The following is a 72,089-nucleotide window of genomic DNA, read 5'->3' as shown; positions in this document are numbered from 1 at the left end:
GTGCAAAAGAGGGTACTTCTAAAGACACTGGAAAGCTAACGAGTGAAACAAAGACATATAAAACTGATAAACCTTCTGAGTCAAAGAAGGAAGTCATGACTCTTGAACAAGCTACCTCTAAATTCCCGTCTTTCATTTTGCCATCTATAAATAACCAGAATAAGGCACACATTCTGAAAGAAGTCAATAAATACCCCCGAGTTGAAGAAGACCTGTATGCAGCTAATACAAGTGGTTATATCTTAGATCTAGATAATTCTTCAAACCCTGGAGAATCAATCTGGATTTGGATAGGAGCTTTGTATCAAATGGAGGTTAATACAAAATTAGATAATATATCCATCATGGTCCTAGCAGAAAAACGCATGACTGGTATAGTCTATGATTGGTGGATGGGACCATCAGAAGAGGAAAGAATAGTTGTCATGGAAGCCAGACTGTCCACATTGGAGTTATTATTGAAGACACAGTTCGTGCCAGAACCAGTTGATGAGAAGAAGCAATTAATAATAGATCTTAGTCGAATGGAATTGAAAGATCTGAAATATCTTGATCAATTCAGTAAAGATTTCATGGGTAAAGTATTTAAAGCTAATCTCTCAAATGATGTGGCTCAAAAAATTTCATTTTTGTCAAAATTACCAGGCAATCTAGGAGACCTCAACATGAAAGATCTAGATGTGCATAACAAAAGACTAGATCAAGTTTATTGGGTTGACCTTCTTTCCAGAGTTACAGAGAAAGTTAAATACTTATGCTGGCAGAAGAAGGCGCATGACATCACACCCAGTTCAGATGTATGCAAAATAATGCTACCATGGAAACCTTTCAGAAAGAAGAAGAAAACAAAAAGGTATGGTAGATTTAAACCCAATCAAGTCTCAAATCCAAGAAAGCCTTTCCGTAAACATAAATTTTTAAAGAAAAGATCGAGACCCAGAAACAACAACTGTTGTTTCATTTGTAAAAAAGAGGGACATTTTGCACGAAAATTCCCACAGAATTCATCTAGTAAACTCAAAGCATGTATAGATATAGAAGAGTTTCAAGATGACTGGTCAATTGTAGATTCAGAGGATGATATTTCAGATGTGTATATTTTAACTGAAATCTCAGATGTAGAAGAAGAAGAAAATGTTCAAAAAATGAATTTTTGTCCATCATGTTCTGATGATAAATTTCCATAGAAAAACCATTACAGTGAAGAAGAGAGTGACACTGACATTGAGGTCACTAGTGAAACAACAGATGACTCAAATGATGAATTTGCAAGTGCAGTATCATTGTCAGTAAAACAAGGTAAGCACCCTGTGTCACCTTTGCCAGAAATAAATGCTGTTTGCCCATTTGAGAAAAGAACAACAACATCAACCAGTGTTCCACAACCAGAGATTAAGATAACAAAAAAAAATACATTGTTAAAAAAGATATTCAAAACAAATAGCCTTATTTATATCCCGGTTCAAGTACAAGTAAAACATGAGTGGATATCTGTAGATGCATTCATTGATACTAGTGGATCTAATAATTTGGCTAGACCGTGTTTATTTAAATCTCTATGGAAACCACTGCAGAATATATAGGTTTCAGAAACCATTGGAGGATCTGTCAGTTTAACTCATTATGTAGACAATATTTCTTTAAAAGTTGGGGAGAGTATTGTTAAGATCTCCGCAATACAGCATTTTGATCCCTCAGCTAGTTTAATGTTGGGAATGCCATTTTTAAATTTTGTGCTTCCAGTGACAATCAGCCAAGATAAGTTGATTATCAATTTGAAAAAGAAAGCTATTTCTGTCCCTAGGTTGTTTATTGCAAACTTAGAAGCAAGACATGGAAATAGCCAGAAAAGGATAGGAGCTAGAAAGCCAGTAAAATATTCTGTTGATTGGTAGGAAGTCCTGCAGTTCTATGAAGCAAGAGCAGAATCTAAAACAAAACAATTGACATGCATAGATCCCAATTGGTCTACAGAACAAGATGATATCCACAAAAGAGTTCTAAAAAGTTGCTCGGAAAACCCACAACAGTTTTGGGAAATAGAAAGTCCGATGCAAGAAATTGTAACCTTGCATGACAATGGAGTCAAAGGAAAACTGATTCCCTGCACTCCCTCAGATGAGTAGGAAATAAAGAAACATATAAAATAATTGCTACAGATGCAGCGCATTGAGCCAAGTGAGTCCCATTATGCTTGCTCAACATTTCTGGTAAGGAATCATTCTGAGATAGTTAGGGGTAAACTGAGAATGGTGATAAACTATAACCCCTCAACGCCATCACTCAGAGCTTTAACTATCCATTGCCAAGGCATAAGAAAATAATGCAAAAAATCTAGCATAGCAAGGTATTCAGTAAATTTGACATGAATTCTAGGTATTATCAGATTCAGATCAAAGCAGAGGACCGGCATAAAACTGCTTTTATTTGTCCAGCCGGATTTTACCAGTGGAAGGTTGTTCCCTTCGGTTTGAAAAACGCCCCTGCATTCTTCCAGCGAAGAATGGATTTTATTTTTGCTAAATATGATTTCATTGTTACATATATAGATGATATTCTCATTCATAGTCCAGATGTAAAAACCCATCTAGAGCATTTAGAAATTTTTCTAAAAGAAGTTCAGCAGCATGGTATAGTTTTGTCAGAAAGGAAAATGTCTTTATTCCAAGATAGTATTGATTTTCTGGGAATTAATGTTGTCAATGGTGCAATTCAAATGCAACCTCATGTATTAACCAAATTGACACAGTTTCCCGATGAATTGAAGGATACCAAGACGATTCAAAGATTCTTAAGAGTTATGAATTATGTTCACAAGTATATACCAAATCTGACAGAGAAAACAGTACCGATCAGGAAACATCTCAAACAGGGATGGTCACAAGAAGCAACAGAAGCTGTTAAACAATTGAAAGCAGAATGCCAACAACTGCCAAAGCTCCAGCCACCAGGTGATGGTTTGCTTATACTTCAAACTGACGCTTCTTTAGATTTTTGGGCAGTTGTTCTTTTAGAATGAAGAGAAAACGGTGAAGGAAAAAGTGAAGAGAAACTTTGTGCTTATGCTTCGAGTGAATTTACACCCAGTCAAAAGAATTACTTCATAGCCGAAAAAGAAACATTGGCTATATTCAATGGGATACAACGATTTGAGTTATATCTTACTCCCATAAAATTCTTAATCAGAACAGACTCCAAGAATTTCAAATATTTTCTATCTGCCAAAATATCAAGATAGATTGCGAAGGGAAGAATTCTTGCTTGGCAGATTTGGTTCCAACAATTTGATTTTGAAGTTGAATGGATCCCAGGTAATTCAAATTTTCTAATAGATTCATTAACCAGGGATATGAATAAAGCATTTATGACTTGTACAGGTTCGTGCTTTACCATTCCAGGTAAAGGTCCACTGGACGACAGCTTTTCTACATTTGTTGATAGATTGAGAATTTTTGAAGGACATGAAAGCCACCTTGTAGAAGAAATAAAAAAGGTTGTAGGAATGAGACTAAGAAGAAATACTTGGATAAGAAAATGCCAAGCATGGCAGCCAAGAATATAGGTGTTTCTCTGGGCCTAGACGATACACTGGTAAAGGTATATCCTTTGCCAAATATGAAGGTGAAAATATTTTTTAGGAGTTTATCTGATCTATGGTCTAGTGTATACACCGTCAAAATGATCTGGACCCTCAAAGTTTTAAATTTTTATCAGCTCATTGGAGGAATTGATTTTTCTCTTAGCATTTTTACTGGAGCAAAACTACTAGATCTAGAAGAGCTCCTATCAAGCCTGATTTAGAAAGATATATTTTGTCTTCAAAAATCCCCAACATTTTCGAGGACTTAGAAGCCTCTTTCTTGCAGAGGTTTGATGAAAATTATGCAGCAAGCGACACTTTCCCTCAGTATGAGATATTTGAAGGATTTGCTGATTGGGAAATCAAGGAAGGATTATGCAGAAAAAAGCCAACTATCAGGATATCTCAGTGCATTCAACGGACGATGCAGTATCTTAGAACTTTCTCATCCCCTTGGGATTTTCACAGTCTTAGATTAAGAGAAAGTATTGATCCCAATCCATTTGCACAGGTGTTCAGCCATGAAAGGATCGGAGAAATAGAAACCAACAACAATGAATAAATGATTAAGCAGCATGCTAGTTGGTTTCATGAATTTGGAAATTTAAAGCTGGGAGAAAAAATTTAGATTCTGATAGAGGTGACCGCTCAAAAGAGACTACAATAGAGACTAATAATTAAGACGAGCAGACAATATAATAAAGCTTTGGTGCATTTGAACTTACTTCTGATTAAAGTTGAAGTTTCCTAAATAGCAGATCTGAGATAGGTGACTTCTCCTCAACCGAACATGCGCGCGCAACACGACCTCTCTCCACGGGTCTTCAAAATGCCTTCGCCTTACAGCTCAAGGTTCTTTTGGATACAGAAACTGTCCTCAGACAGGCGGCCCAGTAGGCTTCGATATTAACAAAAACAAGCAGAGTACATAAATCTTATTACAACAAGAGATCTTAGAGTTCTCTGTCAAGCGATGCCTTGAAATTCTGTAGACCCTTTCTTATATAGACTTCCTAGCGAATCTAATACTAGCTAAGAGATGACGTAAAAGCAGAAATTATTGAGGGTCCTCTCAGTATTTCTTTCACCAACGGTGTCTACTCAATCTTTTCCATTACAATGATTTTAGCTACAACATGTGACCAAATTATCACATTGCTAGCTAAAGATTCTACCATGGTCCCATCGGACTCCTATCTAAGTCATAATCATTATCATGATCGGAAGAATCATGTGCTAGCTCATACTCATCGGGTATCTTCTTGTAGTGGCGTTCTATCAACCGGTTGTATTCTTCGTCGATATCTGCTTCTGGGTCCTGGGCATCTGTCAGATTGTCTTGTAAAGTGGATGCTGTTACTTTTTCTTTGGCATCTTTTAAAATTATTGCCCTCCAAGATGCTGCTTTTGAAGATTCTCCTTTTTCGGTATTTGTCTTTATTTTATGGAGGCCCGGTTGTTGAGGTGTGTACATAGCTTCCTGTTTTTCCCACTTGTTAAGAAAAGGTAAGGCACTAATCTCGATGTCTAGAAAGGAATATTTAAAGACATTTCTTACTGTGGGAGACCTCTGGATTGCCAACTCAATACCATCTAATAGTTCTCATTTAAAAATTTGAAACATATTTGTGGAACTTTCTATAGCATGTTGAACCCATGATCTGCAATTATCACTCATAAAATCTTTATGCTGCCACCCTAGCTCGAAAATTATTGAAGTGCAGATTCTTTTTGAAATCATCAAACTTATTATATGAATGACATTATTGTTCCAATTGGGTGAGAGAACACTTATGGTGACCAAAGCCTTTTGATTAATTACAAATTTTAACACTTTAGGTTCTCCCTGTAAGTCATTCATTTTATGTAGAATCTGGATTTTTTCTACCAGCTTTAAATTTCCAAATTCATGAAACCAACCAGCATGCTGCTTAATCATTTCTTCATTGTTGCTGGTTTCTATTTCTCCGATCCTTTCATGGCTGAACACCTGTGCAAACGGATTGGGATCAATACTTTCTCTTAATCTAAGACTGTGAAAATCCCAAGGGGATGAGAAAGTTCTAAGATACTGCATCGTCCATTGAATGCACTGAGATATCCTGATAGTTGGCTTTTTTCTGCATAATCCTTCCTTGATCTCCCAATCAGCAAATCCTTGAAATATCTCATATTGAGGGAAATTGTCGCTTGCTGCATAACTTTCATCAAACCTCTGCAAGAAAGAGGCTTCTAATTCCTCGAAAATGTCGAGGATTTTTAAAGACAAAATATATCTTTCTAAATCAAGCTTGATAGGAATCTCTTCCAGATCCAGTAGTTCTACTCCTGTAAAAATTCTAAGAGCAAAATCAATTCCTCCAATGAGCTAATAAATATTTAAAACTTTGAGGGTCCAGATCGTTTTGTCAGTGTATACACTAGACCATAGATCAGATAAACTCCTGAAAAAGAATTTCACCTTCATATTTGGCAAAGGATATACCTTTACCAGTGTATCGTCTAGGCCCAGAGAAACACCTATATTCTTGGACTGCCATGCTTGGCATTTTCTTATCCAAGTATTTCTTCTCAATCTCATTCCTACAACCTTTTTTATTTCTTCTGCAAGGTGGCTTGCATGTCCTTCAAAAATTCTGAATCTATCAACAAATGTACCAAAGTTATCGTCCAGTGGACCTTTACCTGGAATGGTAAAGCACAAACCTGTACAAGTCATAAATGCTTTATTAATATCCCTGGTTAATGAATCTGTTAGAAAATTTGAATTACCTAGGATCCACTCAACTTCAAAATCAAATTCTTGGAACCAAATCTGCCAAGTAAGAATTCTTCCCTTCGCAATCTGTCTTGATATTTTGGTAGATTGAAAATATTTGAAATTCTTGGAGTCTGTACTCATTAAGAATTTTACGGGAGTAAGATATAACTCAAATCATTGTATCCCGTTGAATATAGCCAATGTTTCTTTTTTTGCTATGAAGTAATTCTTTTGACTGGGTGTAAATTCACCCGAAGCATAAGAACAAAGTTTCTCTTCACTTTTTCCTTCACCGTTTTCTCTTCGTTCTAAAAGAACAGCTACCCAAAAATCTAAAGAAGCGTCAGTTTGAAGTATAAGAAAACCATCTCCTGGTGGCTGGAGCTTTGGCAGTTGTTGGCATTCTGCTTTCAATTGTTTAACAGCTGTTGTTGCTTCTTTTGAACATCCCTGCTTGAGATGTTTCCTGATCGACGTTATTTTCTCTGTCAGATTTGGGATATGCTTGTGAAGATAATTCAGAACTCCTAAGAATATTTGAATCGTATTGGTATCCTTCAATTCATCAGGAAACTGTGTCAATTTGGTTAATACATGAGGTTGCATTTGAATTGCACCATTGACAACATTAATTCCCAGAAAATCAATACTATCTTGGAATAAAGACATTTTCCTTTCTGATAAAACTATACCATGCTACTGAACTTCTTTTAGAAAAATTTCTAAATGCTCTAGATGGGTTTTTACATCTGGACTGTGAATGAGAATATCGTCTATATATGTAACAATGAAATCATATTTAGCAAAAATAAAATCCATTCTTCATTGGAAGAATGCAGGGGCGTTCTTCAAACTGAAGGGAACAACCTTCCACTGGTAAAATCTGGCTGGACAAATAAAAGCAGTTTTATGCCGGTCCTCTAGCTGGATCTGAATCTGATAATACCCAGAATTCATGTCAAATTTACTGAATACCTTGCTATGCTGGATTTTTTGCATTATTGTCTCAGGCCTTTGCAATGGATAGTTAAATCTCTGAGTGATGGCATTGAGGGGTTTATAGTTTATCACCATTCTCGGTTTACCCCTAATTATCTCAGAATGATTGCTTACTAGAAATGTTGAGCAAGCATAATGGGACTCGCTTGGCTCAATGAGCTGTATCTGTAGCAATTCTTCTATCTGTTTCTTTATTTCCTGCTTATCTGAGGGAGTGCAGGGAATCAATTTTCCTTTGACTCCATTGTCATGCAAGGTTACAATTTCTTGCATCGGACTTTCTATTTCCCAAAACTGTTGTGGGTTTTCTGAGCAACGTTTTAGAAGTCTTTTGTGGATATCATCTTGTTCTGTAGACCAATTGGGATCTATGAATGCCAATTGTTTTGTTTTAGATTCTGCTCTTGCTTCATAGAACTGCAGAACTTCCTGCCAATCATCAGAATCTTTTACTGGCTTCCTAGCTCCTATTATTTTCTGGTTATTTTCATGTCTTGCTTATGAGTTTACAATAAACAACCTAGGGACAGAAATAAATTTCTTTTTCAAATTGATAATTAGCTTATCTTGGCCGATTGTCACTGGAAGCACAGAATTTAAAAATGGCATTCCCAACATTAAACTAGCTGAGGGATCAAAATGCTATATTGCGGAGATCTTAACAACACTCCCCCCAACTTTTAAAGAAATATTGTCTACATAATGAGTTAAACTGACAGATCCTCCAATGGTCTCTGAAACCAATATATTCTGCAGTGGTTTCCATAGAGATTTAAATAAAGATGGTCTAGCCAAATTATTAGATCCACCGGTATCAATGAATGCATCTACAGATATCCACTCATTTTTTACTTGTACTTGAACCGGGATATAAATAAGGCTATTAGTTTTGACTATCTTTTTTAACAATGTATTTTCTTATGTTCTCTTAATCTCTGGTTGTGGAAGACTGGTTGATGCTGTTGTTCTTTTCTCAAATGGGCAAAAAGCATTTATTTCTGGCAAAGGTAACACAGGGTGCTTACCTTGTTTTACTGACAATGATACTGCACTTGCAGATTCATCATCTGAGTCATCTGTTGTTTCACTGGTGACCTCAATGTCAGTGTCACTCTCTTCTTCACTGTAATGGTTTTCTTCTGGAAATTCATCATCAGAACATGATGGACAAAAATTCATTTTTTGAACATTTTCTTCTTCTTCTGCATCTGAGATTTCAGTTAAAATATATACATCTGAAATATCATCCTCTGAATCTAAAATTGACCAATCATCTTGAAACTCTTCTATATCTATACATGCTTTGAGTTTACTAGATGAATTCTGTGGGCATTTTCGTGCAAAATGTCCTTCTTTTTTACAAATGAAACAACAGTTGTTGTTTCTGGGTCTTGATCTTTTCTTTAAAAATTTATCTTTACGGAAAGGCTTTCTTGGATTTGAGACTCGCTTGGGTTTAAATCTACGATACCTTTTTGTTTTCTTATTCTTTCTGAAAGGTGTCCATGGTTGCATTAATTTACAGACATCTGAACTGGGTGTGATGTCATGCGCCTTCTTCTACCAACATAAGTATTTAACTTTCTCTGTAACTCTGAAAAGAAGTTCAACCCAATAAATCTGATCTAGTCTTTTATTCTGTACATCTAGATCTTTCATGCCGAGGTCTCCTAGATTTCCTGGTAATTTTGACAAAAATGAATTCTTTTGAGCCACATCATTTGAGAGATTAGCTTTAAATACTTTAGACATGAAATCTTTACTGAATTGATCAAGATATTTCAGATCTTTCAATTCCATTCGACTAAGATCTGTTATTAATTGCTTCTTCTCATCAACTGGTTCTGGTACGAACTGTGTCTTCAATAATAACTCCAATGTGGATAGTCCGGCTTCCATGACGGCTCTTCTTTCCTCTTCTGATGGTCCCATCCACCAATCATAGACTATACCAGTCATGCGTTTTCTGCAAGGACCATGATGGATATATTATCCAATTTTGTAGTAACCTCCATTTGATACAAAGCTCCTATCCAAATCCGGATTAATTTTCCAGGGTTTGAAGAATTATCTAGATCTAAGATATAGCTACTTGTATTAGCTGTATACATGTCTTCTTCAACTCGTGGGTATTTATTGACTTCTTTCAGAATGTGTGCCTTATTCTGGTTATTTATAGATGGCAAAATGAAAGACGGGAATTTAGAGGCAGCTTGTTCAAGAGTCGTGACTTCCTTCTTTGACTCAAAAGGTTTATCAGTTTTATATGTCTTTGTTTCACTGGTTAGCTTTCTAGTGTCCTTAGAAGTACCCTCTTCTGCACTAGTTGCAGTTACCTCTTCTTTTGCTTCCTCTTCTTCCTCCTCTAGATCCCAATAATTGGGTGCACTCATATCTATATGAAACTTTGGAATTTCTTTGGCTTTCCTCTTATGTCTCCTTCTTCTCCTTTCTTCTTTCTCTGGCTTCTCTGACTGTTGCTCATCATAAAGCAATTTGAGATTAGCATTTATCAGATCAGCTTGTTTGCCTAGGTCATCTAGAACATCCTCTGCGTAAGCACACCAAGTGGTTAGATAGTTACCTATCTGGTATACTTGGTCCATATCATTTGGATTCTGTGAATTCTGTTCTAGTAACGGGGCACAATCAGCTCTTGTGGGTGGCTGTCTAGTGTTAGATGAAGAAGTGCTAAACTTTGTTTTAGGCGGCCACTTTCCTCCTTTTACAAATCTACGATTTGCATACTGAAATTCCTCTATAGGTGGAGTAGTATTTACATATGTTCTAAACATTTTATTTACGGCAAAGAATGGTTTTTCTTCTGGTATATACAACTAATTTGTAGACAACAGTGTACTGGTGGAAGAACTAGGCTCTTCTGGTGTAGGAATATGGCGATAGAACGATCTTCTTCCACTGACAGGGGTTGGTTCATTTTCTGAGATTGCTAGTAACACATGTTTTTCTGTCATAGCTATTGGTCGTGGTATTCTTGGTCTGTTTGGAATTATTCTAACACAACCATCTGACACAGACATTCTTTTAAGCATGCTATTTGAGTTATCTATAGCTGCCAGAGACTTATATTGAATGTACCAGTCATTAGGCAAAGCTTCTTTGTCATAATGAACACCTTCTACCTGTGCATTGCTAACTCCTACAGCAACACAATCTTTTAACACTAGTTGTCTTAACTTCAGATGTAGAGTGTTTGTTAATTGAAATGAGGTTTGGACAATCACAGACAAATATTCACTGTCTTCTATCATTTCGAGGCCTTGTACTCCAATTAGGGCTTTCCAACAATCTTTAAGGTGGATATCAGACAAGCTAATGGCATAGTCTGGATAGATGGTGCCATGTTGACATCCCGAGGATAAATTTCCAACTATGGTTCCAATTCGGGCATGTTCATATACATTGTGTCTGGTATCAAAAAGCTCGGCTATACAGGGAGTATTAATGCCATGACGGAATAATGGAGCTAGTCCAATTCTAATTCCCCCAAAGTGCAAATAGAAAAATTTCTTTTCAGCAACATATTTTCTAAACTTTCTGATTTCTTCTTCAGAAAACAAATTCAAACCTATAATTTGTACAGATGGACCTTTTATTCTTACTTTCAGTTCAACTTCTTTAAAATAGGCCTTCTTAGTTAATTTGAATAGCATCGGAACTGGATAAATTTCTTTTGAATTTAATGCAGGAGGGTTCCAGCTTTCCAGGTCTTCGACCTTCTCATGTTCTACCAAGTCAGACTCAAGGGATCTACTATCTACTTCAGATACAGATCTTTTATCAATGGTGGAGAAGGATCTTAAGAAGTTGGCCATGTTGAACTCTTACAATCTATTCCAGAGATTGACTGAAGCAGCTTTTATTTACTCAGCACTCGTAAAACAAGATGCTTTTCAAAGGCTACCTGGCTAACTTCAGGCTCTGTCTATAGAATGTATTACGTCCAAGGAATGGGGTATGGCTCTGATACCATGACCGTTCAACAGAGACTACAACAGAGACTAATAATAAAGATGAGCAGACAATATAATAAATCTTTGGTGCATTTGAACTTACTTCTGATTAAATTCGAAGTTTCCTAAACAACAGATCTGAGATAGGTGACTTCTCCTCAACCGAACATGCACGCGCAACACGACCTCTCTCCACGGGTCTTCAAAACGCCTTCACCTTACAGCTCAAGGTTCTTTTGGATACAGAAACTGTCCTCAGACAGGCGGCCCAGTAGGCTTCGATATTAACAAAAACAAGCAGAGTACATAAAGCTTATTACAACAAGAGATCTCAGAGTTCTCTGTCAAGCGATGCCTTGAACTTCTACAGACCCTTTCTTATATAGACTTCCTAATCTAATCCTAGCTAAGAGATGACGTAAAAGTGGAAAATATTGAGGGTCCTCTCGGTATTTCTTTCACCAACGGTGTCTACTCAATCTTTTCCAGTACAATGATTTTAGCTACAACATGTGACCAAATTATCACATTGCTAGCTAAAGATTCTACCATGGTCACATCGGACTCCTATCTGAGTCATAATCATTATCATGATCGGAAGAATCATGTGCTGGCTCATACTCATCGAGTATATTCTGGTAGTGGCGTTCTATCAACCAGTTGTATTCTTCGTCGATATCTGCTTCTGGGTCCTGGGCATCTGTCAGATTGTCTTGTAAAGTGGATGTTGTTACTTTTTCTTTGGCATCTTTTAAAATTATTTCCCTTCGGGATGTTGCTTTTGAAGATTCTCCTTTTTCAGTATTTGTCTTTATTTTATGGAGGCCTGGTTGCTGAGGTGTGTACATAGCTTCCTGTTTTTCCCACTTGTTAAGAAAAGGTAAAGCACTTATCTCGATGTCTAGAAAGGAATCTTTAAAGACATTTCTTACTGTGGGTGACCTCTGAACTGCCAACTCAATGCCATCTAATAGTTCCCATTTAAAAATTTGAAACATGTTTGTGGAACTTTCTATAGCATGTTGAACCCATGATCTGCAATTATCACTCATAAAATCTTTATGCTGCCACCCTAGCTCGAAAATTATTGAAGTGCAGATTCTTTTTGAAATCATCAAACTTATTATATGAATGACATTATTGTTCCAATTGGGTGAGAGAACACTTATGGTGACCAAATCCTTTTGATTAATTACAAATTTTAACACTTTAGGTTCTCCCTGTAAGTCATTCATTTTATGTAGAATCTAGATTTTTTCTACGAGCTTTAAATTTCCAAATTCATGAAACCAACCAACATGCTGCTTAATCATTTCTTCATTTTTGCTGGTTTCTATTTCTCCGATCCTTTCGTGACTGAACAACTGTGCAAACGGATTGGGATCAATACTTTCTCTTAATCTGAGACTGTGAAAATCCCACAGGGATGAGAAAGTTCTAAGATACTGCATCGTCTGTTGAATACACTGAGATATCCTGATAGTTGGCTTTTTTCTACATAAACCTTCCTTGATTTCCCAATCAGCAAATCCTTCAAATATCTCATACTGAGGGAAAGTGTCGCTTGCTGCATAATTTTCATCAAACCTCTGCAAGAAAGAGGCTTCTAATTCCTCGAAAATGTCGGGGATTTTTAAAGACACAATATATTTTTCTAAATCAGGCTTGATAGGAATTTCTTCAAGATCCAGTAGTTTTGCTCCTGTAAAAATGCTAAGAGAAAAATCAATTCCTCCAATGAGCTGATAAAAATTTAAAACTTTGAGGGTCCAGATCATTTTGTCAGTGTATACACTAGACCATAGATCAGATAAACTCCTGAAAAAGAATTTCACCTTCATATTTGGCAAAGGATATACCTTTACCAGTGTATCGTCTAGGCCCAGAGAAACACCTATATTCTTGGACTGCCATGCTTGGCATTTTCTTATCCAAGTATTTCTTCTCAATCTCATTCCTACAACCTTTTTTATTTCTTCTGCAAGGTGGCTTGCATGTCCTTCAAAAATTTTGAATCTATCAACAAATGTACCAAAGCTGTCGTCCAGTGGGCCTTTACCTAGAATGGTAAAGCACAAACCTGTACAAGTCATAAATGCTTTATTCATATCCCTGGTTAATGAATCTGTTAGAAAATTTGAATTACCTGGGATCCACTCAACTTCAAAATCAAATTGTTGGAACCAAATCTGCCAAGAAAGAATTCTTCCTTTCGCAATCTGTCTTGATATTTTGGCAGATAGAAAATATTTGAAATTCTTGGAGACTGTTTTGATTAAGAATTTTACGGGAGTAAGATATAACTCAAATCGTTGTATCCCGTTGAATATAGCCAATGTTTCTTTTTCGGCTATGAAGTAATTCTTTTGACTGGGTGTAAATTCACCCGAAGCATAAGCACAAAGTTTCTCTTCACTTTTTCCTTCACTGTTTTCTCTTCGTTCTAAAAGAACAGCTGCCCAAAAATCTAAAGAAGCGTCAGTTTGAAGTATAAGAAAACCATCACCTGGTGGCTGGAGCTTTGGCAGTTGTTGGCATTCTGCTTTCAATTGTTTAACAACTGTTGTTGCTTCTTGTGACCATCCTTGTTTGAGATGTTTCCTGATCGGCACTGTTTTCTCTGTCAGATTTGGGATATACTTGTGAAGATAATTCAGAACTCCTAAGAATCTTTGAATCGTCTTGGTATCCTTCAATTCATTGGGAAACTATGTCAATTTGGTTAATACATGAGGTTGCATTTGAATTGCACCATTGACAACATTAATTCCCAGAAAATCAATACTATCTTGGAATAAAGACATTTTCCTTTCTGATAAAACTATACCATGCTGTTGAACTTCTTTTAGAAAAATTTCTAAATGCTCTAGATGGGTTTTTACATCAGGACTGTGAATGAGAATATCGTCTATATATGTAACAATGAAATCATATTTTGCAAAAATAAAATTCATTCTTCGCTGGAACAATGCATGGGCGTTCTTCAAACCGAAGGGAACAACCTTCCACTGGTAAAATCTGGCTAGACAAATAAAAGTAGTTTTATGTCAGTCCTCTGGCTGGATCTGAATCTGATAATACCCAGACTTCATGTCAAATTTACTGAATACCTTGCTATGTTGGATTTTTTGCATTATTGTCTCAGGCCTTGGCAATGGATAGTTAAAGCTCTGAGTGATGGCGTTGAGGGGTTTATAGTTTATCACCATTCTCGGTTTACCCCTAACTATCTCAGAATGATTCCTTACCAGAAATGTTGAGCAAGCATAATGGGACTCGCTTGGCTCAATGAGCTGCATCTGTAGCAATTCTTTTATCTGTTTCTTTATTTCCTGCTCATCTGAGGGAGTGCAGGGAATCAGTTTTCCTTTGACTCCATTGTCATGCAAGGTTATAATTTCTTGCATCAGACTTTCTGTTTCCCAAAACTGTTGTGGGTTTTCTGAGCAACTTTTTAGAAGTATTTTGTGGATATCATCTTGTTCTGTAGACCAATTGGGATCTATGCATGCCAATTGTTTTTTTTTAGATTTTGCTCTTGCTTCATAGAACTGCAGGACTTCCTGCCAATCATCAAAATCTTTTACTGGCTTTCTAGCTCCTATTCTTTCTGGCTATTTTCATGTCTTGCTTCTGACTTTGCAATAAACAACCTAGGGACAGAAATAGCTTTCTTTTTCAAATTGATAATTAGCTTATCTTTGCTGATTGTCACTGGAAGCACATAATTTAAAAATGGAATTCCAACATTAAACTAGCTGAGGGATCAAAACGTTGTATTGCGGAGATCTTATCAATACTCCCCCCAACTTTTAAAGAAATATTGTCTACATAATGAGTTAAACTGACAGATCCTCCAATGGTTTCTGAAACCAATATATTCTGCAGTGGTTTCCACAGAGATTTAAATAAAGATGGTCTAGCCAAATTATTAGATTCACTGGTACCAATGAATGCATCTACAGATATCCACTCATTTTGTACTTGTACTTGAACCGGGATATAAATAAGGCTATTTGTTTTGACTATCTTTTTTAACAATGTATTTTCTTTTGTTCTCTTAATCTCTGGTTGTGGAAGACTGGTTGATGTTGTTTTTCTTTTCTCAAATGGGAAAAAAGCATTTATTTCTGGCAAAGGTAACACAGGGTGCTTACCTTGTTTTACTGACAATGATACTGCACTTGCATATTCGTCATCTAAGTCATCTGTTGTTTCACTAGTGACCTCAATGTCAGTGTCACTCTCTTCTTCACTGTAATGGTTTTCCTCTGGAAATTCATCATCAGAACATGATGAACAAAAATTCATTTTTTGAACATTTTCTTATTCTTTTGCATCTGAGATTTCATAAAATATATACATCTGAAATATCATCCTCTGAATCTACAATTGACCAATCATCTTGAAACTCTTCTATATCTCTACATGCTTTGAGTTTACTAGATGAATTCTGTGGGCATTTTCGTGCAAAATGTCCCTCTTTTTTACGAATGAAACAACAGTTGTTGTTTCTGGGTCTCGATCTTTTCTTTAAAAATTTATATTTACGGAAAGGCTTTCTTGGATTTGAGACTCGCTTGGGTTTAAATCTACCATACCTTTTTGTTTTCTTCTTCTTTCTGAAAGGTGTCCATGGTAGCATTATTTTGCAGACATCTGAACTGGGTGTGATGTCATGCGCCTTCTTCTGCCAGCATAAGTATTTAACTTTCTCTGTAACTCTGAAAAGAAGGTCAACCCAATAAATCTGATCTAGTCTTTTGTTCTGTACATCTAGATCTTTCATCACGAGGTCTCCTAGATTGCCTGGTAATTTTGACAAAAATGAAATTTTTTGAGCCACATCATTTGAGAGATTAGCTTTAAATACCTTAGCCATGAAATATTTACTGAATTGATCAAGATATTTCAGATCTTTCAATTCCATTAGACTAAGATCTGTTATTAATTGCTTCTTCTCATCAACTGGTTCTAGCACGAACTGTGTCTTCAATAATAACTCCAATGTGGACAGTCCGGCTTCCATGACGGCTCTTCTTTCCTCTTCTGATGGTCCCATCCACCAATCATAGACTATTCCAGTCATGTGTTTTTTTGCTAGGACCATGATGGATATATTATCCAATTTTGTAGTAACCTGCAATTGATACAAAGCTCCTATCCAAATCCAGATTGATTCTCTAGGGTTTGAAGAATTATCTAGATCTAAGATATAGCCACTTGTATTAGCTTCATACAAGTCTTCTTCAACTCGGGGGTATTTATTGACTTCTTTCAGAATGTGAGCCTTATTCTGGTTATTTATAGATGGAAAAATGAAAGACGGAATTTAGAGGCAGCTTGTTCAAGAGTCATGACTTCCTTCTTTGACTCAAAAGGTTTATCAATTTTATATGTATTTGTTTCACTAGTTAGCTTTCCAGTGTCCTTAGAAGTACCCTCTTCTGCACTGGTTGCAGTTACTTCTTCTTTTGCTTCCTCTTCTTCCTCCTCTAGATCCCAATAATTGGGTGCACTCATATCTATAAGATATACCAGAAAATCCAGATAGGCTTTTGCCCACATGATGTGCAAAATAACTATTTGGGATGTGTCTCTGAGCTGAACTGTTTTAAGTTGCAACTATGTTACTGTTTACTCTGTATTATAATCTGTTGCAACATTTCACTACAATCAGTATGTATTTGCAGTTTTGATCAGTATGGTGGCATGTATGTTGAATCATAGAGTTTGATTTTGCTAGTTGATTCAAAGTGATACTTGATCATTAGCAAGTGTCATGATCTTTGTTTACAGGGTTCTTAGCCTTTCAATGTTGGTCTTGCCTTTCATGTTTATTTCATGTTTGTAGGATAATTTATTTATGTTCCTAATCCTTTTCATATTTGTTAATACTGGATTTTCTATTATCTCACATGTAGTAATCTATACTACTATTATCTCCCGTGAGAGTCATTGTTATAATATCTTCATGTAAACTGATATTGTTATTATTTCTTCTTGTAACTTTTTTTTTGGCCTTTTAATTTCCATGTTTTAGTCAATTTTATCAGTCAAGCAAGCAAAGGAACTGAGGATGAATCTCTGGCAAATCGTAATTAATTCGAAAGGAAAAACAACTTTTGATGTTTTATTTATTTTTTGTTGGTTTCTAGGCTTTTATTAGTGAGGCATTGCGATAGCATTAAAATAACAATTCTTTTTGAAAAACTGATTGAATTTGATTAAATATTTATCTGTCCTAAAATGTTTTTCTTTGAAAGAAAACCTTGAGGGTTTAATTTTTGAAAAAAACTCATTTTATGGGCAAGATTTTAACGTCATGTCTTCAATGACATTGAGATGCAGGCAGTTCGATTTTTGGAATGAACTTGTATATAGAGCAAAAGAATGGTGTTTGTACTTATTTGCACGACAGGCTCGTGTTTGAAAGTATCGAGTGGGACTTGACATAATAATTAGAACACCTTTGGACCCTCCCAACCATCTTCCATTAGCGCTTATAAAATGGGTATAATTCAATGTTTTAATAGCAAGCCCAAGCAGATTGACTTGTTGCATCATGTTCTTTTAACTGTAGCCAGGTGTCATGCATGCTTTGGTATATTGATTTTATCAGTCACATTGTGGGCTTTAATGTTTGCAGATTGTTGTGGGCAGCTTTGGTAATGAAATGCTCACAAATGAAGCTGGAGAAGTTACAAGGTAGCTATTACTCATTTTTGGCTTTCATGTAACATTAAACAAATGGAGCAAATGGAGAAGTTACAAGGTAGCTATTAATATTTTTGGCTTTTATGTAATACTAAACAAATGCCAGAAACAAGGTTCTGAAATGTGACTGACTACGAGGATTAAAAATTAGTATCATCATAAAATGGGAAACAAATAAATAACACATTTGAAATTGTATTGTTTGTGCAGCCATTCCCAGGTTATGTTCACTGGGACAATTAGATTATTAAAATCTAGGATTAAGCCAGTGTAAGTCGAAGATGAACTGAAAATTGTTTCATTTGTAATCAATATTTTTACTATTTGCTTTGAAATTTGATGCTCTTGATATTAAATGGTAGCAATATTTGTGGTTTTTTTTGCATGTCACGTATGTTTTTTATGGAACGCCCCCTGATTTGAGAAAGGAAGAGCTTGCAAAGCGATGAGTGTTTCTTTACTTACAAGTTAAAGTGTAGTTTTGTTGCTTCACTTTTTTGCAAATGCAGACTTGCAAATCTGATATCTCCAGAGTCTCTATATTTCATATAATGTCCTTGAGATGCTTAAATTCTCATGAGTTCCTCATTTATGGGTAATCTTGCTCAGCACCACCATTTGTTTTGTTTGTTTGTACATATATATTCTCAACGGAACACTTAACCGAAGCCATTGAGGTAGATTTGGAAATCAATGTTGTATTATATTTGTAAAAATATATGATTCTAGTTCAGACCTACTCGGCCCTCTATGGCAACGATTCTAAGGAGAAATTTTATTCATTCTGAGGTGTTTTCAATGCAGGCACTGCTGGGTACATAATGCTTGCCTTCAAAATGTCTCTCCCTGCCCATTTGGAATCATGTTCAGCTTGTCTTTTAATAAAAGATAAAATAATCTTCCATGCACTTTAGATTTACTTGAAGTGCTTTGCCTTAGGTAGCTCTTCCTTGCTTTCTTTGCCTATGGCCTTCAGTCTAGCAAGCCCCAAAAAGGCTCATTCCATGAGGTTCTACAAACTACACCAACCATCAACAAACTAAATTTTATGACACCTTTGCTAATTGTCAAAAGTTCATCATGCTTTCTGCCAGCTAAGCCATTTTTACACAAAGACATCCATTACCCACTGTCTTTCAATCTTTTCAACTAATTGCTTCTTGCTTACCATTAAATATTCCCAAAAACTTAGTTCCATTCACACTTAAAACCAGCTTGCAAACACCTTGAACTTTTCTATAAATTGGCAAAAGCAATGCCCAACTTCTCACTTTCCTGGAAGACATAACTTCTTTCTGCACCTATATATTGACATACATCTCTCTACTTCATATAACATAGCCTCAATCTGAATACCATTTCTGATCAATGTAGTAACAAGCTACATGGAATCCATTAGCATAACCGAACTTACTCAACTAGCAGCGTTGTTTCTTTTAGCGCTTTTTCTCATGACTCTTCTGATTATGGACATCCTAAAAGTAGAAGCACAAAGGAAAAGGAAACCAAGAAACAACCACTAACAATAACATCTCGAATAGGAACCCCAACTATCAATCATGGGGAGCATAGGAATCTACGACAAGTCCTCGGCTATTAGACTATCCATCCAATGCTTCTGCCTCTACAGCATCCATGCCGGGTAATAGAAATCCTCAGAAAATTTCTACATAGTCATTAGATTTTACCTTAACACAAGTAAATTTATCATGCATTGCGCATGGGGGCCAGAACTGCTAGAAAATCATGTAGAATTAGCTAAAGAATATATAGGCTGGAGATGCTATCACTGTTGGATTTGGTGTAGTTTATGCTGGTGCAAAATTTGTCATTATTGTAATAAATATTTCCTTAAAGCCTATTAAGAAAATAATGCCTATCCAACTGTTAATCATATGATGTTGTCCACTACAACTTCTTATTGATATTATATCACAATCAACTTAACAATTGCAAGGCTGAACTGTTGCATTTGGTGTAGTTTATGCTGCTGCAAAATTTGTCATTACTGTAATGAATATTGCCTTGAAGGTTACCATTGCAACTTCTGATTGATCTTATGTCACAATCAACTTAACAATGGCCAGGCTAGAAAAACCATGGATGAGATTGTTTACTACAACAGAACCAAGAAGTTGAAGCCTATTGGACTGAACCGCTAAACCTGACTGAAAGTCACTACTGTATCTTACACTCTAAAATTGTCCATAGAAGAAATTGTTAACTACAACAGAACCAAGAAGTTGGAGCCTATTGGACTCAACTGCTAAACTTGACAACCAATGTCCTTTATTGTTTTTCCAAGCATTTAATTGGGTAGATGAAAGTTAGTGAAGGTAGTTGTAACTTTGAAAGAACATCTAATCTAGTCATTTATGATTGGCAACCAATGAAACTTTTGTAATCTAACACCAATATTTTATTCGTGATTTGCTTCTGATGTCAGATAGATCATTTAATTCGTGATTTTCTTTTGGTGTCACATACATCATTCCTGCACTGATTGCTGACATTCCAAAATTTTGTCAATTTACATATCGAGTTCCGTAAATCCGCAAATATGATCTAAAAAAACAGTCATTTATCAAGAACCACCCCCAATTTGACAACTCTACCAGTTGGTAGATGTCTCTGGACCAGCTTTTCAAGAAAGCTTCTGCATCTCCCAACTTCTAAAATAGAAACACCCTCGATTTGACAACTCTACCAGTTGGTAGATGTCTCTGGAGCTTTTCAGCTTTTCGAGAAAGCTTCTGCAATTGTACTGTTCGACTTGCACTGTTCAACTATGGTATGTCTTCTGATCTGTCTCTAGAATTAAATTCTGTTTTCTTTTGATATTTGCATCTATACTGATGTTCAAATTGAATTTTGTATGATTCAGTTTTGCTACATTTGCTTTCCTGCTTTATCAATATGTCAACATCAGAAAGAGAATTCTACTTTGCAAATGAATAGTTCGATCTTCAGGTACGTTTTCTTTCAAAATAATTGTCTCTATCTCAACTTAATGCAATGCATACATGTTCATTGTATATGTCTCGCACTAAGCATCTGCCACTGACATATTTTAGTGTGATTGTATAACAGCTACATTACCTAGAATAAAAGCTCTCTCATCAACTCATAAGCAAAACATGCCCTGAAACAAAGAACAAGTGAACTATCTTCAGATCTCATGGAGCATCATTTCTGTACGGAAGAAGGAATATGTAGCACTTAATGCTACTCTAAATCTATTTTTGTGATATGTAACACTTAATGCTACTCTAAATCTACTTTTGCTTCTCCTACATGGACTAGTTATACTATTTTCTAGTGTCAGAGGTGGAGAAAGTTCACTACCTCCTGATATTGTGAAAGACATATCTAAACTATTGCATTTTCTTAAACCAAAGTTTCCATAAGTACAAATATAAATTATATTTTAAATACCATTTCTTTCAAAGATTATTCGCTGTAAAAATTTGAGGCCTTATTGCGCAGTTTCTTGAAGGATCTTTTTTAACCAAAGTTCATATTAGCATTAACCAAAGAATTATCAGTTTTAACCAAAGTTCATATGCACATTTCTATTTTAGATTAGCATTAGTCCATTTTACGTTAGCATTAGTCCATAACATAAAATGTTATTACATTTTTCATGAAAAGGAATTTAGATTGGTTTGAAATTATAGACTATGTCTGAATTTTGGATTGGTTTTACAGTATAAACTATGTCTTAGAGGTCTTTTTTTTAAAAGCTTTGTCTTTAGCTTGATACGTTACAGTTTGTCTTTACCTCTATACATTACAGTTTCAAAGCAGTGAACTGCTACAGCTTTTGAAGTCCAGTTTAATTTGACAGCCTTTGAGGTCCATCTTTATTTGCTAGGTATGGTCGTGACATTTTTTGGGCTCAAGAATTTCTTGGGCTTACACAATCTTGCGGTTTAACATTGTTTAGGATTTCTATGCACTGTTTTTGCACCGTTTTTGCAGTAATCCTTCAAATGTATATGCATTTCACTTCTGTTAACTACTGATTTCATTAGTGATGCAATGTTTTTCATATATAGACTGCTTGGTATCTGCTCAAAAATGTTAATGGCATATTATGAATTTTGATTTTATAGCTTGAATTGTGCAGCTATTTGTCATTGAGGTGTTAGTTGTGCAAGCATGCAAGCTTCCTGCCTTAATTTCGCTATGCTTGATATCTGAAAGGAATTGAACATAGAGATTGATATCATGAAACTAACATAACTGCTAAGGAGCAATCAGAAAAGTGTTATGCTCTCACTAGACGAGCAATCATAAATCATAAAAGTGTTATGCACGTTCTTTCTTAGACGGCTTGCCCATAAAACAACTATTCTTACAGCTGGATTTTATTTTAAAATCAACATAAATTCTTACAACTGGATTTTATTTTAAAAAGAAATAAATTCTTACAACTGGATTTTAAAAGCAACATAAATTCATACCACTGAATTTTATTTTATAAGCAACAAAAATCTGATTGTTGGATCACGAGTTCACTGATTGTACCTCACAAGATAAATATAAACTACCACAAATCAAGAATACATTTCCTTTTTTGAATTAACTATTCTTGGTTATGCCCTTGGAACTGAAAGAACGAACCTGGAACAGTGCACATGTTTTTTGAGTACTCTGGTTTTTCTTCCTTCGGAAGCAAGTCACTTTCTTGTTTGATTGTACTGTTTTATGTGTAGTCTCGGTCCTTTCCAGGTCATCAATATATCCAGGCGAGGAGGAACATGAAAAATATGTGTAGGTCATAGAGAAGACAGGATATACCAATGAACGGGTACAAGAAGCCTTGTAAAAGCCATAAGCGAATCATAACCTAAATTCGTATATGGCACTATTCATGCTTCTAGCACCCCGGTAGGGACTACCACTACGACAGTCACTCCCTTGTTAGGATGGCCACATTGATTAAACTTTTAACATTTTAGTCCGTCACTGGTATCTCATTAGATATGAATTTAAATTGGGAATTTTGATATTTATATTGGGGTTTATGTGAATGCATTTCATAGATTCTACAAATAGGGTTTCAAGGTTTTATAACCAATTTTTAAAAATTGAAATGAAATATTTTGAAATATAGAAGTGAATATAAACAAAAATTATGGAAAATAGTAATTGCTTACAGATATTAAAATAAAAAACCATATTTATATTAAAGTTTATGTAAATAATTTCTCTAAATTTAAAATAGAACATTTTAATTCTTGATAATTAATTTATAATTATTATAATAAAATATTTTTAAAATATATAAATAAATATTAAAAATAAAAACAAAAAACTATTTTCAAAATCAGCGTTCATCATCAAGATAGATCCATAAGTGAAAAAGTAAGAACTCAAAGGTGAAGATAAATACTCGTGAGGGTAGGGTTGGCAATGACTGGTAGCCGACAATAATGGTAATGTTTTAACACAATTTTTAATATTTATTTTTATTTGTTATTTTTTTTTTTTTTTTAATGTTGATAAAATTAACCTATTATTTTATTATTATTTTTATAATGTTAGGCTTAAATGGATTTTTATTATTTTTATTTACGATTTTTATTTAAATGGATTTTTATTAATATTTATCGTGCTTATTAACCTATTATTGTTATATGATGAATACAATTTAATACTTATTTTATTAAATTCAAACGGTGGTGGATTTCTTATTTATTTTATCAAATTTAAGGGCTTTCTTGCGGCTCTTATTGTCAGCTACCAGTCATTCCCAACCCTACCCTCACCAGTATTTATCTTCACCTTTGAGTTATGACTTTTTCACTCATGGATCTATCCTGATGATGAACCACAGAGGAGGGTTCGAAACATTGATTCCGAAAACATGAATGTGATGTCTCTGGAAAATAACACACAAAGCATAGATCGCAGAAGCCTCAAATCAATAATATTAGAAAAATAAAGACTTAATATTACCTACCTTGAAATGTTTGGTTCCCCAAAACAATTTAAATGAGAATGACTCCACCTAACTCAATATCAATTGTTTTAACAAACCCCATAAGCCATGGAAAAGAGGACATGGTTACAATTTCAACTCAGCATTGAGACCAGATGACAATAAGAAAAACCCTTTTTTTCTCTTAATAAAAATAATGAACATATATATTTTAGTAAAGCAAGAATGTATGGATGTTTTTTTAGCTTGGTTATGTGTTAAATGAGTTATCAATATCATGTCTCCTTAATTCTAGCTTCCACAAATGTGTTTAAATTCAATTTTTATAACAAAAATATATTTATAGAGTTTAAATAGTTCACCATCTCTATACCTTTATATTTTTTCAAATGCATTTAAATTGAATTTTATAACAAGATTAGGCTTTCTTTTGTAAGCCAGTACAAAAGACTTATATTAATAAAGATAATTTTTACATTGATAACAAATGTCCTCCAAGAAGTATAACTTGAGAGGATAGGTCTCCAACTAGGTAAGATAAAGTGAGCATGAAACAAAGTAAAGAGTATATATAACAATCCTAAACATGGCCATGAAACAATGTACAGAACACATATAGGAAATGGAGAACAAAAACATTGAAATCACCCAGCTTGGGGTTGATCATTAATGCATCCTTTCTTTCCTTTCATTTTTTCTACTCTGGTTGAATCTTCTTGAGATATGGGTACCAAAGCTACCTTAAGATTGTCCTGGCAATCTAAGGAGGCATCCTAATCATAGTCTAAGGAGGTTGATTCATGGGTGCACTTCATTGCACCCGTCAAAGCATTATTACTGGCTTCTTCTCTTCTAGTTAACAAAACTTGGATGTCTTGACCTCCTTCATGTGGCTATTGAAGATCTAAATTTTGGGCCTCATTTGATGAGAGAATTTCATCATCAGACTCGTCATCTTCTCGATCTAAAGAAGAGGATTCCTTCTCTTCTCGAGGAGGCATGCTACATGGCTTCCATGTTTTAGATATGGGCTTCCATTTGACTGGTTTGTAAGAACATGAGTTCTGAAGATTACCTGTCTGATGGAAAATTCGACAACGAAAAGTAGTGTTCTCATAGTTTAGTTATTGATTCTAGTGAAAATCACCTATTTTTCAATTAATTTTATCAGGAAATCATTTTTTGATGTCGATTTCTACGCAAATCCTGCTAGAGGTGAAGACTCCACACTAGCCTCACGAGGGATCTATAGCCAGAAAATGACCCAACGTGTTTCCAATAGCCAAAAAAATTGAAGAATTTCATAGATAGACTAGAAAATTTGGGATCCTAACCCAAATGGGTAGCTTTGTGATTACAGGTATGGAGGGTTCAAATTATGGGAATGAAGGGGTCAGGAAGAGCCCAACGTTTCCCCAAAATGAGGGCCCCTTGGAAAGAGAATTTTGATCATTTTTATCACTGTGAACAATGACGATGAAGAAACCCTTGGAACAGAAGAGGACCCTGCATGCCTTGGTCCAAGTTGAATGGATCCATTGGTAAAGGTATGTTATGCATGCCCATAGCACATTGAAACAACAGATGAGGCTATCACCTGCCAACAACTCATAGATTCCATCCGGATATGGATGAATGATTTCCATTTAATGATCATCCTCAACTTTATCTACTATTAAAGGACCCAGAACAACTTGGGCCTAAGCCGCCCTTCCTGAGGGTAGTGGGTATTCCTGAGATGGATCTCCACTTTGGGGAACCTAGTTTTAGTCCACATATTTGTAAGAGAAGGTTTCAAAAGAGGATTAAATTTTCAAAGGTTAAATAGTCTAATAGCTTTGTAGTTTCACCCTTTTATTAAGATAAATTGATAGAGATGTCAATTGCAACAAACCAAACCTATCAAGATCTTGATGCTTTCAATTTATCTTTAGCAATATCGGTATTAAAAGAAAAGTTGCAAGTCAATAATTTAACTCATGCTATCTAATGGTCTTTATATGTGTTCAGCAATCAGGTGATATCACATCATTGTACGATTGTTCTGAGGTTTTTTAACCCATTGTTTTACAAAAGAATATATTCATCTACCATTCCTATACTTATTGGATTTTTTCTAGATTCTTTCATTTTTTTAGAACCCTAGAGTTTGTATGACTTGACAAAATTAGTATTAGAATGTCAATTGCTTTAGTTTTTATGAGGGATATAAATTTCTTAATGAGGAGTATGAAGTATGACATAGAAAATATAATTCCTACTTGCCTTAGGTGTGATTCCTTTTAAATGAAGGAGTTTGTTCTTATTCTTGAGGAGTTCTAGATATAAGGGTTTTCTAGATTGTTGTGTCATTGAGATATTCTCTCAACTAAGTGATTGTATGTCTAAGATAGTATGTCTATATTGAGAAAACACTACATGTATTTATCTATAACATTATTTGGTTAATAAATAGAATGATTAGTAAATTTAAAATGGTATAAGAGCAAGCCTGGGCCTGACTCCCTCATAGTAGGGCCCAGGAACATGTGAATAGTACAAGTAAGTGTGTTATTAGTTACTTTTGGTATGTCTATAATTTCACGTAGATTTTATGTCAAGGAAGTTTTCTAGGCATGTTGAATTTAACAAAGTTGAAGAGACAAGGTTAGCGCCACTGGACTAGCCAATTTCCCTTATGCAAGTACCTTCTAGGAGTTGGAATACATTTCCATTTCTAAACAATCAATCCTCCTTGATATCATATGGTCCAGAGAAATTTGGCACATTTGCTGCCCATGGATTACTGCTTGATTTCATAATTTCCGATTAGATTCTCTAAAATATGGAGCCCTTAGGCCAAATCTAGAAGCTCAATAGAGGGAAAAGCCACCAAATGGATCTTGGTTTGGCCTTATTCGATCTATAATAACATCCTTTTGTTTCATAATGTCTTTTTGGTTGTCATAGGGGAGCCTTGTTAAATATCGAGGAGATGGAAGAAACCTTTGTGCAAGGAACAATGGATTGGTGGGTAAATGTAAATAACTTGAATGTTTGATGAGACTAAATTTTCTACACACTCTCTAAGCTCTACGAACCCATTGTTGAAGTTTCTCTTATTCAACTTATAAGGATTGAGGTCAAAGCGCCAAATTATGGGTGGAAAGCATGTAAAGTTTTTCATTTCCTTAATGTTGTGAATGGAGTTTAGTATGTTTTCTTTATATTTTAATGAAGTATGCAGTAAATAAAACCTATGATTTTGCTACATGTTTTGCTTGATATGACTAGTCTGCTATTTTTACCACATATATCTTTTTGGTCCTATTTTAGGCAAAAATATACTATCAAACACAGGCCATATGAGTAGACAGTTAAAGGTCTGCTTTTATCACAATAAATGGTATCATCTATATCATTTGGATATGCATATGGATTTACTCTGTTGAAAATAATACTGAGGGGGTATCAAATTCTTTTTCAATTTGCAGATCTGACTATTGAAACTTGCATATACCTTTCAGACTTATAATTTAATTTATTTTTCAGATGTTGATCATTAATCTGTGTGTCAAAACCATATAATAGTAAGCAGGAACAGAAAAGTAGAGCAGACAGTCACACAAAAGAACACAAGCTATAAGGTGGAAACCCAATGTGGGTGAAAACCACCTGCTGCAATATGTCTCTATCTTCTTTCAATTAAAAACTTCTTTTTACAATGATTCTGTACTGGTGCAGTCTTATACCAGCACGTAGGCTTCAACCTGCAGAAGGCTACAACCTTCTATTTTTTTCCAGGGACCACGTTTCATAAATTTTCAGACTGGATCCATGAATATCAATCAAACATCAAATAGATCTGCAATCAACCAACTTCCTTGTACAAATACTGAATCAATAACTTCTCAAAACACAGAACCAGTAACCAGACACCAATTCAGAACCCAGAACACAGCAGTAATAGACAAAAGCAGCTAAAACATATTTCAAGAAAAGTCCGCAACTTCACCAATAGAAATATGCATACGTACGCAGTATTCACTTCTTTAGCCTGCAGATATCCGCGCCTTTGCTATGTCGAACTTGCGGGTATCCGCACCTGCGCTCTGTCAAACCCGCGTATATCCCCGCCTCTGTTGTGTCGATCTTGCGAAATATGCGCCTGCACTGTGTAAAACCTGGGTATATCCATTCTTGCTCTGTGTCGAACCTGCGGGTATCCACGCCTCCATTGAGTTGGACCTGCGGGTATAGATCTATATGATAATTTATCAGACTTCAATTATACCCAGATTATCATATCCGATCATGCGCCAAAGAGATCTCGACCTATCTTGTAATGCTCAGGTTCCTCCTTGATTCAGATCCAGCTATAACTCACCAACCGATCACCAGTATTTCAGATCTTGCTCTTCTCAAGATATTCAACACAACAGTCTACCCCAGCCAAATGATCTCCTTTCCTTTTTATAGTCTAGGCCTTACTCAAACCATGGTCCAAAACCATAGAGATCCAATACTAGGGACCCAATACCTGGGTTCAATACTTTAGATGCAAAACCACGGACCAAAACCATAGGTTCAAAAATGTCGGACTAAATACCATGGACCAACCATAAGATTTCCCACGTGTGCACGCTTTTCTCTGCATGAAAGTGTGTGTACTGTACGCCCGCACCTTTTGATCGGTACACCTGTGTATATGTATGCACCTTTTGTTCAGCACACCTGCGTATATCCGCGAGAACCTGCGGGTATCTCATTTTCTACTATTTTGAGAGCCTGAACTTGTGATCTGCTATTTGTGAGAGTTTCCATCAAGGACAACACTTATGTCATCGAGCCAAACCTGTGCCAAACCTGTGTCATAATGCCAACAATCTCCCCCTTTGGACTTGATGGCAACCCAAAGTCACTCAAAGTCTTTTCTCCCCCTTTGACATCAAGGGCAAAGGGTTATGCTCCCCCTGAGTACATGCTGAAATCTCTGCTCTGCTGTGCTGTCCAAGCTCCCCCTGACATATAGGCAAGATCTGCAAGAAGATATTCTACAAAAGAAATATGACATTATACACCATAACAGACCTTCCTATCACCAAAGACTCATACATACAACTCCCAACCAAGTGGGAATATACCAACATTGACTCATCCACCCAACCAAGTGGGGATACATGATAAGCACATTACATTATCCATCCCAGGCATAGTGGGGCAACCAAGATAGGCCATTACATGACCTTGACAAAAGAAATATAAGACATAGAGACAAAACATCAGCAACATCTGTCAATCTCCTTCTGTACTTGCTCCTCCTAAAATCAAAACAAACTGAAAAATTGAACCAAGATCTTCTACAATAATGCCAACAATGCATTATTAGAAGAATATATGCTCCCCCTGAACCTGTGCCAGATGGTCTCTGAAACTTGCAACATATACACAATAGTACCCACATAAACCAGCGAATGTACGCATATACCCCATATGAAACTTGCGTACAACCAACCATCTCTGAAACAGACAAGATTCAATAGCAAGATGATGCATCAACTACCACCAACTTTTTTCTGAGGTATTCAAAGGTCTCCTTGGGCAGTGGTTTGGTGAGAATATCAGCAACTTGTTCCTTAGAGGGAACATACTCCAATTTGACCTTTTGTTCAAGCACTTGTTCCTGGAGAAAATGATACTTGATTGGTATGTGCTTAGTCTTTGAATGCATGACAGGATTCTTTGAAATACTGATTGCACTTGTATTATCACAGAAGATGGAGATAGGTGTAGTACAAGTGATTTGCATGTCTTGTAATGTTTGCATCATCCAAAGGAGTTGTGTGCAGCAAGATGCAGCAGCTACATATTCTGCTTCAGCTGTAGATAATGAAATAGAGCTTTGTTTCTTGCTGAACCAAGATACTAATCTAGGACCCATGAAGAATGCACCACCACTAGTGCTTTTCCTGTCATCCACACTTCCTGCCCAATCCGCATCTGTGTATGCATGAAGTGTGAGATCTGTACCTCTAGGATACCATAAGCCATAGTTTTGAGTTCCTTGAAGATACTTGAAGATTCTCTTAACTGCCTGAAGATGAGTTTCCTTTGGATTTGCCTGAAATCTTCCAACTATTCCCACTGCATGCATAATGTCTGGTCGGGTACCTGTTAGATAGAGCAGACTACCAATCATGGATCTATAGGTTGGTTGATGTACAACTATCGATTCATCCTTTGCGCTAAGGCTGCATCCTGTCACCATACGGGTACATACTGGTTTCGAATCCTCCATCCCATATTTCTTCAAGATCTGCTTGAGACACTTGGTTTGTGATAGAAAAATACCGTCTTTGTTTTGCTGGACTTGTAAACCAATAAAATATGTAAGCTCACCAAACATGGACATTTCAAACTCCTTCTGCATCACCAAGGCAAAGTTTTGACTCATATCTTCTTGATTGCTACCAAAGATGATATTTTTTTTTTTTTTTTTTTTGCTTGTTAAGACTAACCTACGGACCCACGGGGGATTTGAACCGGTGACCTATCGCAAGGAGTGCCTTAACAGCGCACCCATTCACCGTCAATCCAAAGCCCCGTGGGCTACCAAAGATGATATTATCAACATACACAACAAGTATTAGCAACTTATCATTGTCAATTTTATATATAGATTGTAATCAGTTGATCCTTTTATAAAACCTTATTGATGGAGGTACTTATCCAACCGATAATACCACACCCTTGGAGCCTGTTTAAGGCCATAGAGAGACTTTCTGAGTCTGCATACAAGTTTTGGATCATTACCAAGAATAAACCCATCTGGTTTTTCAATATATACTTCTTCATCCAAGTCTCCATTCAGGAAAACAGACTTCATGTCCATTTGAAATACTTTGAACTTCTGAAAGCTAGAAAGGGCAAGGAACATCCTTATAGCCTCATGTCTGGCAACAGGTGCAAAAGTTTCTTCAAAGTCTATGCCTTCTTGTTGTGCATACTGATGAGCCCCAAAAATGGACAAATATTTGGGCTCATTCAACCTCCTAATTTGGCTTAGTCCACCATTCTCATTTGTTTATTGCATGTTTTTGATTATTTTTATGTTAATAGAGTGAATTTGGTTAGTCATTATGCCAACAAGTCTAATGGGTGCTTTGTGTAGCCTTTTTGGTCAACTTGGAGACAAAATTGAAGGTCTTAATGAGCACTTGGCAGCCAAATTCGTGGGAGAACAAGCTAGAGGATTTGTAGGAAGGTGTCCCCCTCATTTATGGACCCTTACCTCGAATTCTCCACCATCAGCTCAGAGTTCAAAGGCCACCAAATCAATGAGCTCAAGGGCAGCCAAGCAAGTCAAGTTGGACTGCTGTTAACTCCAAGTCTTGGGCAGCCAAGTCCCTAACTTTTAGGAGGACTGTTGGGTCCTCAAATTGTATAAATAAGAAGGCTTGGGGCCTCATTTTGGTTAGCTAGTTAATAGACATTTTGTAGCTAGTGGTTGGTCATTTTTGTTAGCTAGTTGGTAGTCATTTTTGGTAGCTAGTAGTTAGTCATTTCGTAGCAGCTAGTTAGTCAATGTGGTTTTAGCTCTTTGTAAGCCAGTTTTGGCATGACATTAGATTTTTGATTATGAATAAAAGCAAGCAGTTTTGGATCAGATTCTAAGTTTTTAAAGGAGCCTAAAGCTCTCGGGGTTGGGCCCAACCTGAGAGCTCAGGCCTCCTTCCTTTGTATCAATATTGTTCCTTTAGCATTTCGTTTCCATTTTCCTTTACATGCATTTGAGTATAGCTGCTGATTTAGATTTCCTGTAGAAGTCAAACAGATTGGTTTTATTAGTTAGAACTGTTGTAGTTGTTTGGAAGTAGGCTGAGGCATTACTTAGATCCATTCATGCACTTTTATATTTAGCATTACTTCTTCATTCCACTACCATGCATGAGTTTCCTTCACAATTTATATTGCTGTTCATTGATTTTATGTCACAGGTAGCTCAGGTTGAAGCATTCTCGTTTTGGTGACACTCATAAACTATTTGTTTCATCTACACCGCTCCATATCACTCCATTACCTTCCTCTGCTTGTCAACCACCTCTCAAGTCACTTTCTTGACCTCTGTTCCGCTCATGCAACTTCTAGTTCCTCCATTACTCATATAGCTCCATCTATCTAGCCTTTCGTTGATACCACTCTTCCATTCAACAAACCACTCCATGCACACGTTTCCCATCCTATTCCTCCACTTCTGAGCCATCACCAGCCTTATTCCTACCTTACACATCTCCCCCTACCATTCCAACACTCCATCATCCCCCAAAACCTCCACGGCCAATCATCCTGTAGAATTGCATAGAACATCCTGTAGAAGACCTACAGGACTATCCTGTAGAAGACCTACAGGACTATCTTGTAGAAACCCCTGCAGACATCCTGTAGGAGGCCACTCACTCGGTTGCTGAGCTTCTGAATGTGAGGAACCTCTGTGGATGGATGCTAAGGACCCCTAGGGACCTCTCCTAGCCTCCCCAACCTGTCCCACATTTTCCTTCCTTCTCCATCCCATCTGCACAACCAAATCCTAATAAGCACAAAATCACAATCATTCCATCCACTTAATGAAAAAGTACAAAAACATGTCTTTTATGATGCAAGTAGTTTAGATCCATGCATTTACACTTGTTAGAGGTAATGACAGCGTTGGTAGAAGTTGCATTTACATTCTTTGCATTATAAGAGGTTAGACTAGTCAAGTTAGGGTTTCCTAGGGTTACATGCTTTGATTTGCTTTCAGTTCATTTTTGTCAAGTAAAGTAGCTTTCCTTTGAGATTAGCTTTTGTCCATCAATTAGCAAGCTTCTTCTGAGAGCCTATAGAAGTTGGCTTGAGCCCTAGCGGACTTGTGCCAGCTGACCAAGTGACAGCTGCGACAAGAGCTAGTACTTGTGCATATAGCACCGCCGCTTCCAAGTTTGTACGAACTACCGGGTTGATAAAATTAAGAGACAGGAAGCCCCATAAGTTGTAGCATTATTGCTACAATACTGGAGCTCACCATCTTTTTGGCGCCGTTGCCGGGGAAGCGGCAGAGTATTGGTGATTGTTGCTATTCTTCTATTTTCTACTACAACCTTCTGCTAAGTAGTTTATTTCATTTCCATTATGCAATTTCATTTATGCAAAAGTAGATTAGCCTTTCTTGCTTTCCTAGATTAGCATTTCCTGCTTTCCTAGAATAGCCTTTCAATTCCGCATTTCAATTCTGCAAGCGTAGACTAGCATTTCATTCTTGCAATTTCATTTGAGCAAAATAGATTAGTCCTTTCAATTTCGCAAGATAATTAGTTGCAGTTCAATCTATTTCATGCTTTGTAGGAGTAGGGATAAGTAGAAAAATGATTGCACAACACCCCCACTGCTTCACACAGCCAACGTTCTTCTTCGATGGCTGTGATGAAAGGACCCCTGGGTGGACATCAAGACATATCTGAAGAACCTCTAGGGGAGAAGAAGAAGAAACATTCCTCTGAAGCAAATGGCTACAAGTAGAGATGTTGGGAGCAACATCTTGTCCAAAGATGAATTTGAAAATCAGATCAAAGATTTCAAGAGTGATATGAGGCAGTTTCTTGCCATGCAACTGGATACCTTGCGGATCCAGAAGAAGCAAGAGGAAGCCAAGAGGGCTTTGGTCATTTTTTGTCCTAGGTGCCTTAAAAAGCATCCTAGGAACGAATGTCCAATGCACTCCCTAGAAGTGTGTTTCATCTGTGAGGAATACCATCCTACAGATCAGTGCCCTTCCTTGCCCAGAATCAAAGCTACATATCAAAGAGCCAAGAGAGCCACTGAATCACTCTGTTATATGAACCAAAGGAGGCCACATGGATCCATACCCTACCAGCAGGAACTGCAAGGGATACCCGAGACCTATTATGACCCTTATCAAGCCACTTTCATGCCTTCTTGGGATCCCCCTGCTCATCCTTCCTGGTCTACACCTCCTCCTTGGTCATATCCTCCTTGTTCCTTCACAGATCCATATTATGCCCAACCAGTTGCTCATTCATTTCACTCTTATGCTCAGCCACAGCCTCAGTGGAATGCACCTTATCAGGAGTGGAGGCCCCAGTACAACTCTCATCCCGCTCATTTTCCTCCACCACCTGCTCATCCACAACCATCGCCTCCTCCTCCACCAAGGCAACCCCAAATGCCTACCCAACCACAATGCCATCCATCTCCATCTCAAACTCACACCTCCACTCATCTACCCGTACCATTTCCAAAGCCATGCAATGGAGTAGCTCAACCCCATTGCAAATCTGAGGCACAACATATCCAAACAACTCCTCTTGAGCCCAATGATCTTCACCAAAGCTCAGGAAGAGTGTTGCAAAAAAGAGATCATCTTGAAAGCATTGAAGGACCAAAGGCAAAAGAAGATCCAAAGGAAAAGATCAAAGAACCATGGGCTGCACTTGATGAAGAGAAGAGATCAGAATCAGAGATGGAGAAAGTTCCCTCATGGTTACCATCAAATCTTCCATGTATTCAAGAGAAAGATCAGCAAAAGGAGGAAGATGAGAAATTCATGATAGAAGGTGACATGAAGAATGATCCAAATCAGCAAGATGACCAAGGATATCAAAGCCATATTGAGATATGGTTTCAGAAGGTCACTAAGTTGCAGCAGTACTCTCCTCCTCAGCTATGTTTTGTACTTTCAAAGTCAGATCATGTTGTCTCTGAAAGTTGGATAGTTGTCAAAGCATGCATTCCGAGCCTTTACATCATCTTGTCTCTAATCTCGATGTGTACATGGCTCCATTGGAAGTATTCTTATACTTGAAAATGATTTTGTTTTTCAAGTAGGGTAGGGTAGAAAAAAGAAAAAAAAGAAAAAACAAAAAGAAAAAAATGAAAAAAGAAAATAGAAATCTAAGGTGAAAACCTCCTCGGAGGCGCCTTAGGTTGGCTCATTGATTGAAAACCTCCATGAGGCGGTCAATGGGTTGGAAAGAAAAGAAAATAAAAGAGAAAAAGATCTTTGGGTGAAAACCTCCCTTGGAGGCGCCCAAGGCAGGCAATTAGGGTGAAAACCTCCATGAGGCGCCCTAGTTGTTTTTCAAAAAAAAAAGAGAAAAAGAAAAAGAAAAAAATAAAGCTAATCTCCATTGAATAAGTTCATGTTGCAGCAATGACATTGCAGGTTAAAGAAGGACGTTTCATGGTAGGAGGAGCACTCAAATCAAAGACAAAGGAGTTTTTGTGCCTTCTACAGGAAAGCTCTATATTTCTACAGGAAACATCCTGTAGAACCTTTGGACGAGCCAAATCCAATTTCAAAAGTGAATCTGATGGTGGGAGTCTATTGGTTAGGCCTACAAGCACTTGTGTATCCATCCCTTGCCTTCATCCATCATTTTTCACCACCTTGTGCTTCTCATTGTGCTTCTACAGGATCTTCCTGTAGAAATTGTGGGAAACTAGGCATGCATTTCAAAAAGTGGTTTGGCGAGCATGCTAGCTTCCTCAAGGGTTCAGAGGTCCTCATGCAGTCTTCCAACTCATCCTCCATCATCTCCATACCTGCATCACAAACAAAATCCATTTTGTCATCCCATGCAAGCACATGCAAAAAGCCTTGAAGCAAAAATACCTAGAGCCAAATTTGTTTTTGCCATAACTTGAAAACCATGCATCCATTTGACAAACCGTTTTATGGGGGATTGTACAAGGTTGATGACAACATGCCTGAGCAGTTTCATGCAATTCCGGTGCACGGTTTCCAAGGAATCAGCCTCCATCACCATCAGCCATTTTTGAATTTTCTCCCTAACCGTGCATCCGTTTCAAAACCTGTTTCATGGGGAGATGCACATGGATGATAGTAGCCTCCCCAAGCAGTTTCAGCCAATTCCGATGCACGGTTTCCGAGAAATTGAGCTCTAAAATCTTCATCCGTTTTCCAATTTTCTCGAAATCCGTGCATCCATTGATCACGAATTTGCTATGGGAGATGCATCATGATGGTAGGAACATGCCCACCAAGTTTCAGCTCAATCCGATCGACCGTTTGGGAGAAATGGCAAAAAGAAGTTCTGGTCTTGAGAAAATTCAATGGCAGCAGCTTGAACGGGCAGAGTTGAACGTGGAATTGATTGCATGCACTCAGATCCGGCCAGAGGACACCTGCACATGAAAAACACAATCAAAGATTAGCAGCCAAGCCATCATGCAATCATAAAATCAATGCATGCAGCAAGGACAGGCCACAGAGCTCACGGCAGCCATTTCACTTCGAGGTATGTGACAAACCCATTCCTCTATTGCATAAACTTAATTCGAAAACTGCATGAATTAATGGAATGGTGGGATTAAGCCATGAATTAGTTCAGCTGATTATCGCCCCTGAGAATTTAGCCGGCAGTCACGCGTGCATGGATCAGCCATTCACGTGGAAGTTGAAAAACACAGTTAGTGTTAGATCAGTTGAACTCCAGTGATCAGAAGTTTAACTCTAGTGCAGTTGATTAGCAAATAGAAGACATGCAGTTCATAAAATCACTTCAGTTCGAAGAAGCCAGCGTGCATGTGTTTTCGCCAGCTCACCACAAATCACGCAGCAACTAAAAGTAGGCTCGGCTGAATCTCACGAATTGTTGGTCATCTGCACTTGCCACATTGTCAATTGAAGTTTGCACAAGCTGTTAACTTGTCGTCCTCCACCGAGCTTCTCGGTCCAGTTTGAAATCCTCCCACGTACCCGGCTCACTTAGAGGCGCAGTGACATCCTTCACAAGCGGACGAGAGTTCTACAAGAAGAAGTTCTATAGGAAGTATGGCATATCCTTCCAAAGCAAAAAAGCTTGAACTTTTCTTCATCGAGTTTGCAGTTCCGAAAGAGCAAACCATGCAAGATCTCGATTTCTGAGGTTAACAGAAGCTGTGGACAAACTTAAACTCCAGGCTGCTGCTAGTGTAAAGGCTGGCAATGAATCTTCTGCAAGAGAAATGCTTCTGAAAAAAGTGCTGCAAGCTTTGGAGAATTGTAAAAAACCATGTGGAGCTTCTTGATGAGCCTTTGACAAAGCTTGGTGAGGCAATCTCAGTAAAGGAAACCCAGGTAATTAAAACGATAATGTCTACACGTTTTGGCATGGATACTGAAAAAGAGACTGAGGGACCAGCCAGAGTTGTCTCTTCCAAGAAGTTGCATCCTGTGCAAGAGAAAAAATTAGTAGAACATTTCAGTTGAATCCAGGCAGCAAGGATACTACTATGGATGAAGTTCTCAGAACTGCTGTAAATGATGCTGGTGAAAACAACAACAAGATAAATCAGAAAGTAGACACCAAGGGCCTGTTGGCAAAGAAAGATAAGATCGAAGATGATTACTTCCATGCAATTTTCAAAGGGATTGATCTCTGCACTCTCATTCACTCAGCCTAAACTTCCAGGGTTCATCTCAGTTTTTGTGCATCAAAGAACATACTGATTACATGTATTGGTGGTTGTCTTTCTGATTAGAAAAAGGGTTGTTCTGTTCTGCATCTCAGACTTATTTATGTGCCAAGGACATGCTGGTTATTTGGAATGATGGCAAATTATTATTTAGATGGTGGTGACACCCGTGGTGACACCCGTGTCTACAGGAAGACAAAAAAAGCCACTACAGGACTTTCCTGTAGAAGCCAGCGAACAGTTTCTACAGGAAAGTTTGAAAAAGGGCAGCAAAAGGAGAAATCGGCCGAGATTTTAGCTAAGGAGGCAGCACCTGTGTTGGCCACCCTCAGCACATCCATCCCCTCCATGAACACTCATTTCTTTCAAGGTTCGGGCACAATTTAGTCACGGTTCAACCTTCTACAGGAAGCTACAGGACTTTCCTGTAGAAGCCTTTTGGCAGGCCAGAATCAATTTTGGAGAGGGATTCGAAGCTTGAAGTCTGTTGAGGAGGCATGCAACCACTCTTTTCTTCCATCCTCCACTAGTTTCATCTCCTTTCGCCACCATTGCTACCATCAGATTGAATATGCTTGCACACTCATACCAAGGCTGAGAATTCACTAGGAAAAGGAGCAAGTAATGGGAAGAAGCAAAGAAGCATGGTTTCATGACAGAGAAGAGGACATCACTTCAGAAGCTTAGCATGGCAAGGAGTCCAGCAGGGCCATCAGATGAGGAGAGAGATTGGTTGCTCAGAGGATGAGCAACACTTTCAGTAGGGGGGTGATGATGAGCCCCAAAAATGGACAAATATTTGGGCTCATTCAACCTCCTAATTTGGCTTAGTCCACCATTCTCATTTGTTTATTGCATGTTTTTGATTATTTTTATGTTAATCGAGTGAATTTGGTTAGTCATTATGCCAACAAGTCTAATGGGTGCTTTGTGTAGCCTTTTTGGTCAACTTGGAGACAAAATTGAAGGTCTTAATGAGCACTTGGCAGCCAAATTCGTGGGAGAACAAGCTAGAGGATTTGTAGGAAGGTGTTCCCCTCATTTATGGACCCTTACCTCGAATTCTCCACCATCAGCTCGGAGTTCAAAGGCCACCAAATCAATGAGCTCAAGGGCAGCCAAGCAAGTCAAGTTGGACTGCTGTTAACTCCAAGTCTTGGGCAGCCAAGTCCCTAACTTTTAGGAGGACTGTTGGGTCCTCAAAATTGTATAAATAAGAAGGCTTGGGGCCTCATTTTGGTTAGCTAGTTAGTAGACATTTTGTAGCTAGTGGTTGGTCATTTTTGTTAGCTAGTTGGTAGTCATTTTTGGTAGCTAGTAGTTAGTCATTTCGTAGCAGCTAGTTAGTCAATGTGGTTTTAGCTCTTTGTAAGCCAGTTTTGGCATGACATTAGATTTTTGATTATGAATAAAAGCAAGCAGTTTTGGATCAGATTCTAAGTTTTTAAAGGAGCCTAAAGCTCTCGGGGTTGGGCCCAACCTGAGAGCTCAGGCCTCCTTCCTTTGTATCAATATTGTTCCTTTAGCATTTCGTTTCCATTTTCCTTTACATGCATTTGAGTATAGCTGCTGATTTAGATTTCCTGTAGAAGTCAAACAGATTGGTTTTATTAGTTAGAACTGTTGTAGTTGTTTGGAAGTAGGCTGAGGCATTACTTAGATCCATTCATGCACTTTTATATTTAGCATTACTTCTTCATTCCACTGCCATGCATGAGTTTCCTTCACAATTTATATTGCTGTTCATTGATTTTATGTCACAGGTAGCTCAGGTTGAAGCATTCTCGTTTTGGTGACACTCATAAACTATTTGTTTCATCTACACCGCTCCATATCACTCCATTACCTTCCTCTGCTTGTCAACCACCTCTCAAGTCACTTTCTTGACCTCTGTTCCGCTCATGCAACTTCTAGTTCCTCCATTACTCATATAGCTCCATCTATCTAGCCTTTCGTTGATACCACTCTTCCATTCAACAAACCACTCCATGCACACGTTTCCCATCCTATTCCTCCACTTCTGAGCCATCACCAGCCTTATTCCTACCTTACACATCTCCCCCTACCATTCCAACACTCCATCATCCCCCAAAACCTCCACGGCCAATCATCCTGTAGAATTGCACAGAACATCCTGTAGAAGACCTACAGGACTATCCTGTAGAAGACCTACAGGACTATCCTGTAGAAACCCCTGCAGACATCCTGTAGGAGGCCACTCACTCGGTTGCTGAGCTTCTGAATGTGAGGAACCTCTGTGGATGGATGCTAAGGACCCCTAGGGACCTCTCCTAGCCTCCCCAACCTGTCCCACGTTTTCCTTCCTTCTCCATCCCATCTGCACAACCAAATCCTAATAAGCACAAAATCACAATCATTCCATCCACTTAATGAAAAAGTACAAAAACATGTCTTTTATGATGCAAGTAGTTTAGATCCATGCATTTACACTTGTTAGAGGTAATGACAGCGTTGGTAGAAGTTGCATTTACATTCTTTGCATTATAAGAGGTTAGACTAGTCAAGTTAGGGTTTCCTAGGGTTACATGCTTTGATTTGCTTTCAGTTCATTTTTGTCAAGTAAAGTAGCTTTCCTTTGAGATTAGCTTTCGTCCATCAATTAGCAAGCTTCTTCTGAGAGCCTATAGAAGTTGGCTTGAGCCCTAGCGGACTTGTGCCAGCTGACCAAGTGACAGCTGCGACAAGAGCTAGTACTTGTGCATATAGCACCGCCGCTTCCAAGTTTGTACGAACTACCGGGTTGATAAAATTAAGAGACAGGAAGCCCCAGGAGTTGTAGCATTCTTGCTACAATACTGGAGCTCACCACATACCCTTTACAAACAAGTCTTGCCTTGTTTCTAGCCACATCCCCATTTTCATTCAGCTTATTTTTGAAAATCCATTTTGACCCTATGACATTCTTATCTTTTGGTCTAGGAGCCAACTCCCAAGTATTATTCTTTCAATCTGCTCGAGTTCTTCTTCCATGGCCTTGACTCATCATTCATCTTTGCAAGCCTCTCTTACATTCTGTGGTTCAGTGGAGGAAAGCAATGATAGATAGCTTGAAGCTTCTGAAATGATTCTTCTTGTTTGTACACGTGCCTCTTTCTGCCCCAAAATTTGAGATTCTGGATGATTCTTCTAAACGTATATGGATGGAGTCTTTTCTTCTATCCTTATCTGTTCTTCTAGTGCCTCATGGGTTTCTTCTTCATCATGAATCTGATTTGATGTTGATGGATAGTCTTCACCATCTTCGAAGTCTTCAGATTTCACTTGCCTAGGAGTGTTCCCTTCTTCATCAACCACTACACCAATACTTTCAACAATTTTACCAAGTCTTTTATTGTAACATTTGTAAGCTTTGTTGTGGGGAGAGTAGCCAAGTAAAATGCCTTCATCTGCTCTGGGTTCAAACTTGCCAAGATTTTCATCAGTCCTTTTAATGTAGCATTTGCTTCGAAAAATTTTCAAGTATTTTACCATGGGAGTCTTACCATACCAAAGTTCATGAGGAGTCTGAGTGCTGTTTACCCAGACGTTTGTCTTGTTGAGAATAGTAACAGCGGCAACTGCGGCTTCACCCTAGAAGGTTGCGGGGGTTCCAGACTCATCAAGCATGGCACGAGCCATTTGTTGAACCGTTCTATTCATCCTTTCCACTACTCCATTTTGTTGAGGAGTCCTTGCAGCAGAGAATTCCATTCTTATTCCATGTTATTCACAAAAATCAAAGAATTCATCTAAGGTAAATTCCCCTCCTTGATCAGATCTGAGGCATTTGATTTTGTGATCTGATTCATTTTCAACCAAAGCTTTGAATGACTTGAACTTTTCGAAAGCTTCATCTTTATACTTCATGAGTCCTATCCAACACATCCTTGAAAAGTCGTTAATGAACAATATGAAATACTCTTCTCCTCGAGGTGACTTCTTCCTAGTTGGACCACATATATCGGTGTGGACAGTTCAAGTGGCCTGCTAGCTGATCCTTCCTTCTTAGGGAAATTAGTTCTGGTTTTCTTACCAAATTGACATGATTTTCATATTGTATTGTTTGGAATTCTAATGTCAGAGAGATCACGAACTGCCTGATATTTGCATGCTTTCCTTATCTGAGAGAAGCTAAGATGCCCCAGTCTTCTGTGTCATAGCCAGTGTTCATCATTCTTGCTTAAATAGCGTTGTTGTTGTCCTCCCTTGAGTACGTATAAGTTATTTGGAGTTCTAATGCCTCTGGTCACTATTTTTCCTATATCAATCTCACGAACAATACATCCAATTGATCGAAATATTACCTCAGTTCTCTGATCACACATCTAACTGACACTCAATAGATTATGCTTTAATCCATCAACATACATAACATTTCCAGCCTTGACCTTTTCTTTCAAACGAACAGAGACTTTACCTTTTATGAATGCAGGGATGTCATTTCCAAATGAGACCTTCTTTTCCTTTTCTAAGGCACTATATGACTGAAGTTTTTCTTTATCACCTGTCATATGTTTCGAGCATCCACTGTCGATGTACCATTGATTTTCCTGTCCTTTCGCATATAAGGCTATCCCACATCTTTCCGGTTGCATTTCTTTCTTTTTCCATGTTTTGGAACTCAATGAAGCTTGCTCCTTCTGAGTTGTTTGCAGAAACCTGCTCCTGCATTGAGAATTTTCATGACCGAAGTTGTTACAGATAGAACATTCTATTTCATTTCCAAGAGCAGAGAAGTTATTGTAGGTTCTTTTCATGATTCCTGTCACACTCCTTTGTTTTTGAGCTTCCCTAGTCATGATGGTCTTGTAGGCAACACGTTGAGAAGCTTTATGACCAAAGTTATGACAAGAGAAACATTGGCCATTGAAGAAATTCCTTCGATTATCAAATCTACCAACCATATGATTGTAGTTTCCATCCATTCTTGAGCCAAATTGAGAATGATTTACCTGAGGTCGGTTGACGCTTCTATTCATCCTTGAAGTAGATTTCCCCCAATTTACTTGATAATCTTTGATCATTCTTGAAGCAAATTGTCTCTGATTTACCTGGTGATCTGCATTATGCTTTTGTTGTCGATTGTCATCTTGTTCACTTCTCCTTGCTGCATCAAGATAACTTTTGGAGGTGGATGGCTTCTGCGCTTGCTTCTGAGCTTCAAATGCTTCTTCAGAATATCTTAGACCTATCTTGATTAGAGGAGAACGCTACACTTTGATAATCTCATCTAGAGTTTTGTATCCTTTAGCAAATCTGAGATTAAGGGCTTTTGTTTTCTCAATTTATTTTCTAAGTCCCACAATTTCACATTCTAACTCTTCATTGTGTTTATCTTTTTCAGCAAGTTGGAATGTTAGAGTATCTATAATCATATTCTTTTCCTCTAAACAAACTTTAAGTTTAGAAATTTCTTCATAAAGACCTTCTTCATTTATAGCATCCAAGAAATCATCATCTTCAAAAGCCATCAAAAGTCTATCATCATTACCTTGTTCATCTTCATCACTATTTGACAATCCATCACTGTCTTCATGCGTGTAATAGCTCTTCTTATTTACATTCTGTTTTTTGTTCCATCTAACAGGTTCCTTACCTTTGTCTAGTTTATCTTTATGAGGACATTTTGCAGCATAATGACCGACTCTTCCACAAGCAAAGCATTTGAAAGGCAGCTTACCTCTGAATCTTCCAGTTCCCCATTGAAGGTTCTTGACAAAATTTGATTCTTCCTCTTCTTTTGACATATGTCCTGACTCATAGTAATCTCCTTTTCCTGAAGCCTTGAATGCAGCTTCTCTCCTATCTGATGGTCCTCCTTTTCTCATTTTGTAAGCAGTTAGAATTTCATGCAGCTGTGACATGGTAAGGCTCTATAGATTCTTCTTTTCTTCTATGGCAGAAACTTTTGAATCAAACTTAGGAGACAAAGATCTTAGAACCTTTTCAACCAAAACAACTTCTTTTATTTCTTCACCCAAGTTTTTCATACAATTTACGATCTCATCTATACGTAGGAAATAGCAAGCCACACTTTCATCATTATGCATTCTGAGACTTTCATTTTGAATTCTAAGAGTTTGTAATTTTGCTCGTTTTACTTGTTCATCTCCTTCATAGCTCAGAATGATCTTGTCCCATATTTCTTTTGCGCTTTTGAGCTACATAACCTTGACGAATTCTGATTGAGATAGACTTCCTAATAGAGTATTGACAGCTTTTGCATTTGTTTCATACTACTTCTTACCAGCTGCATCTGTAGGAGTTGTTCGTGGAAATGTGTATCATGTTTCCACAATATCCCAAACTTCTGTACTAAGAGATTGAAGATAGGCAGTGATTCTTAGCTTCCAATAGACGAAGTTGCTTCCATCAAAAATCAGTGACCTGATAGATGCTTCCTTTTCGTAGTTGCTCATGATGATAGATCTTCCTTCAAGCGATCAAGCTTCTTCTGAAGGACCTGCTCTGATACCAATTGTTGAAAATAATACTGAGGGGGTGGGGTGAATCAGTATTATCAAATTCTTTTTCAATTTGCAGATCTGACTATTGAAACTTGCATATACCTTCCAAACTTATAATTTAATTTATTTTTCAAATGTTGATCATTAATCTGTGTGTCAGAACCATATAATAGTAAGCAGGAATAGAAAAGTAGAGCAGACAGTCACACAAAAGAACACAAGATATAAGGTGGAAACCCAATGTGGGTGAAAACCACCTGCTGCAATATGTCTCTATCTTCTTTCAATTAGAAAATTCTTTTTACAATGATTCTGTACTGGTGCAGTCTTATACCAGCACGAAGGCTTCAACCTGCAGAAGGCTATAACCTTCTATTTTTTTCCAGGGACCACGTTTCATAAATTTTTAGACTGGATCCATGAATATCAATCAAACATCAAATAGATCTGCAATCAACCAACTTCCTTGTACAAATACTGAATCAATAACTTCTCAGAACATAGAACCAGTAACCAGACACCAATTCAGAACCCAGAACATAGCAGTAATAGACAAAAGCAGCTAAAACATATTTCAAGAAAAGTCCGCAACTTCACCAATAGAAATATGCATACGTACGCAATATTCACTTCTTTAGCCTGCGGATATCCGCGCCTTCGCTATGTCGAACCTGTGGGTATCAGCACTTGCGCTCTGTCAAACCTGCGTATATCGCCGCCTCTGTTGTGTCGATCTTGCGGAATACACACCTGCGCTATGTAAAACCTGCGTATATTCGTGCCCGCTCCGTGTCGAACTTGCGGGTATCCGTGCCTCCACTGTGTCAGACCTGCGGGTATAGATCTATATGACAATTTATCAGACTTCAATTATACACAGATTATCAGATCCGATCATGCGCCAAAGAGATCTCGACCTATCTTGTAATGCTCAGGTTCCTCCTTGATTCAGATCCAGCTATAACTCACCAACCGATCACCAGTATTTCAGATCTTGCTCTTCTCAAGATATTCAACACAACAGTTTACCCCAGCCAAATGATCTCCTTTCCTTTTTATAGTCTAGGCCTTACTCAAACCATGGTCCAAAACCATAGAGATCTAATACTGGGGACCCAATACCTGGGTAAATACTTTAGATGCAAAACCACGGACCAAAACCATAGGTTCAAAAATGTTGGACTAAATACCATGGACCAACCTTAATATTTCCTGTGTTCACGCTTTTCCTACATGAAAGTGCGTGTACTATATGCCCGCACCTTTTGATCGGCACACCTGCGTATATGTATGCACCTTTTGTTCGGCGCACCTGCGTATATCCCCGTCTTTGTGAAAAGGAACCTGTGGGTATCTCATTTTCTACTATTTTGAGAGCCTGAACTTGTGATCCGCTATTTGAGAGAGTTGCCATCAAGGACAACACTTATGTCATCGAGCCAAACCTGTGTCATAATGCCAACATACTCTTGGTGGAGCCCTAGTCCATTTGAGACCCTCTCAAAGTTATTCTTTGCAGGAATCTCCTTCTTTGAAGCATTGTGGTTTTTAATTTATGGTGGAAGAATTTTCTTCATGCTTCAACGGTTTCCACTTGAATCAACAGAGCATAGAAAGAAGTTGCAAAATTTTTATGAGTGTTTCTCTCCTTTCCTCCTAGTGAAGTGATTTAAAAATGTTCAATTTTTCTAAATTATGCTTATGAATTGTTAATTTCGTATACTTAAAAGTTGTTATGTCATGTTATTGAAATACACTATTGTAAATCTAGAGGAAAGAGAAGAGGTTTTTAATGGAGTGACATTTAATCTGCCCAACCATTGTCATGAGTTAGAGTCTATGTTGGAATTAGCCATTTCCATAATATACAATGTTGTTTGCATGATTTATTGATTAAAAGATATAATGAAGACATTAACATATATAATGAAGACATCACAAGGATAGAAAAACAATGAAGATCAAAGGATAGTGGTTGGAATATCAACAAAGATTAAAAGACTATGTACATTAAAGTGTAGTGTGTAGAAAAATAACAGACTCGTTACCATATTGTTGTCTTTGTCACACATTGTAATTATATGCAAGTCTATAATATTTTGTAGTGGTTCTTGAAGAAATTGTAATAATTTGTATCTAAGTTAGTGTTGATGTATGTGTACCCCATAAAATTCGTGGTTATCATGTGCCATTGCCATAGTAATAAGATTTTTTTTGGAATTATTTTGTTTTGTTTGAGAACCCTTATATAATTTTTCAGATTTGTATAGGAGCAAGAGTAGCTACATAGGAAACAAGTCCCTTCCAACTTACATGGAAGCATTTGTTGAAGATGTTTATTATTTCTTCTAAATTATTTATTAGTTTATGTGTAAGCTAAAGTCATTTTTAACGTATGCAGTCCATGCTAGATTGTAGCATAAATGAATAGCCCTTTAACCTGCTAGTAGTAATATAACTCGACTACTAAGCATGGCCATTGCACACCACCTCTTGGTAATATTACAGAATTCATAATTATGACACAAACTAGTGACATTTCGATATACGGGTCACTGGTATAATATATCCTAGCAAGCATGTTTAGACTCTATTTATCTAGCTAATTACATATATTCTATGTTGCACAAGTTTTTGGTACCTGGGTACTTTCGATATGTAGGAACGAGTATCTGGCATGGTTAGAAGTATTGCACAAATTTATAGGAAACGTCAAGTTGGGAGTGGCAATAATATAATATATTAAACTTTAATATATATTAAAAATAAAAATAAAATAAATTATTTGTTTCCATCAAAAACTTGCCAATCAAATTCCATCTTGCAAAGAAACATGTAAAAGATTGAACTTTGAAACATTCCCAAAAAAAACCAAAATATTAATTCATCAACAATTTCTCAATCAAATTCCTTTCGAGCAAAGAAACATGCAGAACTCCCAAACCAAAAAAAGGTTGTTATTACTCGATTATTAGGTGATTTCATGCAACACTATATGTTAAGTCATTGGCTCAATTCTTCGCCCTTGATGTAACCTCACCAATATTGTATATATTACATCTAATTATAATAGATATAAGAAAAAATAAAATATATATTAATAGTAATTAAAAAAAATTAAAACAATAGAGTTTAAATCCAATGTTATTTTAAAAAGAGTTTGTATAATATAATTATAAATTTCCAAGTTAATATATATTTTATACTTAAATAAATATGAAAATTAAATTAAAAATTGTTTTTTTCATAATATTTATATTTCATAATTTCAACTATTTTTTTTCTTTAGTATTCTATCTTTTGTCCATTCAGCTCGGGCCATAATGATGGTTTTGCTAGTGGCCAACAATCTTCATAAATTCTTTTATATCCATCCGCCATCCACGTATATGAGGAGAATGAATAGCTTTCCAATGACAAAGATCAGGATTGGCCAGACGCCTCATCTTCATTTGGATAGAAGGGCTTTCCATAAATAGGTTGTTTCTCTTAGTTCCAAACCCATATCCAAATCTAAACCCAGTGGCATACCCTTCCCTTAGCATAGTTCCATCAGTTTAAGCAACACCCAAGCTGGCAACGTCAAATACACCTAATTTTGCACTTATTCATTGCAATGAAGCTCCCAAAACATCAAAAATCAGTTGCACTAAAGCTCTTGAAAAGCTCCAAAGTACCCATTGAAGCTCCCGATGGTTTTGGAGCATTTTTTTATCAGCTCCCAAGCTCACAGGAGCGGGGGAGCTTCGGGTATGTGCTCACCAATGCTCGGGAGCGGTACCCGTGTAACTATGCATATATTCGATGTTTATGGTCTTAGGTTAGGAACTCTACTATCTATCACCCACCTATTTTCGTGCTTAACTATCCTGCAAAGGGATTTATTATCTTGAGAATCTACGTGACTAATTTTTTGGTAATTAAGTTATTTAGAACTTATTCTCTCGTGTCATTAGTATAAAATAATATCCAGAAGTTGGTCGTAGATAATGTCTACTATGTTGATCAGTTGTATATTCATGGTATTCTATAAGTTTCTCTTGTTTTTGTGCTCAGAATAAATCAACTCCTAACACTAGCCCATACAATTACACCTAGAAAGCAGTGTTATTATCAGGGAAGTAATAGTAATTTACAACTTTTAGCCTTACTTATTTTATAAGGATTATGAATACGTAAGTACACCTACGCTCATGTCCCTGTTATATTCCTTGAACTAGTTGTTGATGAATATATAACAATTAGCTCACACACATGTGAATTATTAAGCTTTTACCATTCATCAACTTGAATCACAATGATTAGAAAAATGTAAGACAATGTACACCTCCAAAATCATTACATAAATGGAACATCATAGGGAAATCCATTCTTGGGAGGAAGGTGTTATCAAATATAACTTTGCATAAAGGCTGAGAAATAAAAATGCAAGAAAATAAAAGTAAACCTATTATGAAGAAACTTGTTCAATCCATCATTCGAAGAAACATGTTAGCACAATAATGTTTCGAACAAACAATTGAGGTATTCATTTGTGAAAGGCATGGAAAATAATGCATTCATATTGTTGGCCCCATGAGAAAGGAACTACTAGAAAAACACACAACAAATGAAACTAATAAGGAAGCACTTCATATGCCTTTAAATTTAATAATATCATAAATGATATAATTAAAGAATGGCATCAAGTGAATTGTTTTCAAATTGCAAAAATATATAGGCCTTTAAAGAAATAATATGAGAAAACATTTTCCCCTATTTGCATCGAATCAGTAAAGCCACTAAGATACTCATTTGAGAATTGCTCCAATAATTTAAAGAAATTTTCAATAGATGAACTTAATCTCATCACCAGTCCTCCACATTGAGTTGAATCAATGGAATAGTAATGCAACCTAATTTTACTTTCGGTGTTTTGTAACATTACATGAAAAAAGAGTAATGAATATTGTTCATTTCGTAGTATGTGTAGGCCCTGTTTTTTCCCTGTTTATAAGATAGGCCATGTTATCCACCAACTTATATGGGTATTTTCACTCGATTTCAAAGTTGAGAATCACGTATGTCTGTTGGGTAATTTAATTGACCTTAAATTACTCCATTAATTGTCAACCAAGGTTCGTGTACTTATGAAGTGTATGTGCACCATATATGCTAGGAGTTCTATCATTGGATGAAATTGATTTAAGTATGGATAAATGTTAAATGAGATTAAAGAGTTGTCACACACATGTTCTTTCCATTAAAGCTACATCAAAACCAAATGCCAAACTAAATTGAAAATTAACGTGAAACTTGAAATTTCTATTTATTCTAATTGCAAAATTGAAATTCTATCTCTAATTGCAAAAAGGAAATATTAATGCTAAGTTGCAGAAAAGAGATCTTAATACTAATTTCAGAAATCAAATTTTAACGCTACTTTGCAAAAGGAAATATTAACACTATTTGAAGAAATGAAAATGTAACTCTAAATTGCAGAAAAGGAAATTTTAACTCTAAATTGCAAAAAGAAATATTAATGCTAATTTTTTTCAACAAGAAAGTAAATCCAATGAAAATGTATCTTCAAGTGATTACTAATGTGTGGTAATGAGCTCTGAAAACCATCTATTCACATCCACAAAATTTAATTCAATTAAAACACTAGATTAGTGAAACGAAATGCATTTTGGAAGTAAATATTTTTGGTATTTTATTTTTATGGGCGCTCTGGTATTAAAACAATAGGTGATTAGAAAATAACTGAAACATAACTATTGTTATTTACATGGAGAAAAATTATATGAAATTATGAATTGAATGCAAACTATCTATGAGAAATTCCAATGTAAATAGAATGTAACTACCCTTACAAATCTCCAAGGGGGCCTCCTGTGAGTGTAAGTTCTTCACTGATCAAACGATTACTCAACCACTCATTGGAAAAGAGGAACATAGTATTATATTAATCCGTAGAAGTTTCTTAAAACGGAGCTTGCCAAAATACTAAAATAAACAATGACTAACTGTGTTTTTGGTCTTGCCTCAGGACTTTTATATAATTCTTCATCGAACTATCTAAGAGTCCTATGTTGATATGCAATTAAAATAATCTTCCATCTAAGAAGTAAAATTAAATTAAGAGTATATCTCCTCATGATTTTCTATTGGAAGAGAAAATCATGAGGGGTTATTCTTGAACATGTCTCCACAATCGAACAAATCTTCTCCACGCTCACTTGATCTCTCTTGATCTCCTGTCGAACTTCGCTTAACTGTTGAAACGTTGTAGCTAGAGTTTGACTTTTGTTTTGACTTCTAGATATTTCAATATATGTATCTTGCCAGATCATGATGGTAGGTGGACATCCATGTGCAGAAAAATTGTCATCTACAGGTACCTTTCATTCCTTCATTGGTGCATTGAAACCTGTCTAACCATGGAGATGGCTGCAAAATTTGATATTAGCTATGGAATGAGAAATATTTTGTAGTTGTAGAGATGTTTTAATTATATTTCACAAAGAAACAATAGATTATAAAACATGGATGATTAATACCTTTTATATGCTTGAGTAAGTCTGTGATGACCTTGATTAAGTTGAAACTGCAACAAGATGGTCACAAAAAGGTAAAGGAGAGGGGAAAAGGGTAGTTAAAAAGAGAACAATTTTAGACTTCAACATTCCCCCACACCAAATGTCTTCCATGTCCTCATGCATCAAAAATTCAAAATTGGTTCCTTCTTCTTCTTCAGTGTATGATCTAAGAAGATTTTGCAAGCACGTCTAGACTAGTGCTTTCCTTTCTCTTTTTGATGCTAAAGATTTCCCTTGGTTTCTTCATCAGAATTTTACTTTGTAGTCGCCTGATTCCATTTTTGAGGAACCTATTATTTTCTTTGAGTTTCTTGTTTTTCTTGTACCATGGCATAGATGAAAAATTATATTATCATTCTAAGTCCTTAATATTTCATTTTGTGTCTTTGTTGCTTCTTGTTCCTGTATAACGTGTTTATTAAGAACATCTAATTCATATATATCTTTATTTACAACGTCCTCAATTCTACGCTCTTTTTAAGGAGTATGTTCTGTCATGGGGTTTCATTAAATACATTCTCTTGATTATGAGAGGATAGGTTTACCTTGTGTTGTGCTCTTTGTTCCAAATACTCCACATAGTCATAAATTTCTTGATGCACTAGATTAATGTCTTGTGTCTTCCTTATCAGGCTCATTGTTTGAGGTGGTGTCATATATCCTTCTTCTTCAAGATCGACCAGTTCTAGAGATTTTTCATTTGAGAGTTTGGAAATTCTCTTGCTTCTTCTCAGTTTCATTCCTGACTCTTCAATCTTATTCATTTTCCACTTTTTATTGGTTTGTTCCTGCTTTTTCTTCCCTAGTTCTTCATTTTCTTCAGGAAATTTAGTATTTGTGTTGTCTTTCTTTCTTCTAACATTTTTTTTCAAATTTTCTGTTTATATTTTTCCAATTACTGGGAGAGAGGAGTGTCATCTTCAACTGGTTCTTCTAGTGCCTCTTTTTCATTTTGCCCCGAATTTTCCTTTTCAATTTATTCTTCAGGGTTAGGGTTTGGTAGTGACCTACATCAACTTCTTTTAACCCTTTTTCTAGTTTCTTCCTCCTGAGCTTCTACAAAGTGGTTGTAGACTAGAAAATCTTGCCAATTATCTCCCTTAGCTTCTAAGTGTGCTTCTATGAGGATTTTGATAAGTCCATGATGATAGAGGGAATTATCAAGGGATTTTGATTCTCTTTGAACACTTGAGCTATATTTCTAAGAATAGAGAACAAGAATTATGGAAAATAGATTTGATTTCCATCAATAAATTGCATTAGAATTTGAACATGATAGAAAAACATGGTTCCAAACCTTCCTTCACAAGTTAAAAATTTCTTAATAATGAGCAGTAAATTCCTCCATTTTCCTTTCAATGTTGTGACCAATATTTCATTTTTAAAGATAGATATGTCCATACGTGGTTATCTGAGGCAGCTCACCCAGTCTTTCTCCTTGATTTTTTTGTTCTTAAACTAACTCTCTCCGTTTCTGTAATACCCCCGTCATTCATAATGTAATTTATTATTATTTATTTAGGCCAGTGAGCCGAACTAATATTATGAGGCTGAAGTTTCCATATAGCGAAGTTAAATATAGTGTGGGGAAAGCATGCCCATATACTTATAAGCTTGTAAAGGTTGTGAGGCCTTAGAGCCTGAAATATAATTAATGTAATAAAATATTATAAAAATAATAAAATAAGGCTAGTTGTAGTACCCACTCCATGAAAAGAGTATGGGGGCGCAACTCCAAGGAAAAGGGCAACGGTTGGATATTTTTGGGGAAAGGTGCACTTGGGACCCATGCGGGTTCTAGAGGGTGCCATGTGGCAAGTTATGTTAGGATATTCCGACACATAGGATATAGTTAAGATCAACTTGGTCTAGTTTAGAGTTAGGTATAGAGTTAGGTAAAGTGTCTTTCTTTACCGTTGTACATATTGTAACTTACAATCCGACGGTCACGATATGTAGTGATCCGACGGTTCACTCTCACCTCGGTATTATCGACACTTGATCCGTGGCTTGACACCCGATTGGTCCATGAGTTCTATTTAAAGCGCATGGAGGGTCATTGTTCGGGTAATCCGTGCATGAGAGAAGCTTATGTAAATTTTCATTCTTTGATTAATAAATTGTCTGTACCCACGTTGGGACAGGCCGTGGACTGTTTCCCTCCTTGCACTCTAAGGGTTTTAACCACGTCAAAAATACTGGTGTATTGATTTGAGATCTGGTTGTGAGCGTTGTCCTTTTGGTATTCTTTCTGAGGAACTTACCCTGTAAATTCCTACATGGTATCAGAGCGATTTGAGGGCCGCGTCCGTTGGTGATCCAAATCTGAAGCCGGTAGAACTGCATGCGGCTGTCGTTTCCTAGATCTGCTGTTTCTGACTGCTTTCGGGCCGAGAGGACTGCTCTGTTGCGTTCGGAGCATCTGTTTCAGTGAGGAACCCCTTTCGTTTCACGCGAAAAGGTTTCCGGTAGCCCTAGCTGCGTCATTTTTCAGATCGGGAGGTATACAGTGTTTTTTGCAGTTTACTGTCATTTTCTCTCTGCTTATTTCGGTTTCGGTTTATTTAGCCTTTTTTTTTTCCCGGATCTATACCTTTCATTTCTGCGTATGCTCTTTGCCCTGCGACTCTGTGCGATCTGGGCAAATCAGAAACAGAAAGAAAGGATTTTTCTCATGCGTATGCTCTTTTCCCTGCACCTTAGTGTGATCTTGGAAAATCAGAAACATTGAGAAAAATATTTAGTTTTTCGGTTAAAAGCTAACTTTGAGATTTTTTTTAAAATTCTAGTTTTTTGGCTAAAGCTAACTTCGAGCCGTAAGGTTCGTTTTTCTTTGCATATTCATGTTGGGTTTTGTGTTTTGTGTTTTGTAGGGGAAAAGAGCCTTCCCAAGGCAAGCACGCAAATCTTTATTTACAACGTCCTCAATTCTACGCTCTTTTTAAGGAGTATGTTCTGTCATGGGGTTTCATTAAATAAATTCTCTTGATTATGAGAGGATAGGTTTACCTTGTGTTGTGCTCTTTGTTCCAAATACTCCACATAGTCATAAATTTCTTGATGCACTAGATTAATGTCTTGTGTCTTCCTTATCAGGCTCATTGTTTGAGGTGGTGTCATATATCCTTCTTCTTCAAGATTGACCAGTTCTAGAGATTTTTCATTTGAGAGTTTGGAAATTCTCTTGCTTCTTCTCAGTTTCATTCCTGACTCTTCAATCTTATTCATTTTCCACTTTTTATTGGTTTGTTCCTGCTTTTTCTTCCCTAGTTCTTCATTTTCTTCAGGAAATTTAGTATTTGTGTTGCCTTTCTTTCTTCTAACATTTTTTTTCAAATTTTCTGTTTATATTTTTTCAAATACTGGGAAAGAGGAGTGCCATCTTCAACTGGTTCTTCTAGTGCCTCTTTTTCATTTTTCCCCGAATTTTCCTTTTCAATTTTTTCTTCAGGGTTAGGGTTTGGTAGTGACCTACATCAACTTCTTTTAACCCTTTTTCTAGTTTCTTCCTCCTGAGCTTCTACAAAGTGGTTGTAGACTAGAAAATCTTGCCAATTATCTCCCTTAGCTTCTAAGTGTGCTTCTATGAGGATTTTGATAAGTCCATGATGGTAGAGGGAATTATCAAGGGATTTTGATTCTCTTTGAACACTTGAGCTATATTTCTAAGAATAGAGAACAAGAATTATGGAAAATAGATTTGATTTCCATCAATAAATTGCATTAGAATTTGAACATGATAGAAAAACATGGTTCCAAACCTTCCTTCACAAGTTAAAAATTTCTTAATAATGAGTAGTAAATTCCTCCATTTTCCTTTCAATGTTGTGACCAATATTTCATTTTTAAAGATAGATATGTCCATACGTGGTTATCTGAGGAAGTTCACCCAGTCTTTCTCCTTCATTTTTCTGTTCTTAAACTAACTGTCTTCGTTTCTGTAATGCCCCGGTCATTCATAATGTAATTTATTATTATTTATTTAGGCTAGTGAGCTGAACTAATATTATGAGGCCAAAGTTGCCATGTAGCGAAGTTAAATATAGTGTGGGGAAAGCATGCCCATATACTTAGAAGCTTGTAAAGGCTGTGAGGCCTTAGAGCCTGAAATATAATTAATGTAATAAAATATTATAAAAATAATAAAATAAGGCTAGTTGTAGCACCTACTCCATGAAAAGAGTATGGGGGCGCAACTCCAAGGAAAAGGGCAACGGTTGGATATTTTTGGGGAAAGGTGCACTTGGGACCCATGCGGGTTCTAGAGGGTGCCATGTGGCAAGTTATGTTAGGATATTCCGACACATAGGATATAGTTAAGATCAACTTGGTCTAGTTTAGAGTTAGGTATAGAGTTAGGTAAAGTGTCTTTCTTTACCGTTGTACATATTGTAACTTACAATCCGACGGTCACGATATGTAGTGATCCGACGGTTCACTCTCACCTCGGTATTATCGACACTTGATCCGTGGCTTGACACCCGATTGGTCCATGAGTTCTATTTAAAGCGCATGGAGGGTCATTGTTCGGGTAATCCGTGCATGAGAGAAGCTTATGTAAATTTTCATTCTTTGATTAATAAATTGTCTGTACCCACGTTGGGACAGGCCGTGGACTGTTTCCCTCCTTGCACTCTGAGGGTTTTAACCACGTCAAAAATACTGGTGTATTGATTTGAGATCTGGTTGTGAGCGTTGTCCTTTTGGTATTCTTTCTGAGGAACTTACCCTGTAAATTCCTACATGGTATCAGAGCGATTTGAGGGCCGCGTCCGTTGGTGATCCAAATCTGAAGCCGGTAGAACTGCATGCGGCTGTCGTTTCCTAGATCTGCTGTTTCTGACTGCTTTCGGGCCGAGAGGACTGCTCTGTTGCGTTCGGAGCATCTGTTTCAGTGAGGAACCCCTTTCGTTTCACGTGAAAAGGTTTCCGGTAGCCCTAGCTGCGTCATTTTTCAGATCGGGAGGTATACAGTGTTTTTTGCAGTTTACTGTCATTTTCTCTCTGCTTATTTCAGTTTCGGTTTATTTAGCCTTTTTTTTTTCCCGGATCTATACCTTTCATTTCTGCGTATGCTCTTTGCCCTGCGACTCTGTGCGATCTGGGCAAATCAGAAACAGAAAGAAAGGATTTTTCTCATGCGTATGCTCTTTTCCCTGCACCTTAGTGTGATCTTGGAAAATCAGAAACATTGAGAAAAATATTTAGTTTTTCGGTTAAAAGCTAACTTTGAGATTTTTTTTAAAATTCTAGTTTTTTGGCTAAAGCTAACTTCGAGCCGTAAGGTTCGTTTTTCTTTGCATATTCGTGTTGGGTTTTGTGTTTTGTGTTTTGTAGGGGAAAAGAGCCTTCCCAAGGCAAGCATGCAAATCGAGGCTCTCTCTCTCTCTCTCTCTCTCTCTCTCTCTCTCTCTCTCTCTCTCTCTCTCTCTCACAAATATTTTGTATAGATCAATTGGTTCAAAGACTTTTTAAGAGAGTAGAGGTCTTGGGTTCAAGTCTCCATTTTGTGGGGGCGGATTTTTTCATTCCCGCACATTCGCGCACTTTGCCGGCAACGTCAACAATTTTTTTTCAAAAAGCCATAACTTCTTCATCCGGAAGCCTTTTTCAGAGCCGTTTTTTTTAAAACCGCCTATTTTTTCGAGATCTATCCATTGGACCACTTACTTTCAGCATCTTCAGCTTCAGGATTTTTTCAAAAAATGGAAAGTCCATGCCAAGTCATTCTTGACAGCACTAACTACTTCCAATGGGTAGCCTACATGGAAGATTTACTTAGAAGTAAAGGTCTCTTCAGAATAGCCACAGACCAAGAGAAGAAACCCAAAGATGAAGACAAGGCCGAAAAATGGGAAAATAGACAAGATCAAGCACGTGGTTTGATAGGAATGTCTGTTTCTCCTGATCTTAGATTCCACATTGCAGAAATTGAAACTCCTCATGAAGCATTAGAAAAACTTGCTAAAGTTTTTGGGATTAAAAATGAAATTAGAGCCCATCAACTTGAGAATGAGTTGCTTACTTTGGATCCTAATAATTTTTCTTGCATTGAAGATTTCTTGTCCAAATTCAAGACCCTTAGATATCTCTTGGAAGGTGTTAAAGTTAAGAAAGAAGATGGTAACCTTATTTATTCCATCCTTACTAAGTTGGGACCAGCCTACTCTGTATTTGTTTCCACTTTCCATTCTACAAGGGAAGCTTTCATTTGTCAAGGCAAAGACTACAAACCCCCTTCCTTTGACCCCTTTTGTGATTCCTTAATAAGAGAACAAGAAAAACTCTTACACCTTGGTCTTCTTAATCTTGGAAACTCTTCCTCGAAAGCGTTAGCCGCCCAGCAGCAACCAAATTCAAAGAATCCTAAGAAGTCTTATCCTCAAAGGAATGGTCCTAAACCAACTCAGCCTCAAGATGAAAGATCATTTCAGCAAAATGACAAGACCAATAAAAACAAATGGAAGAGGACTGACAGACATTGTAACTTTTGTAATCGAGATGGCCACTTAGAATCTAAATGCTTTAAGAAGATGGAAGCCTTGGAAGCCGCAATGAAGAAACATAACATCCATGTGGAGCCTACTTCAACTTCAACTTCCGGAATGGCACTTTCTGCATGTCGTTGTCAATCATCTCAGTCTGGTTATGCATTAAATGTATCTTCTTCTTCTTCTCATTCTCATGAGTGGCTCATTGATTCTGGAGCCTCTTATCACATGGCCAAAAACCAAGCCATGTTTTCTTCTTTAAATGATTGTAACACCAAATATATATATGTTGGTGATGATAGATCTCTTAGTGTTGTAGGGACTGGAACTGTTCATCTAGACAATGGTCAGTTTAATGATGTATTATGTGTTCCAACCTTATCCTGCAACCTTCTATCTGTCTATCAGATAACTCATTCAGGTGAAGGTAAAATTGTTGAATTTTCACCTCATGATGTTGTAATCAAGGATCTAAAAGATCCTAAACAGATTCTAGCTACTGGTCTTGCTGATGATTCCACAAGGTTGTATAAGTTTCACAACTTTGGGTCATCAAATCTTCCCTCAGTATTTGTTGCTCATAATGATGAAGTGAGCAAACTTTGGCATGAGCGATTTGGTCACTTAAACTATCGCTCCCTTCAGCATCTATGTAAAGAAAATATGGTGACAGGTCTTCCTATGGTATCTTGCAAAGATGGTGTTTGTTCCGGATGTGTACTCGGAAAACATCATCGGGACAGTTTTGACAAACGTGCCTCTTGGCACGCCTCAGCCCCTTTACAGCTTGTGCACAGTGATTTATGTGGTCCTCTTCCTGTTGCTTCATTCTCTGGCTGCAAGTACTTCTTAACCTTCATTGATGATTTCTCCAGACGCACTTGGGTATACTTCTTAAAACTCAAGAGCGAAGTATTTAACACTTTTTTGGCCTTCAAAGCCTTTGTTGAAAAACAATCTGGACATCAAATTCTTAAGCTAAGAACTGATAATGGTGGAGAATATGTTAAAAACACATTCATCAACTTTTGCACTGAAAATGGAATTCAAATGCAACATACTGTTCCATACACTCCACAACAAAATGGTGTAGCTGAAAGGAAAAATCGCACCTTAAAGGAAATGGCTAATTGTATGCTGCAATCTAAAGGACTCAGTCTTAGTTTTTGGGCCGAAGCAATTAATTGTGCAAATTATATAATCAATCGCACTCCTACTAAGGTTCTAGAGAATATCACTCCAGAAGAAGCTTGGAGTTCCATTAAACCAGATGTAAGTCACTTTCGTGTGTTTGGAAGTGAAGCATGGGCCCATATTCCAGATGAAAAGCATAAAGCTTTAGAACCTAAGAGTGAGAAATGTACTTTTGTTGGATATTCTGAAGATGTAAAAGGTTATAGACTTATTCCATTTAAGTCCAAAAATGTTATCATTAGAAGAGATGTAAAATTTGATGAAAATAAATCGGCCTGCGAGCCTAGTCCGGCGGATGTGCCACCTCTTCCTATCTCTTCTACTTTTGAAAACATTTCTTCTTCAGATGATGAAAGTGAGGATGACAATCCTCCCCCACCTTCTCAGGATCCTCAACTTCCAAGATGGGTCCGTGCTACTCGAGATGCAGCAGGTGATCTTGCCGGTGATCCTACAGATCAGCGACGTACACGTTCTCAGTTTGAAAGAGCCTCTTCTTTACTGGCTCAAGCTCCAGTAAATCATGATCCTGACACTTTTGCAGAAGCTTCAGGCCATCCACATTGGGAAGCAGCTATGAATGAAGAATATCATTCATTGATGACAAATGATACATGGGATCTTGTTCCTCTACCAAGGGACGAAAACTTGTAAGATGTAAATGGGTTTACAGAACCAAGTATGGACCAGATGGCAAAATTGATAAACATAAAGCTCGTCTTGTTGCTAAGGGCTTTTCACAGGTTGAAGGAATTGACTACACTGAAACCTTCGCCCCTGTTGCCAAAATGAACTCTATCCGCCTTGTTCTTTCCCTTGCTGCCTCTTTAAAATGGGAAGTCCATCAAATGGATGTTAAATCTGCCTTCTTGCATGGGGACTTGCAGGAAGAAATCTATATGGAACAACCCATTGGCTTCATACAAACAGACTCAAGCCTTGTGTGTCGACTTAAGAAATCCCTTTATGGTCTCAAGCAAGCTCCTCGGGCTTGGTATGCCAAAATGGATAGCTTTCTTTTAGAATCTGGCTTTTCTAGGTGTCATTCTGACAATACTGTCTACACCAAGAAAGTGGGTGACTCTCTTATCATCCTTGTTCTTTATGTTGATGATCTTATCCTTACTGGTAGTGATCCCAACCTTATAAACCATGTGAAGTCTATCCTTAAAAAGAAATTTGAAATGACAGACTTAGGACACTTACACTATTTTCTCGGTCTTCAAGTCTTGCAATCCAAGGAGGGTATTTCCCTTTCCCAGTCCAAGTATGCTTGTGATATTCTTCGTCATTTTCACATGGAAGACTGTAAGCCAGCCCCTTCTCCCTTTCAGTCTGGAGTCAAACTTTCAGTCTCTTGTTCTTCTCCTGAAGTTGATGCTACCTTATACCGTCAACTTGTAGGAAAACTCTTGTACTTAACCCATACTCGTCCTGATCTTTCCTTTGCTGTTGGCCTTGTTGCTCGTTTTATGCAAAACCCCCGTGAAAGTCACTGGAAAGCAGCCAAAAGAATACTTCGTTATGTTCGAGGTACAGTACAGTTTGGGATTCATTACAGTGCCAAAGCAGCTCCTCTGTTAGTTGGTTTCACTGATTCTGATTGGGCTGGTGACCCTGATGATCGGAAGTCTACTGCCGGTTATGTCTTCACTCTTGGTTCAGGACCTATTACATGGGCTTGTAAGAAACAGGCTGCCATTTCTCTTTCGTCAGCAGAAGCAGAGTATCGTGGTGCCGTGGAAGCTAGTAAGGAAGCCTTGTGGCTTCGTCAGATCCTATCAGAGTTTGGCTTTGAGCAGCAGCATCCAACCTCCCTTTGGTGTGATAATCAAAGTGCCATTCAGCTATGCAAAGATCCAGTCCAGCATCAGCGCAGCAAACACATCGAACTACACATGCACTTCATCAGAAAACTCATTCATGACCATGCTCTTGAAGTACAATATTGTCCAACAGATGATCAGATTGCAGACATCTTCACAAAGGCTCTCACAGAGGCGAAGTTCACTAAACTTCGATATATGCTTAGAGTTCAGGAAGTTGTCACTAAGGGGGGATAGGCTCTAGTGCCTCCTTCCTTCTCCTATTGTGTCATATTTGTAAATCCTTCAATCCTATCCCAAGTTGTTCTTAAGGGGGGATGTTAGGATATTCCGACACATAGGATATAGTTAAGATCAACTTGGTCTAGTTTAGAGTTAGGTATAGAGTTAGGTAAAGTGTCTTTCTTTACCGTTGTACATATTGTAACTTACAATCCGACGGTCACGATATGTAGTGATCCGACAGTTCACTCTCACCTCGGTATTATCGACACTTGATCCGTGGCTTGACACCCGATTGGTCCATGAGTTCTATTTAAAGCGCATGGAGGGTCATTGTTCGGGTAATCCGTGCATGAGAGAAGCTTATGTAAATTTTCATTCTTTGATTAATAAATTGTCTGTACCCACATTGGGACAGGCCGTGGACTGTTTCCCTCCTTGCACTCTGAGGGTTTTAACCACGTCAAAAATACTGGTGTATTGATTTGAGATCTGGTTGTGAGCGGTGTCCTTTTGGTATTCTTTCTGAGGAACTTACCCTGTAAATTCCTACAAGTTAAGCCATTCATATATAAAGAAGTGTAGGTTGGATATTTGGTGGTGGGTGGGAATTGGTCAGTGAGTTATGGGGAAAGGATTCTAAGACTGACTGATGGCTAGTGGGTCTTGGGATTGGACTCTCGATTGGTCGGGGTGTGGTTATTAAGTTAACTGAGCCTTATGGATGTATCTTGTTTTATAACATGAACCCCAAATGTTGACGGTTCATGGGCGGGAGGATGCCTGAAGCCTTGGAGTAGCACAACTATTGGGTTGGCACCTTGGAAATTATCTTGGAGGGTGTCTGGAGCCCTGGAGCACCGTGACTATTGGGTTGGCACCTTGGTCATGGAAGTATGGATATTTTTCGGTTACCATTTCCTTTGGAGTTTTCGTCCCTGCTTGGGGGTGACCCGGTGGTTGAGCTTATGAATCACCAGGTCTATTGTTTGGTGGAACGTGGAGATCCTACAGCCAATCGGCTTTTTAATACAAATAAGTACACTGTCCCATGATGTCTTTCCATGTAACTTTTATGTACATTATGCATTTCAGTTATAAACCCTAATTTGAGGAAATTGTCATATTTGAATGCAATGGATTTAGTTATGTGATATATATACAATTGTAATCCGTAGCGAGGGTCTGAGCTTATGAATATATTTTTTTTCATTTTTATTCATATGTCATTAGTATTGTTAATTACATGTGCATTGATGCCCCCGTGCTTAAATTCTTGTAGATAATTGGTAATCTGTTGAGCCATGTATTTCGTACCATACATTTATTTGTATGCCTTGTTCAATTTATGTTTTTATATTAAAACCGTAGTGTAGAGATTTTGGCTATTATGTTAGCAAATTAGTTAAATTATATTGTATCATTCTTTGGATTAGGAATTGCACATATTTGTTGTGTATGTATTATTATTTCCGCTATGGCATATTTGACTATTTATGCTTCTGCAATTATTTTAATTATTTTTTGAGTAGAGTTTCCCGAGTGGGTGCTGGGGATAGTACAAATGGTATCAGAGCCAAGTTACAACACTAGGTCTAAATTGGGCCAGATTTTGGATAGAATGAAAAAAATATTATAGGTTTCAAGTTGTCCACCAATTGTTTTATGAAATTCACAGTGGTGATAATGATTAAAATTCATGGTGATAATGATTAAAATTCATCGTGGAAACAAGTTACTGGTACAAATAAAGGCTAAAGGTAATTAAATTGGGTTAACTACATGACAACAATGAAGGAAAATGGTTTTACCTCGAATGGTGAAACGAAAAGAAAAACATATTATTATACACATGGAAAATGTTTGAAGGATGGTTACCAATTGGTTGACAAAGTGTCTAAAATAGAACATGAAGTATTGGGACTATTATAAAATTAGAATATTGTGCCTTGATCTAGTTGTTTGGCTTCATATTTATTTCAAATGGGAAATGAGAATGAAATTTTATTGTTACAGTAATTTCTACGTATTTACAGGTTGTTTCAAATAACAATAATGAGATATACTTGTGGTATCAGGTTGGATTTTACAACAGTTATTTTGTTTTCTCAAGTATCTGAGGAGATGTTTGGAATATGTTAAATTTTGTGTAGTCACTACAACAAAACCTTGTGATTATCATCCATTTTTGCTTCATTTTTTGCATCTAGAGACAATTTTTGGTGCTATTTGCATCCATTTATAAAATATGGGGCAAAATAGATGCAAAATTTGCACCAATGTTTCCACCAAGTCTCACACCAAGTTTAGGACCAGGGATTGCAATAGGTTTTGCACCAGGTTTTATGCCATTCATTGCACCAGGTTTTGCATCAAGTTTGTCACCTAATTTTGTTACACCTACTTTTCCTTCCTCTATTGCATCCACTTTCTGTGCCTACACTTGCATGAACTTTTGCACCATATTTTTCATCCTCTTTTGCATCCTTTTTTAAATCATTTTTTGCATCCATTTTTGCATCATTTTTTGCATCCCCTTTGCGCCAAGTTTTGTGTCAAGGTTTGTGTCTAGTTTTTCATCTACTTTTGCATCTAATTTCGTTACATCCACTTTTGCATCTTGTTTTTCATCCATATTTACAGCCTCTTTTGCATCTATTCTTGTTTCCACTATTGCATCCATTTTTCTTATGCCACAATTTGCGCCTAGTTTGGTACCTCCTTTTGAACCCACTTTTTCTTCTAATTTTGCATCCATGTTTGCATCCTCATTTGCGTCTAAGTTTTCATCGTATTTTACATATATTTTTACATCCCTATTTGTATCAACTTTTGTGTCAAGATTTGCATCGGATTCTGTGTCTTGTTTTCCATCTACTTTTGCATCGATTTTTGTTGCATCAACTTTTGCATCCAATTTTGCATCCACTATTGCACCCATGTTTACATCAACCTTTACATCCCTATTTTCATCTTCGTTTTCATATTTGTTTGCTTTTTTCTTTTCATCTATCATTACATTGGCTTTTGTTATGCCACAATTTGCGCCATGTTTTGCACTTACTGTTGCACCCATGTTTTCTTCCAATTTTGCATCCATGTTCGCATCCTTTTTTGCATCAAATATTCCATCTCTTTTTTAATCCACTTTTGTGTTAGGTTTATACATTGGGTTTAGCATCTCGGTTTGTATCTACTTTTGCATCTACTTCCATTGCATCCAATTTTGTTTCTCTTGTTGCACCCATGTTTTCATCCACTTCTACATCCCTTTTTGCATCCAAGTTTGCATTTTTTGTTTTTTTGTTGTTACATTCACTTTTGCATCTAATTTTGTGTCCACCATTTCACCCATGTTTGTGTCCATGTTTACATACTTTTTTGCATCTTATTTTGCATCCAAATTTACCTCCTTTTTGCATCCAAGTTTGTGTCATTTTTAATATGAATGCATTGTTTTTCTATTTGCAGAATAATGGGCTTCTTGAAGGGATAGACGTCACCCTAGAGACATGTATAAATAAGAGTGAGAAGGAGGCTCATACTCATCAACCCAAATGAAGATCATCATTGTGGAGAGCATCTGAAGTAGCCACAACTCAAGAGGACAAGGTTAGGGGTGAAAAGGGATTGATTTTGGGTCTATTTTTGTTTGGCACAAGTTTGAGTAGGAATAGGAGGCTAGCTATAGGCTTGTGGGATAGAAACATGCATGGTTTGGGGCTAATATTCTCAAGGAAATAGGGTCAAAGTGTTTTGGTGTATTACAGGAGGGACTGGGCCCCAGACTAGGGCTGGTCTGTAGTCAAAGAGTAGCTATAACAACATCCTAAGGTGGCCTAAGTAGTAGCGAAGAAGGGTTGGTCTTTTTGCAAGGGACAACGAGAATTTTGAGGTAGTTTGAGAGTTTTTTTGATGACCTACCTAGGTCGAAAATCCAAGGTCTAATATTTGCACAGGTCCATGAGCAACAATAGAGGAATGTGTCCTTGATCAGAGGTAAGTGTTCTCCTAATTTGATGGTTTTTCTAGGTGGTTTAGTGTCATAGTTAAGGACAAATTATATTGTAGGAAAGTCTTATGATTTTTCTATAGCATGATTAGATCCTTGGATCAAATTCCATGTTGATGTAGAACTTTTGTGGTGGTCATAAAAATGTCTTGAAGTCAAAACTTAAAAAGTGTATTGAGCTTCGTTAACCCAATATGGGAGTTCAATAATTTTGTTAATGTTCACGATTATAACAAATAAAAGGCAACATGAGTATCCAAGATGAATGTTGAATCCATAATTTGAAGATGTATATGAAGACACCAAGTATGTTCATGACCCTAGAAAAATATGTAGGGAAAATTCTTTAGTCACGTACGATTATCTTTTGTTGATTATTGTTGCCTTGCAATGATTTTTTTTTTGATGTAAAGGGAATTCTTCAGTTTTCTTGATATGGCACGTTGTAGCTAAAAGGAAAACATAACAAGAGGTTGTATATCCTCTAGTTGTTCATTGATGAAAGGTTGTTCAATGAATGTGTGTCATAAGTCCTTAGATTAGTAGGTATAGAGTGAAAGGCCAATTTTCATACATTCTATATCTATAACATTTTCCTAGAGAATTAGTGGGAACATTATTTTGGTACATAAGTGTCTTGATAGATGGAAGTATGATCATAAAATTCCCTATTATTCAATGTTTTTAGTTAGGTTGATGTTAGGCCCTAGAGTAAAATAAGTTCTTGATTATTTTGTGTAGTCCCAATGTGTGGAAAAAATGTATGATTGGTCTCCAATTCGTATGTTGTTTGAGATGAAAATCCTATAAGAAAATCATAGTGGAGGATAAAATATGAAGAATTTGTTGTAGAGATGCTAGAAATTTTCTACAATGAATAACTAGTAGATGGTTTTTATAGTGGTGAAAAATGAATTGAAACAATATTGTTTGATGCCTAGTGTTAATGGGAGACATTTCTTAGTTGGAATTATAATTTTGTCGTAGGGAGGACATAATGATGCTCTAGACATAATAGAGAGTTTTTGGAATTTAATCCAAAATCATGGCAATGATATTCCAGTTGGTAGCAATGGAGGTTGGTTGGAGATGGACAAACAAGGTACGCCTTCTATTATATTGAATCAAATTTAGGACCATATGGAAAGATGAATCACATATTTTATTTGGAGGAAGTCTAACATGGTGTGTTTAGATTATATATATTGTTCATTGATGTTAATGAGCTATATCTTAGTTAGAGTTGGTACTTGGGAGGATTACTTCAATAGCACATGATATTATAAAAGCTTGTACTTATTTCCTCCATGACATAGAGCATGTAAATAATGTGTAACGATATCTATCTATGTATTATCTAAAGGGAATATCATTATATGAATCTTCTAAGAAGGCATACCCATTATTGATGCATCCTTGATGATCTAGATAACTTGTTTAATATAATGCACAACCTCTGATAGAATATGGGCCATGTGTTAGTTAAATTCTCTATGAGTGGATTGTGTTGGTTGTAAACTCTAGGGGGCGTGATAGGCCTAAAAACCTGAAGTTTCCTATACATTTAGGTGGATTTCATTGAAAATATGAATGAACCATGTACTCGAAGGAGATCTTAATGGGTCTGTAGTTGCAATAGTTAGGTACCCATGTATTTGGGTGGATTTCCACTCCATTATGTGGATGCTAACAATTTGGTAATGTTTACATGATTGAGGAATGAGACACAAATGCCAAGTTAGATCATATATATACTTTATTGATTAAGAGTGTCTTTGATGTATTGAACCAATAGAATATGACGATGAAGACTTACCTAACAAAGATAAAGACATGTCCAACTCACTAAGGGTGAAAGTTGGGATTATTAACTCCTACCTATCATATAAAATATTATGTGATGCTTATGATCATATATGAAAAGTTTTTGGTTTGTTAATGTATTGATCATTTTTATGTAGATTTGGTCTCAACATGTGTATTATTTTTATGTGTTTTAAGGAGGTTGTTGGATCATGGCTTGATGAAAGATTTTGGTTAACAAGATTTTTTAAGTTAGTGCATAATTGAAATTTCTTCAACAAATTTTTAATGTGCCAAGATAACACGTCTATCTCAAAAAAAAATCTTATTTATTTATATATGTACTATTACATTGTTGAATAAATTGAACACACACACAATTTTGATTTATAAAATATGTTCACTCTCTTATTATTTAGATTAAAATTTCAAAGATGAATTTTAAAATATATATCAAGTAAAAAAAGATAAATTAATCTTACATGAATTGCATTATATCACATGCATCCATAGGTTATTCATCCATCGGTACCTATGCGAACCCATGAAAAGGGAACTCTATGGTTAGGTATATCACGATCTAGACAATTTTCCTCGTTACTGCTCAAATAGGCCATGTTGGGAGAAATAAATGGGAAACAACTGGGGTAGGCCCACAATCCACATGGATCCATATGTTTATCGATCAAATTCACTTTAACATATTAATGTCTATTTTAGAGATGGTGTACCAATTACCCTCTATGGAATAAAGATTAAAAATTTAATCACCCATAGGTTTTTTATTGTTTTGTCTGGATGGGAAAAGAAGAAAATGTCATGCATGAAAAATAGTATGTAGGTCTCTCTGTCGTGAAGGAGACTTGTGCATATGAAAAATAGTTGAAGAAAACTCAAATGAAAGTGATATATGGTTTGCTTTAATGGTGCAAAGACCAAAAATAGAGTGAGATATGAATTGTTTTCAACTACAACATCTCCTCCATCGACTCTTATCGGCTTTCCTTTGCACATTTTGATGAAATTTATAGTTTTAATAACTTTAAAGATTAGAAAAGTGAGTACTGTAACAACAATTTTGACATTAAATCACAATGGAGGAAAAATATATATATCCATTAAGAGGGAAAAGCATCCCTTATCTTTCCTTTTTAATGAACTATCTTATTTTTTGAAATCTTCACATCTTTGGTTGGATATTTGTTTCCCACGTCTACCTACTTTCAAATCTGCATTTACAACTTTTCTCTATCCGAACTTTTAGGGAAACTCCAAGTCATTGAAACCCCATTTATGCAATTATAGTTTTTCTTAGCGCGCATTGTTACTCAATACCTTGGTAGAATTCCTGGTTTGGCCTCTGGAGTTTTTTATTGTTGCTTTCCTAAAATGTTTTCCTCAATTAATATCAAATTCATCGATGGTTTTGTCGAATGCCATTTCAAAATGAAATGTTTATTTAATTGACTGAAAATCATTGTAAATATTTTGGGCTAGTGTTTGTACTGCAGATGCTCTATGAACAAGAAAGAGGGAGATGTAAGTTGCAACAGGAGGTATTTTATGAGAAACAACATCTCATTTCTGATTTTTATCTCCATATTTTATTGGGAAATTTTGATAAATGCATTGTGATAAAATTTATCTGTAAATGTGTGTGGGGTATTTGTTTATTCAAATAGATTTCGACATATAGCTCAAAAAGAAATGATTAAAATAGAGAATGCATTTATTGGTCACCTGCATCGATCGAGGGTTATTTCCACGTTAAATTTCACTCATGGCTAATTAACTAAGATAAGATACTAATTTTTGTCTCTACCATGTCTCATGGTAAGGTTTATGTTAAGCCTTGGACATTGTTTATTGAAATATGTCTCAAAATATTCTTTCCATCTAGGATGCCATCAAAATTTTAATGGTAATCACTGTATCCAATTGGAGGAGGGTTGTAGAGCTTAGTCACCACATTTAGCAATTTGAAAGAAATTCGTTTAATCTAACATAGTGGTGAAATTTTCTATTTATTTTTATTTGGATATTTCAAACATTGGAGAAAAGTTTTCCCTCTATATATTTAAATATACATACAACTTTCCTTCGTAGATTTTTTGGTTTCACAGGTTGGTCCTTTTCTAACATGACTCTAGTCATAGACAGACATGATGTTTTTTCTATCCAAGCTTGTGTTGATTCTGTGTTTGAACATGCTATTGGATATCTATGGAATTTAAACATTTTATTAAATGGAGTTTGACATTAAGTTTGCTACTTTTTTATTCAAGTGGTCAGTTGTTGAGCTTCTAGGTTCCCCTAACTACCCAATATTAGTGACATTAATTTAGATTTATCTATTTGAATCCTGATATTATAATGGGAGTGTTAAACTCCAGATCATTGTAGAGGAGGAAATAGTTGGATTGTTACCTAGGGAAGTAGGAGTATCATGGAAGATTGTATTGCATAAAAGCTTGATAAAAATGGGAGGATATCAATATTTCAAATGTGTTCCTGAAGCATATTAGCAAGATTGTATACTTATGTCCACTAAATAATAAATTATCTGCAGGGGCTAAAGGTGTTTTATTTTTTGGCTGGGGCTTTTAGATCTAGTAAAGGCTTTTCTTGCTTTCTTCCATTTGATATCCTCAGTAAAAGTTTTCATGTTTTAACTACTAATTAAACGACATTATGTTGTGGTTTTACTTCTCTACATTTATATTTATGCATATTTCCTTATTTGTTCGCTTTCATTATTCAATTTATCAATTTCTCTCTGTTACAAAATTCATTCCATGAAAAACTAGTGAGTTGGTTTGTGTTGGTTGATTTAAGCACATTAATTTCTACCTACCTAGGGATTGTAATGTTGTATGGCCATTTCGAGAGTTTACTCTATGATGTTTTCACTGGGGCTTCACTTTGGTTTCTATGAAGGAGATTCGTGAAGTGATGTCTAATGTTTCATATTTCAATAGGAGTATGAGGCTTAATGGGTGGAAATTGTTATATCTATTTCGAAATATTGTTGATCTTATAGCATTGTTCCTCCTGGGTTATCAAGTTCAGTTTGCTAACAATTCTAAAATGCATTTGCCCAGTCGATACCTACTACAAAGGGATTTTAGTAATTTTCCAATATAACAAAATTACAAACTAGCTCCAGTCATCGGATATCAAGAGTGTATTGATTTTTAAGTGGGATTCCCTGGCTTACTGTTGAAGTATATGATATTTTGTGTTGGAATGTTTCGAAATTTCATACAACTATTATGAATAATCAATAAAAATTTGGCATGGATTTATCCATATTATAGTGCTCTGCTTTCATAGGTCCATTGTGTCAGATGCACACCATTGATTTTTTTGTTGTTTTAATATTCTTGTTGAGAAAAACTATGTATTATGTTACAAACTTATAAAAGATACATCAAGTGCAATCAAAAGCTTTGCTCTAGGTCATAAATATCCTTTTGGTATTCAACATCTTATGTTGGATACCTATGCTGCTAATAGCTACTCAGCTCACCATTAATGCAACTTTCTTGTTGGAGAAAAAGGGCACTCTTGGGGGTTATGCCAATGGTGATAACAATGTTTCTTTCATGGAAGACACTTTAGTCCCACTCTGTCAATAGAGTGGAATCCAATGGATAAAGGTAGATGACACACATCTCAATTGTGACACTTCACTGGTAAGCATAAATCTCAGACTATACACAGATTGATCAATTTTTTCTTACACTATTGAACTTCCTACAACTGGGCTTGTACGAAAAATACCCAACACACTAGCAAGGATATCTAGATTGTAAAGTCTTTAACTGAATATTAACATGCTCACAGGTCATATACCCTTAGAGCTCTTCAATATCTTACCCTTAGAGCTTTTCAATATCTTAAGCCTTGCATTCCTTCCATCGAGCTACGAAAAACTCAATAGCAACATACCACCTTCATGATGGAATTTTTGTGGTCACCTAGTCGAGCTTGATCTTGATCAGAATGAAGTTGTTGGTGCCATAATAGACCTTTCCCTACCAAATGTAACATGCCCAAGTCTGCAAAAACTAGATTTTAGTGATAACACTGAAAAATAGTTTCTTGCTTGGGTCCATTTTGCTAATTTGGCTAAATAATGACTATTAAACACCTGTAATTGGAAATGATCATTTTTGGAATATTTTAGCTAGCTAAGGCCATTTGACATAGTTTGAATTTTAAATATAATTCAGTTTCATTAACACTTATGGGTAAATGATATTGTGACCTTATTTTTTGTGTTGAATTTGCATCATTCCTCTTTAGGCAAGCTGAGAAATCTAAGCTTGTTAAAATTGGAAACTAGGGCCAAATTCCACGTTGGACAACTCATTTCATGAAGATAATTATCACATTAAATTCATTGCTTCGAGAGGATCAAAATTGACCTAAATATTATCAAATTCGTTCAAGGAGAAATGTGTTCTTGAATTAAATTCCTCACATGCACAAATTGATAAGGACGCCTTAGGGTAAAATAATCAATTGGAACCCCTCCCCATCTCCTATAAAAGGATGATTCCTCCTACCTTATTTCACACATACAAAATCTCTTGTGTGATACTTCTAAGGGATCCGCAACATTGAGATGCTAGGCAGACAAGTTTTTTTGTTTTTATCTCTGGCTAATTTATCTCCCACAGGTTCAAGTTAGTGGAAGGAAGTTAGCGCAAGATTTCAGGAAATTCTGGATGATGTTTTGGCATGACTTTTGGGTGTGAATTCTCCATCACCAAGCCACTTTCTTTGTGTGATGTCACAGGTAGGCCGCAAGCCTGTATGACTTGGAACTAGAGGGCTGAGAGGTAATTCAGGCTACAAGATCGGTTGTAGGCCTATGTCCCATTGCTCAGGTGGGTGGATGACTAGAGGAAGGGATAATTACTAGCCTATGTTGAAAACCAAGAGGAGTTGTGATGATTGGAGGCATAACCATAGTGATTGAGGAGGGGAAAAAGAAGGTTTTGTAGGTTAACGACAAACCATAACAAGTGATCAATATTGCAGAGAAGAAGGCACCATCTCTTGAAGCATGTTTTTCCAGAATTGTAGATTGATTGAGGCATCTTCTTATCTAAGGACAATGTTATTAGATCTTCAAATGGAAATTCATTTTATTTTACTCTCTCTCCATTGAACATTTGACATTAATAATAAGAAGAATTGATAAAGGGTTTTCGCCATCTTTGGGTTTTTTCCCTGGATTGAGCCAATTCTCGCATTCTCTTGTCTTGGCTTGTCTTCTGCACTTATGTTTAATGTTCTTTCATCAGTTATTGTCCTATGGTTAATGTGATTGCTAATGGAATAATGGAATCAATAATGGGATTATAATCTAATGAAGTAACTCACCTTAGCAAAGAACATGTTAACTCTAACTTTTAACATGTTATCAGAGCTCAGGTGAAGACAAGCCCAACTTGGAGTAAAGAGAGAGAAATCACTAAAGGAAGTTCGTTGACAAGTTTGCATGATTCCTGCATAGTCTTGAGCAATTGCATATGGAGAATTTCTGAAGTATGATTCCAATCCTGGTTAGGACACAAGAACAATCGAGTCCATTTCATACCTTGAACAGAATCACTTGAACAAATTATCTTTTTATATTATCTTCTGCAAATCTATTCGGTCCTATGAAAGAATTGATCTAACATGAGAGGTCTTGGTGGTTTGATGCATGAGTTTTATTATCTTATCTTGTAGAGGGGTATCAGATCCATTCACAATTCAAATTCTGAACATAAAGGGCACATATGTGGTGAAAATTGCAGGGATTTAAAACAATAACTCTCCCTCCTATTTACGGATTATCCCTGCAACCTTGGTCTAATCATTAAGAGTAATTTTTATGGTGATAAACATTTGAAACATGTGCAGTTCCTTGATTTAGTTATCCTACGGCCTAGGTCTTGTTTTGAAATTCACCTGTGGTCTTGTTTTATTAAACTTGGGCATGATTTATGAGTCACATTAAGGATGTCTATACCAATGTTTTAAAACTAGGTCGATTTGAACCAGATT

General features: G+C 36.7%; 1 pseudogene; it reads left to right on the top strand.

Moving 5' to 3' along the window:
- The first annotated feature begins 26,952 nt into the window (after positions 1-26,952).
- Positions 26,953-45,565, top strand: LOC149235688 (tobamovirus multiplication protein 3 pseudogene; annotated as a pseudogene).
- The last annotated feature ends 26,524 nt before the right edge of the window (positions 45,566-72,089 follow it).

The sequence above is a fragment of the Pinus tabuliformis genome, chromosome 8, assembly GCF_031772625.1.
Source record: "Pinus tabuliformis cultivar Carrire ecotype Pingquan chromosome 8, CPIR1, whole genome shotgun sequence".
Classification (NCBI taxonomy): Eukaryota; Viridiplantae; Streptophyta; class Pinopsida; order Pinales; family Pinaceae; genus Pinus; species Pinus tabuliformis.
The sequence above is the reverse complement of the archived record's forward strand: the minus strand, read 5'-3'. Positions and strand labels throughout refer to the sequence as shown.